A 56,743-nucleotide genomic window follows, 5' to 3' on the forward strand; every position below is an offset into this window, starting at 1 on the left:
AGCGCCCCAAGAAACTCTGTCAGACGACGTCACCTGGCAGAGAGCAGACCTCTGGTGAATTGCTGACACTTGACACAATTTCCTGACTTATTCTCAATTGTTGTTGGCACGGCTGAAGGAAAGTTGAAGAAATTGTTGCGGAAATAGTGTCTGCAGCAGTGTGAGTTCACTGGGGGCCTGCTCGCTGACATCATCCAGCAGAGGTTCTGGAGGGGGGTTAGCTCTCGAGACAGAGAACATGTTCGGAAATTGTATGTCAGATTATCACATGTCCTCCTCAAAACCTAGAACGATAGGATTTGGGGAGGAAATCGGCTAAATGCCCCTTTAACAGCAGGAACTCACAGACAAAGGGTCTTTGAAATATTTTCCCAATGAAAGTTACACAACTGTCATTTGACCGTTAGTTAACTACTGGTCACTAGTGGTATAGCGTTAACCTCAAACCAACACTCAGGTTTCATCGCTCAACTGTGCTGTTGGTGCGCCGCTGGAAGCCTACTGCCCTCTAGTGTTCTGTCTTAATCCCAACCTCACAGTAAGTGATGATTGTGTGGGCAGTAGTAAGATGTTTGAGTCCCTCCTAAGAACATTATATGCTCAATCAATCCATTGAGATTGAAATAAACGTTACCTATTGTGCAGTAAACTGATCCCCCAAAAAAAACGTACAATTACAATAGTACCTCAGATAAAGAACCATTTAACCAAAGAGGTTGCATACAGGAAGAGGTATCCTTGTTTGATATTCAATACAGTGTTATAGCTGGCCCTCAAAGTTTGCTCAAATGGGCATGGTTTATATTACAAAATAATTAATCATAATCTAACACTTGCAACCACTAGGGAGCCAGGAGGTGTAGTCTGACGTCACTGGTTGTTCCACCCGTATAGGGATTTATCATTGGTGTTACATCCCAATGTATATATTCCCCAGTGTGTGTCTCCATGTGTGTGTGTTCTCCATTTTGTTTCCTCCCTCCAGCCATTGTTCCCTTCACCATTGGTCCCTGCCAGGCCTGCCCTTCCATTATAGCAACACAGCACTGATTGGTGGATGGTTTTCCAGACTCCAACACTCAATCAACACCCCCCAATCATGGATCACCCCACACCTGTTAAAACATGGCTTCTCACTTCAGTCTTTCTCTCTCTCTGGCATGAGGCTAGGCCTAGTGTGATTTTGTAACCTGTAACTTTGACAATATTGCATTTCGTTTATTGGCCTTTGGTGCTTAGTGGAAATTTCCTTGTGTGTGTATGGCCACAGAGAGAGCATTGTTAGTTATAGTTTGTTTTTGTATATATTCTGCCTTTGTTTTCTGTATCATTAATGTGTTTTTCTCTCTTTCTCAGGAAGCACAGATGGGGTGAGCTGCCATTTCCTTTGGATATTGTTTTCTCCTGTTTTGGTTAGGTAAGAGTAGTTTAGGTAATGTAATCTCTTTTACCATAGATTAGATTTGGGTTTATTTGGAGTATAGTGGTGTTTGTTTGTTGTTTTGGCCTGGGCTCACCCCTGAGCTACATGTGCTTCCTTTGCATCTTTCAATAAATATCATTGTTGTTTACAAACGTGGTCCATCTTTTCTGTCAACCAACTGTTATGTTACAGCCCTTTACCCTTAGACTCACAGGGGTCGTAACATAAATGGGGGCTCCTCCGGGATTTTGTAACCCGTGTTCAATTGTTGGTTGATGGATTTGGTGAACTGTGTTTGTTTACACTTGTATAGTTATTAATTAATTTGTGTGTAAAAATGGCATTTGTGTAAAAAAATAATAATGGCAGTTAGTACTTTTGATCTGGGGAAATTCTTGAGCAATCCTACTTGGGAAGCGCTGGATAGCTGCCGCAAGGCAGACTTAGTGGAGATTGCCACACATTTTAAACTCTCGGTTCAACAAAAGCATCTTAAGCAGGATATCAGGTGTCTTGTGGTAGATAAGCTGTTGGAGCAGGGGACGCTTGTTTTACCTGTGGTCTCTGATGAACATGCAAGTCCTCCTGGTGAACCTACGGAAGCACAGCCTTCTGAGGAGCAAGCCCATGGTGCTGAAAAGGCAGGTGTGAGAGTCACATTGCCACATTTTCACTTGGCCTCTCCTGTGTCATCTGGGTCTCGAGAAGGGGCCCAGGTCAAGGTTAGAATAGCCCGTCTCCAGATGGAGGCTCAGGAGAAGGCACAAGCACGTGAGGCGGAGTATCGGCTTCGTAAAATGGAGCTTGAGGCGGAAAATGAAAGGGCTGTTAACATCCGTAGGTTGGAGCTTGAGGTGGAAAAAGAGCTCAGACTGCGTGAGTTGGAGCTGGGAGACCAAAGGAGTGGATCCAACTCTGCTACACCGACTCCTCCACAAGGCCCGGGTATGTCCTCCTCCACAGCTTATTCATCACACACTTTTGATATAAGTAAACACATTGCTTTGGTGCCTCCGTTCCGAGAGACAGAAGTTGATACTTATTTTAATGTGTTTGAGCGTATTGCTGCTTCATTGCGCTGGCCAAGAGAGGTCTGGCCTTTGTTGCTTCAATGCAAATTGACTGGTAAAGCCCAAGAGGTTTGTTCAACACTTTCCCTAGAAGATAGTTTACTGTATGATACTGTGAAGGCTGCCATCCTTCGTGCATATGAGCTTGTGCCCGAAGCTTATAGGCAGAGGTTTCGCAGTCACAAGAGAGCTGTCAACCAGACCTTTGTAGAGTTTGCTAGAGAGAAGGGAACTCTCTTTGATAAATGGTGTGCAGCCAGCAAGGCCTCAGATCTTAACTCTCTCAGAGAACTCATTCTATTAGAAGAGTTTAAGAATCGTTTGCCAGAGCGTATTGTAATTTACCTGAGTGAGCAGAAAGTGTCCACTCTGCAGTATTAGCTGATGAGTTTGCGCTAACACATAAAACTGTGTTTGTAGATAGGCGTGACTCGTTTCTCCCCCATGATTTCTCTCAGAAACATTCTGTCCCCAACCATTCAGAATTCACACACCCCGACCAAAAATGTCACCTCCACGCTCAAAAGAGGAGCGGACATGTTACTACTGTCATAAGCCTGGTCATGTTATTTCTGACTGTTTAACATTGAAACGTAAGCAGCAACAGAACTTTAGACAACCCAAAGGGGTTGGTCTGATTAAAATGGCACCTGATTCCGATCAACAGATGCACAATGATCAGGATGTTCTCGATCCTTGTTTCAGGCCATTTACTTCCAAGGGTTTAGTTTCCTTGACAGGGGATCCAAAAGATCAGTGTACAGTTCAGATCTTACGAGATACTGGAGCCTCACAATCCTTTATCCTCTCTGATGTACTACCTCTGTCTGAGAAATCTTCCTGTGGTTCTAGTGTCCTAGTTCAAGGTATTGAGATGGGTTTCGTGCCAGCCCCGTTACACTGTATTCATGTACAATCTGATTTGGTCACTGGTTTCTTTAAAATAGGGGTGAGACCTTCCTTGCCAGTTAAAGGCATTTCCTTTATCATGGGAAATGATTTAGCTGGAGGACAGGTGAACGCTGTGCTGGAAGTGTTGGATCACCCAGACACAGATTCTCTGCCTGATGACTTGTCACAGAACTTCCCTGAAGTTTTTTCTGCAAGTGTTGTCACTCGGGCTCAATTGAAAAAGAGAGGTGATGAAATTAATTTGTCTGACTCTGTTTTTGCTTCAGCTTTTGTCAGGGAGGAGTTGCTGGCTCCAACTTCTGATACCGCTGACAAACCACCGACTCATAGTAAGGTACCCCCACAGACAACTGTAACTAGTTCCGACGCATTGAAGTTACCCGTTACTCGTGAAATGCTAATTACTGCCCAGAAGGCTGACCCTTCTCTTGCAAAATGTTTCTCTTCTCTTGAAACAGAACAGAGGAGAGAGTTGCATTCTTATTTTGTGGATGAAGGAGTTTTGATGCGTACATGGAGGTCCCATGGTACTAGACTGGCAGAGCATGCACAATCGGAGATAGGGCTACCAGATCAGGTACCAGACTGGAGCACTGTTTATCAGATTGTTGTCCCTGCAGTTTATCGTCAGCATGTACTGTTCTTGGCCCATGACCACCCTTGGTCTGGACACTTGGGAGTCACTAAAACATACAACAGAATACTTCAACATTTCTTTTGGCCCGGTTTGAAGTCCGATGTAGCACAGTACTGTCGTACCTGTAGTACTTGTCAGATCACCGGAAAGCCAAACCAGGTAATTCCACCTGCTCCCCTCTGTCCTATACCAGCGGTCGGTGAACCATTTGAACATGTCATAGTTGACTGTGTTGGTCCGTTGCCAAAGACCAAAGCCGGCAATCAGTTTTTGTTGACAATAATGTGTACCGCCACCCGTTTCCCTGAGGCTATCCCTCTTCGCAGAATTACAGCGCCTGTAATAATTAAGGCTTTGACGAAGTTCTTCTCTACGTTTGGACTGCCTAAGGTAGTACAAACGGACCAAGGCACCAACTTCCTGTCTAGGTTATTTGAGCAAGTGTTACAGTCCCTGGGTATCCGACATATAGTGTCCAGTGCCTACCACCCTGAAACTCAGGGGGCTCTAGAACGTTGGCATCAGACCTTAAAGTCCATGCTGCGTAAATATTGCTTAGACACAGAGAACGATTGGGATGAGGGTGTCCCCCTTGTTCTATTTGCTGCGCGAGAGAACATACAGGAGTCTCTTGGTTTCAGTCCTGCTGAGCTCGTTTTTGGGCACACTGTTAGAGGGCCTCTGAAAGTTCTTAAAGAACGGTTCATGTCAAAGGGTGCCAGCACACCCACTAATGTTCTAGATTTTGTTAGCCAGTTTCGAGAGCGACTGCATCAGGCGTGCTCTCTCGCAAAAAAAGCGCTCTCTTCTTCCCAGAGAACTATGAAACGCCACTATGACGAGAAAGCTGTTTCTCGATCTTTCCAGCCAGGTGATAAGGTTCTAGTCCTGTTACCTATCCTTGGTTCTGCTCTTTCCGCTCGTTTTTCCGGACCGTATGCAATAGACAAGAAGATAAGTGATACAGACTATGTGGTTCGCACCCCTGATCGTAAACGTCACTCTCGTGTTTGCCACATCAATATGCTTAAACCATATTTTTCCAGAGATAGTGTGCAGGTGAAGACCTCAGACCAGACAGCCGGACTGGCCGTCTCTGCTGTTGCCTCAACTCCAATAGTTCCGGACTCTCCTGACGTTAGTGGTGAGGATGTAGATGGCTTAGAGTTGCGCAATGCAGCCCATCAGGGTGCTAGATTGTCCAACACTGAGATGTTAAGGAACCTGCCCACTCACTTAGCACACTTACCTGAGGAGCAGCGAGAGGACATCACAAATTTGATTCAGGCCTACATGGCTCTGTTTGGTGATGTTCCCTCCTGTACTTCTGTATTGGCCCATGATATTAATGTTAACAATGCTGTGCCTATCAAGCAACATGCATACCGTGTTAACATCACCAAGAGGGCCATGATGCAACAGGAGGTTGACTATTTGTTAAAACATGGTTTAGCCAAGCCAAGTTGCAGTCCCTGGAGTTCACCTTGCTTGTTAGCTCCCAAATCGGATGGAACTCCTAGATTTTGTACTGATTTCCGAAAGGTAAATGCTGTCACCGTGCCTGATTCCTTCCCACTGCCCCGCATGGAAGATTGTATTGACAACCTTGGATCTGCCACCTATGTTAGCAAACTAGATTTGTTAAAGGGTTACTGGCAGGTCCCTTTGACCCCCCGTGCCTCGGAAATCTCGGCGTTTGTTACTCCTGACAATTTTTTGCAATATACTGTAATGCCTTTTGGAATGCGTAATGCCCCGGCCACTTTCCAGCGACTGGTGACCCTAGTCCTGGCTGGTGTTCCAAATTGTAATGCCTATCTCGATGACCTGGTTGTCTATTCGACCAACTGGCGTGACCACATGACAACCTTACAAACTGTCTTTGACCGCTTAGCTGGAGCCTCCCTGACCCTTAACCTTGCCAAGTGTGAGTTCGGCAAGGCTACGGTTACCTATCTTGGTCAGCAGGTAGGACAAGGCCAAGTGCGTCCGGTGGATGCAAAAATATCTGCAATCACAACTTTTCCAGTGCCTACTACTAGGCGGGAATTGCGTAGATTCCTTGGGATGGCTGGGTATTACCGTGGTTTTTGCCGAAACTTTTCTTCTGTCGTCACTTCTCTCACTAGCCTGTGTAGCCCGTCCAAACCATTCATTTGGACAGCTGATTGTCAAAATGCATTTGATAGTGTTAAAGCTCTCTTATGCAGTTCCCCTGTTCTCTCTGCTCCAGATTTCTCCCTGCCGTTCCAGCTGGAGGTGGATGCCAGCGGGGTGGGAGCTGGAGGAGTGTTATTACAGGAAGATCACGATGGTGTCAGTCACCCGGTTTGTTATTTTTCCCGGAAATTTAACAAACATCAACTAAACTATTCCACTATTGAAAAGGAGACTTTGGCTATGTTGTATGCGTTGCAACATTTTGAGGTGTATGTCGGTTCGAGCGTATTACCAGTGGTAGTATACACCGACCACAACCCATTGGTTTTTCTGTCACGGATGTACAACCACAATCAGCGCCTCATGCGTTGGGCGCTCATAGTGCAAAATTATAACCTCAGCATAAAGCATAAGAAGGGGTCTGAGAATGTGTTGGCGGATGCTCTATCTCGGAGTTAAATCTCTGTTGCTGTCGACTCGTTGTCTGTTGCTGTCGACTCGTTCCACTGTATATTGCTGTCGACTTGTTCTATTTTGCTGTCTACTCGGTATATGTTGCTGTGGACTCGTTTTATGTTGCTGTCGACTCAATTTCTCTTGCCGTCAACTCGTTCTGTCATTGTTGACCCGAGTGGTTGTTGTACCACCTGCTAGTTTTTTTTATAGCTCTTTGTTTTGAAGTACATGTTATCTCAGAGATGTTATCTCGTTGTTAAAAAAAAAACATGTTTAGTTGGTGTTAAGTGTCAAACATGTTTTTGTCTTATGTATGGGGGTGTTACATCCCAATGTATATATTCCCCAGTGTGTGTCTCCATGTGTGTGTGTTCTCCATTTTGTTTCCTCCCTCCAGCCATTGTTCCCTTCACCATTGGTCCCTGCCAGGCCTGCCCTTCCATTATAGCAACACAGCACTGATTGGTGGATGGTTTTCCAGACTCCAACACTCAATCAACACCCCCCAATCATGGATCACCCCACACCTGTTAAAACATGGCTTCTCACTTCAGTCTTTCTCTCTCTCTGGCATGAGGCTAGGCCTAGTGTGATTTTGTAACCTGTAACTTTGACAATATTGCATTTCGTTTATTGGCCTTTGGTGCTTAGTGGAAATTTCCTTGTGTGTGTATGGCCACAGAGAGAGCATTGTTAGTTATAGTTTGTTTTTGTATATATTCTGCCTTTGTTTTCTGTATCATTAATGTGTTTTTCTCTCTTTCTCAGGAAGCACAGATGGGGTGAGCTGCCATTTCTTTTGGATATTGTTTTCTCCTGTTTTGGTTAGGTAAGAGTAGTTTAGGTAATGTAATCTCTTTTACCATAGATTAGATTTGGGTTTATTTTGAGTATAGTGGTGTTTGTTTGTTGTTTTGGCCTGGGCTCACCCCTGAGCTACATGTGCTTCCTTTGCATCTTTCAATAAATATCATTGTTGTTTACAAACGTGGTCCATCTTTTCTGTCAACCAACTGTTATGTTACAGCCCTTTACCCTTAGACTCACAGGGGTCGTAACAATTGGGAAAATTGATTATCGGCTATTGTAACAATTCTGCTGCATGAACATTGGCAAGCTTTCCATTTTTGCACAGAATGAGTTCCCTTCTACCACTAACATTATTGTTTAAGCATTTTGGTTGAAATAAAGGTAGTTATACGGTTTTTAATTTGTCGTAAAAAAAGAACTACATTTACCAACGATTAATTGCGAATATTTTCATGTTGAGCTATAGATTGTGGATGAATACGCACAGAAAGGTACACCATGCCAACGTTAATGCTTTATTTATCTAAAACGAGCCGATTTAGAAATGGTCAATGGGGAAATACATTAAGTGAAACAGAGGGTGGAACAGGAAAAAATTTAAATGACGTAACCTCATTGCTGTTTCTCCGCGGTCCACCCTCTTGAAAACGCAATGTATTTCCCCATTGCCGATTTCTAAATTGTCTCATTTAAAACAAATAAAGCATGAACATTTGCATGGTGTACCTTTCTGTGCGTATTCATCCACAATCTATAGCTCAACATGAAAATATTCGCAATTAATCGTAAAGGTAGCAAAATAACAACGTTTATGTTTTCGTTCACTGAGAAACTACACTGCCATTTGGCGCTGCTGACTGACGTCACCACAGAGTAGACTCCTGGCTTTAGTCGCAGACCTAGGATCAGATTTCCCTTACATTCCATAAGCTTAAAGGAAAACTCCAACATGTTGGGAAATTAGCTTATTTGCCATCTACCCTGGAGTTAGACAAGAAGATGCATACCTTTTTCGTCTCTGTGCATGCAGTAGGAGTATGTGCACCGTTAGCCTAGCTTAGCGTCAGTCACTGGAAGTAGGTTCCTCCGTTAGCCTATTTCCCAACACTGAGCATGGGCGGGCAGGTACTTGTCGCGAGCAGTGAGCGCGTGAGCGCGTATGTGTGTAGACAGCACGCAGCCCCGTATGGGAGAGGAGAGTATAGAGAACGACAACAGCACAGAGCGTGCACGTGTGTGCATGAGCGGCTTGAGTGGCGTGTGTGTGTGTGTGTTTGTGTGTGTAAACAGCACGCAGCCCCATAGAGGCAGAGAGCAGAGGAGAGATAGGAGAGGATGGCAAACAAGACCTAGGCTAACGGAGAGGAACCTACTTCCAGTGACTGACGCTAAGCTAGGCTAACGGTGCGCGTCTTCCTACTCCTACTGCATGCACAGAGACGAAAAAGGTATATCTCCTTGTCTAACTCCAGGGTAGATGGCAAATAACCTAATTTCCCAAAATGTTGGAGTTTTCCTTTAACAATTCGTACAATGGGAAAATAACTGACCCTGAATCTGTGGCTAGTATCTGTTTCACCCAACACATAGTGCTCTGGTGATCATAACCATTTATCTCTAATTAAGCCAACCACCATTTTTTTAATATTTGTATTTATAATTTAAATCGTATAACGTTATTTCGCTGCATATTAAATCACTGTAAATACTAATGTAAATCATTGTTTCATTGTACAAATTGTGTATAGTTTATAACGTTATTGTTTTTTACGTAACGTTAGTAGCCAGCTAGCTTGCCAGCCGGCATGGTTCATGCAGTGCTTTGCCCCAGTGTGTAACCACATCTGAGAAGAGGACTTGCACATTTTACTCATTCCCGAAACTCCTCTGCATTCCCCGATTTAAAATGGTTCACGACAGTAGACATTGCTAATGTCTATAGGACGTTTAGCTAGGCAACGTTAACGTTAGCTAGCTAGCTTGGTATCATTTGGCCGTGACGCGTATTAGGCGACTGGTAAGTGTAGTTCTTTTTTAACGACAAATTGAAAACCTTATAACTACCTTTATTTCAACCAAAAATGCTTAAACAATAATGTAAGTGGTAGAAGGGAACTCATTTTGTGCAAAAATGGAAAGCATGCCTATGTTTATGAGGCAGAATTGTTACAATAGCTGATAATCCATTTCCCCAATGATAAACCCTTAACACTTTGGCGACCAAAGTCCCGCAGCGATTTATAGTCCAGAGGACCAAGCTTTGTCAACAAACCGATGTACTTTCTAACAGCTATGTATATACTTTATAGTATTGCTATCTGTCCATTCTCATTGTCACTTGCGTAAACCGTGCCTTCATAATGGCTTAAATAAAATAAAAATCCATCGGTTGGTTGTCATTTTATAGCGCCGTGAATATAAGGTTTATCGCAGTTTTCGCCTTGTCTTTTTTCTGGAGAGCTAGATATGAGGCTAAAGGCTAGTCACGTTATATCAAACGCCATTTCTGTTGTATATATACAAATGAAATAAAACAAACTGCGTAGCATCCGGACTATTACAGAGCATCTATGGATGAAATGGGGGCGGCGGGGGACGCCGATTACTATTATTTATTAGCAATACAGTGTGCGTTCAAGTAGCCATTTTCACTGATCGATCACGTTGCGTTTTAAAACAAGCTCCAATCCGGCTGTAATTTGGGTGAATAGTATCCTACCGTCAGCCCATGTGATCGCCGGCAGCATTTCGTCATAATACATCGGCATCTGGTAGATCGATATGTCCATTGGCTGATCATAAATCCCATTATTCCAGGCTGAAATCTGTGCTTCTAAACGTGATCAAAGATGGATGATGTTCGTTTGGGATCCAGGCTCAAATGAAATGCCCACAGACAGTAAAAAAGAAAAATTCCCAATCGGCCTCAATGATACTGCAGTGGAGCGATTGCACCCCTAAGAGGATCTGGCCGGTATTGCATGTTGCCGAAATCAAATATGCGGGTAGGTCCCCAGAGTCGATCGGGGACGTTAATACGGTTATTAATATGGAATAAAACAATAACAACTTGCCACGAGTTAACTCGTGGCTCTGGTCCACAACGCATGGCACCGTAACACGTATAAACTCGTGGCTGGTCCTAAAAGTGTTAAACAGGTGGACCGACCGCGTGGTCCAAAGTGAAGTCAGACTACACCTCCCTATGTAGATGAGGTCTGAGTGGCCAATAGGTGGCACTGTAGCAACATAATTCTATGCTCTGCTGTATCTGCAGAGGAAGTGAATCAATAATAAGCTATACATGAATATGAGATTCATTTTAATTTCATGCAGTCATTGTTGTATAAAGGCTAAATTAAAATGGGCGGCTAGGTGGTGTAGTGGGCAAGGCACTCGCCACCAATGTGGAGACGCTGGGTTCGCGTGTTCGAATCCAGCTCTCCACATTGTTTTCAGTTTGGCTGGTCGTCCGTACTAATACAATTGGCAGTATTAGAGGGTGGGAAACTGATGGGTGGGGATCGGGCGTTGTGGACACCGACTCCTACAGGTCGGTTGGTGCGCCTGCGCAGTAGAATCAGGAAGTGTCGGGGGCAGCGTGAGCCTCCCACGCGTTACTCCTCGCCACTGAGAGATCGAGCTGCGCAGGTGAAAAGATGCGACTGCTGTTACCTCAAGTACCGGAGGGGACTTGTGCTATGTATGACTTAGTCCACATTGCAGCCGGCTTGTGGGAGGCAAGAAACAGGGGAGCGTTGAATTGGATGATACGAAATTGGGATGGGAGAAAATATAGAAAATGGGAGAAAAAGTGGATAAAAAAAAGGCTAAATTAAAATGATTGAGAATAGCTGAATATGATTTAGAATGATCTATTCTGCTGTGAAATTCTTCCACTCTTCTTCCACAATAATTTCTGTCAGAAATGTCTTTCTGTCCACTAGATGGTGACAATAGTACATCTGTAGCCCAACTAGCCACCTGTTTTGCACATGTTAAAGGGAAAATCCACCCTAGAATATAATCCACATAGACTGTTATTTCTATAATACATACAGCTCAGTTTCGATTTGTTAATATAAACAAGTCTGAACACTAGAGAGACAAGACTTGAAAAGTGATCATGTCCGCAAGAGTCAAATCCTGGATCTGCTCCATAGACAGTGAATAATGGAACAACTCCTAGGACACAATGACAATTACCCATGGTAGGGTACTGGGATATAGGTACATAGTCTGAGATGTAAATAGCTCAAACACATTTTCTATGAGCCCACAAAGTCAGTCACTGTCAATGTGCAGCATGTACAAGTACAATTATGTGGAATAAGCACATAATCTAGTGGCTGAGTCTGCACCACGTAATTGTAGGTGGTTGTGTCTACGTAGTCCTCATTTCAAATAACTAACCATCTCAGTGCATCTTTAAATGTATCTTTAAATTATGAGTAATGGAGTATATATAACGAAATTAGAGTAATCTAATAATGGCAACTTCTTTATTTTTTTTATAACCAGTTAAATTCTTTTTATCTATAAAAGCAGAATATTGCATGCAATTACATTTTCACTTTTCACAATAAGTAAGGATAAACAACTCAGACCTGGGCCCATATGTATCACACATATGAGGGTATGAATACTGATCTAGAATCACTGCTCAGATCACATGACCATATTGTGACCATACCAAATTGTAGGTAAAAGAGCCCCACTTGGTATCACACTTTTTGTTTTGTTTTGGTTTCTTATTATACTGTGAAAAATATAAACAAAGTGCAATATGGGGCTCTTTTCTTTGATGGCATTACAGATTTACGGGTCCAGAAAGCCTTATTGTTTTACATCAAGTACAGAAGAGGAAGGGGAGGGGGGGATTGTGGGACAATAATAGGATTTCAACTCCATTACATCCAGTGGATACGGTTTCAGTTTGGATATAATTCAATTTCTGATAATGACAGCTATGAATTCATAACAGGATGGGATAGCCCAAATTAAATTAGACCGATATGAATGAAGTGAAATTCTTTAGTATCTTCCAGAGAGGTACAGTATATAGGAATTGAAGAGCATGGTCATCGCTGCATGGTCTCCTTTCATATCACATTAAGCTCTTCGATCAACCTGTTCAATCAAATATATTTTCTTTTTTTTATCCACTTTTTTATCCTCCTATTTTTCTTGTATTTTCCTCCCATCCCAATTTAGTCATTATGGCAATTCCCCCCTCACCTTCATGGTCGTTGCGCGCATCTGCCCCCTACTTGCCGGTCTAGGGAGCCCTGAAGTCTATCACATGCTTCCTCCGATACATAGGAGACAGCCAGCAGCCTCTTTTCACCTGGCAGCGAGGACTCTCATTGGGTGAGTGTAACGTGTGGGAGGGCACACTACCTCACCCAGATCCCTTCCTCGCTGTGCAGGCGCCCTGACCGACCTGTAGGAGTCGCTGTTACAACAACCAGAATACCACCCATCGGCTTCCCTCCCGCTGACACTGCCAATAGGGAGGTGTAGTCTGACGTCACTGATTGTTCCACCCGTATAGGGATTCATCATTGGGAAAATGGATTATCGGCTATTGTAACAATTCTGCCGCATGAACATTGGCAAGCTTTCCATTTTTGCACAAAATGAGTTCCCTTCTACCATTAACATTATTGTTTAAGCATTTTTGGTTGAAATAAAGGTAGTTATAAGGTTTTTAATTTGTCGTAAAAAAAGAACTACATTTACCAGTAGGCAGCCTGTTCAGTGCTGTCGCCTGATCCACGTCACGGCCAGCTGCGTCTCTACATTTCGTAGCTCCATTTCTGCAGACCCCTCTCTGATTGGTTGAACTCCATTTCTGCAGACCCCTCTCTGATTGGTTGAGCGAAGCCCCTCTCTGATTGGTTGAGCGAAGCCCCTCTCTAAGGTACGCGACGCGAGGGAGGTGCGCGTAAGGTTATCGAGGTCGACGACTAGCTCAACTGGTTCGCCGCCTTGCTGTGGATCCTGCGGTGCATTGGTGACAAGTTCGATTCCCTTCAAATCTCTTTTTTTTTAACGTGCATTCTTTCGCCGGTTAAGTTTAGGCATGTTAAGTTTAGGCATTGTTTCGGAGTTGGTTAAGGTTAGGGTTAAGGTTAGGCATTGTTTCGTAGTTGGTTAAGGTTAGAAGGGTTAAGTTTAATTGCGGTTAGGTGGCCGAGCGGAGATTGCGTTCGTCACCAGCCCCGGAGCTGAGCTGGATTTGCCTGTTCGAATCCAGCTCACAGCTCCGGGGTTGTCACCAGCTTGGCTGGCCGTCTGCACTGATACAATTGGCTGTATCAGAGGGTGGGAGAAGCTGGCGGGGTGGGTCCGGGTCGTTGTAAACAGCGACTCCTACAGTTCGGTCGGGGCGCCTGCTAAGCGCGGATTGGACGTGAGGGGGATAGTGTGGTCCTCCCACACGCTACGCCCTCTCAATGAGAATCCGCGCTGCCAGGTGAAAAGAAGCGGTGATTGGCTGGACGTGTGTCGGAGGAAGCACGTGGTAGCCTCCACTCTCCCAGATGATCTGACTGTGGGGGGTAAGTGCGCAGCGACCAGGAAGGGACTGGGAATTGGCATACGACTAACATTGGGATGGGAGAAAATCGGAGGAAAATGGAGGGGGAAAAAGACCAAAAAAAAAAAAAAAAAAAAAGAAGGGTTAAGTTTAGGCGCTGTTTCGGAGTTGGTTAAGGTTAGAGTTTGTCTTAGAGCATGGCAATATTCTTTCGGAGTTGGTTAAGGTTATGGTTAAGTTTAGGCGCTGTTTCGGAGTTGGTTAAGGTTAGAGTTTGTCTTAGAGCATGGCAATATTCTTTCGGAGTTGGTTAAGGTTATGGTTAAGTTTAGGCATTGTTTCGGAGTTGGTTAAGGTTAGGGTTAAGGTTAGGCATTGTTTCGGAGTTGGTTAAGGTTAGAAGGGTTAAGTTTAGGCACTGTTTCGGAGTTGGTTAAAGTTAGAGTTTGTCGCAGAGAATGGCAATAGAATGCAGCCTATTTCCGCACTGCAGCTCTCTCGCGCTGCCGCGGTCACATGGGCGTAGTGGCCAATCAGAGAGGGGTCTGCAGAAATGGAGTTCAACCAATCAGAGAGTGGTCTGCAGAAATGGAGCTACGAAATGTAGAGACGCCGGCCAGCTGATACCAAGCATGCTAGCTAGCTAACATTAACGTTACCTCGCTAAACGTACTAGACGTTAGCAATGTCTACTGTCGTTAACCATTTTAAATCGGGGCATGTAGAGGCGTTTCGGGACGAGTAAAATGTGCAGGTCCTCTTCTCAGACCTGTGCACTGCATGCATCATGCCGGCTAGCAAGCTACTGTAGATAGCAAGCTAGCTAGCTACACGTCACGGCCGGCTGATACCACGATAGCTAACGTTACAAGCTCAAAAAATGTATAACTACTACTGTCGTGTCCATAAGTTCCCTGGCAGAATACTTTGTCTGTGAGGAGAACGATATATATACTGTAACGCTGTATAGCATATTCTCTAAAACAAAGAGGAGATAACCATTTTAAATCGGGGCATGTAGAGCCCGCCGTAAAAACAATAACATTATAAACTATACACAATATGTACAACGAAACAATGATTTAGGGCCCCCGTCCACCTGCCTCATATTTATGACCGCACGCGTCTTTTTTCAATGTATCCCAATGGGGAGAGAGCGTATGCGGCCGCATGCGCCGCCTATAGTAAGTGCACTGCAGTCGGCTTCTTTTTTCAGCTTTTTTGTGCGGCCGAAAGTTGAAACTTCTGAACTTTCAGAGCGATGCGCTGAGCTCATTTTCAGACAACCAATCACAGCCATTCATATCTACCACTCTGTTTGTAACCTGACACCGGAGCTGCCTGCCTGTCTGGCTGTCTCCCACAGTAGACGGGCCATTGAGATTCGCGACAAAACACAAATACACTAATAATAATAACTACACGAATACACTACTAAAAAGCTAATAAAAAGCAAAGGGCGAACTGTGGTGTCAGGCAATAACTATATATATAATTAATATACAATAAAGTTATAAAAATGTGCTATAATATGTGCAAAACCGCGGCATGAAAAAACGATAAAAGGATGGCAGATTTCTTTCTGTCATCTACAAGATGCGCTTCATGCCAGCGCTGCCGGCGCACTATCAGTGTTTTTGTGAGCCAGGTGGACGCGGGCCCTTACATTAGTATTTACAGTGATTTAATATGCAGTGAATACAAATACTGATAACGTGGTTGTTGCTTTTAGAAATGGTGTTTGGCTTCATCTGATAAATGGATATGATCACCAGAGAGATACTAGCCACAGATTCAGGGTCAGTTATTTTCCCATTGTACGAATTGTTAAGCTTATCGAATGTAAGGGAAATCTGATCAGGTCTGTGACTACAGGCAGGAGGCTACGCTGTGGTGACGTCAGTCAGCAGCGCCAAATAGCAGTGTAGTTTCCCAGCGAACGAAAACATAAACGTTGTTATTTTGCTACCTTTACGATTAATTGCGAATATTTTCATGTTGAGCTATAGATTGTGGATGAATACGCACAGAAAGGTACACCATGCCAACGTTAATGCTTTATTTATCTAAAATGAGCCGATTTAGAAATGGTCAATGGGGAAATACATTAAGTGGAACAGAGGGTGGAACGAAGGTTATCCCATAACCCTAGTTATATGAGTAATAGCGAGCGCTTTGCTCTATTGGAACTATCCCTTTAATCATATTCTAAAATGAAAATGTTCACCAAATGTACGCACATGCCCACCTGCCTGACCACTCCCACATCTGCTCCTATATAAGCGGGGTCATGGCCACACCACAGCTCCTTCCCCAGTCTTTCACCGCCAAAACGGAAGACCTTGGGGTCCTCAGTGAGTCAGAGCAAAGTGCTCGCTATTACTCATATAACTAGGGTTATAGGATAACCTTTGTTATATTTCGTTAATAGCTTACGCTTTGCTCTATTGGAACACAAGGGCTGAGCAGAGCGTAAGCCCGACAAAACCATCAGAACCGGGGAGAACAGTGATGGCGAATTTCCAACAAGAAAGAGCCTCACAACGTTTCCCCTTGCTGTCTGGGACGAGCAGCAGGGAGCTGGTCTACAAAAGACACAGACACAGGGTCCTCACACGACGAGCCTGGGAATAACAACCGCGTCAATTCTGCTCTTTATGTAAGAGGGGAAGACAGCGGTTTTCCCAGAGAGACCTCAACGTGAGTAAGCAATTGAAAAAGGTTCATGTAACACATTGGACTAAGACTCTCTGAGGAGGAGGCTCTGAAAACTCTGAGGAGGCTCCCTCACTGAGAGGGAGGTTCCGAAACTCAGAGGAGGCTCTGAAACTCCCTGAGGAGGAGGCTCTGACCCAATATACACTACTGGTAGGGAGCAGAGTAGAAGACAAATGTCTCTACTGCATTGCATCACCTATCCTTTACAATGACAGCGGTCTGCAGCACAGGCCCTGTAACTCACGGACATGTCTCTTGGCCAATAAGAAAAACGCGCTTGTGCTTCAGTGGCCTCTCGAGCCTGGGAATAAAAACCGTGTCAATTCTGCTCTTTAAGTAAGAGGAGAAGACAGCGATTCACCCAGAGAGACCACAACGTGAGTAAAACAATTGAAAAAGGTTTGTGTAACAATTGGAATAAGACTCTCTGAGGAGGAGGCTCTGAAAACTCTGAGGAGGCTCTGAGGAGGCTCTCTCACTAAGAGGGAGGTTCTGAAAACTCAGAGGAGGCTCTGAAACTCCCTGAGGAGGAGGCTCTGAAACTCACTGAGGAGGAGGCTCTGACCCAATATACACTACTGGTAGGGAGCAGAGTAGAAGACAAATTGTCTCTACTGCATTGCATCACCTATCCTTTACAATGACAGCGGTCTGCAGTACAGGCCCTGTAACTCACAGACATGTCTCTTGGCCAGCAAGAAAAAGCGCCTCTGACGTTTTCAAATGGGGAAGTGTTACATCAGACCAGTTGTGGACTCAATGCTACGTTTACCTAAACGTTACATGAAACACACACACAACTCCCATCATACAATAAAAACCCAAGTTCACTTTTACTCACGTAAGAAAGAACGCTGTCTTAAGTAGAGAGAAGGACATAGCCCTTGGCCGAGTGCTAGACCTTGCTAAATTATACACAATAGCAACCAACGCAATTTTACAGAAAAAACTGCACAAACTCCAAGCAAGAAGACTCCCCCAGCATTTGTAGCTGTGAGTTCACATAGCACACGTCGTATCCCCCAAAAAGCAGTGAATCAACACACGTTTTGTTAAACAAAAACATTGTTATTAACCAAAACATTCGGGGGGGGGGGGGGGGGAGGAAGAGTAGGGCATAATGTACTACCTGACCCCCGGAACGCAGGATGAAAGGCCGCAACAAAGGCTGGTCCACCATGTTGATGAGGCCTCTTGCTGGCGGGGCCTAGCTCCGGCGTTTCGCCCACATCCTGCATCCATGGTGCAGGCCGACGACATCTTCTGCCAGAGATGACGCAGAGTCAGAGTGTTCAGGGCCTGCTACTTCCCCACAGCTAACGCCAACTGTTAGCCTAACAGCTAACCCCAGGCTGACGCAGGGACGCGGGAAGAGGGGGTGCGGGGGGTGCTGCAGCACCCCCTCTCAATTATTGCAAAAAAAAAAAAAAAAAAAAAAATATGGCAGTATTTATATATTTGTATATACTGTAACTGTATAACTGTAACACTGTATATTATAAGTTTATCCTGCTCAAAGCACGTCACCATTTTAATATTGTGTGTATTGAGCCGTACTGCATTCTCCAATCTGTTAAATAAAGTTTTCATTCATTCATTACACTACTGTATGTACACAATCATACGTGTAAAACCGAGTAGATTTTCGAGTGATGACAGACTGTCACAGACTGATTGAATGACAGGTGAAACAACTAATTGTATTCACCTCCCGTCTCCCGCCCTTCCCACGCGCCACGAACCACTGAGCTACTGTGATACAGTGCTTGCACAGTCAGTCGATTTGAGCTAGTAGTCAGACTTTGCTAGCACAGAATGTCTCACTCGCAGAAAAGAAAAATCAGATTTATTTTCGAAACGTCCCGCCGGTCCCAGTGACAGTCCCACTAAATCTGATAAACGTCAGAGAGAGACAGAGACGACAGGTTCAGCCTCAGCATCAGGTATTGAAGAGTTAACTGAGTCTGTTCCCCTATACCCCCCCTCGGGCGCCAGGGGCTTCCACTGAGGGGTGATGCAAATAGGGATGGGGTGTTATGGCAGCTCATGATGGAAAGAGTGCGCACCGAGTCTGATCCTGAGTTGAAGAATTGGCTCCAAAAGAGAGACAACTGGATGTCCAACAACATCCAAAACGAAATCTTACAGCTGCTTGCCCATGATATTCAGCGACAAATTAGAGGCAAAGCATCCAAAAGCCCAATCTTTGGCTTGAGCGCTGACGGAACCACTGATGTCACTCACTGGAAAAGAACAATTCTCGTGTAATATACAGTTAGCCGATGACAACTTGGAAGCTCAGAACTTCTTTTGGGGTTTTTACAATGCCCGGCCCAGACACAACAGCCGAGACGCTGTTTTTGTGTATAAAATACTTTTACGCCTCGACCTGCCCATGGAGAGGCTGATAGGATACTGTTTTGACGGGGCCAGCAACATGTCTGGGGGGTACAGGCTAGACCAGGGGTTCCCAAATTTTTCAGGCCGCGACCCAAAAAAACCGGTGTCAGAGAGCCGCGACCCCCACTATTATAGGAGGTAAAGAAAAATTATTTTAAATGGAAATGTATGGTTGAAACATGCAAACGTTCAAACGCACACACACTAATAAGCATTGGAGGCTTTTAACCAGGGCCGGACTGGGGAAATCATTCAGGCCAGGAAATATAGCCCCAGTCAGGCCACTTTTTAAGCAGGGGGTCTGGGGGTCCCCCACCAGGAATTTTTTTGTTACAAAGACTTAATTTCCTGCATTCTGGTGCAGGCATTTTTTTTATTTGTACCCTTTAAATGCCAGTGTTTGTGATGGCATCACAACTTATTGTTAAAAAACAGGCTAGCATATGTATGATTAGCAACAACACAGATTTTTATGGATTTTCAGTTTTTTGTAATTGATAAATACAATATTTTATTCAACTTCAGCCCTGATCATAACACCACATATTCATTTTATAATTCTAACCCTTTAAATGCCAGTGTGTGTGATGGCATATATTTGCAATATATCAAATGCAAAGTAAATTTTTCTGGGGGGGATTATTACAGGCTAGCATGTGTCAATGATTAGCAGTTTTTCGTAAGGATCCCGCCTCCACCAATCACATGCGGCTCCCTTTGTGTGTGTGTGAGAGCAAGAGAGAGAGAGAGAGAGATAGTTCTCCAACTTGTGTGAGTTGCAGTGATCTCCTGGTTGTTCCCCACCTAGGTTATCTAACTATTGCGCTGGTGCAAATAGAAACACTGGCCTGGCCTGCTTCTAAGTTCAGTGGCCTGACCGAAAAAAATAAAAAAACTTTTTTTTTTTTTTTTTTTTTTTTTTATCTGGCGACCCCCCAGCACCCCCTGCCGTTTTATAGTTCCCGCGTGCCTGGGCTGACGGTTAGCACCAAGCTAACACCTAGCCTTTCATAGGCCCACTGTCGGCTCCGACCAACGGCCAGCTGCCGGCTAATCAGCTAGCACTCATCGGCCTACCGATAGCTACCGGCTAACGCAGCAGCAAGCTAACGGTTTAGCACTCACGGTCCCACTGTTAGCTAACGGTTACTACTGAAGCTGTGTAATGTGAGGAACAGCGTGCAGGCCTGATCACTTCAGACAGCCTATACTGTCTCTTCTTTATCCCAAACTTCTTTCTTCGAAAAAAGGGGGGGACAACACACGTCTCTCTCACAAGACAGCGTTACCAGAGATATACAGCGGCGTCGGCAGCAAGCTCCGTTTCATGCGGGCTGCCGCGGCCTTGAGTTCGGGCTAAAAAACACGCAACTCGCATCCCTCACGCCGGGAGGATACACTCACTGTCTCATAAGATAGGCGGGAGCCAGCGTCCGGCGCGGCTAGCAGAGGGCATCCCTCCTCAGAGACTTGGGAATCGAACCCAGACTCGACTTGGGGCTCCCAGGAAAAACAACGCCTCTGTTTCCGTGGGGCTTCAAACAGGAACCCCTCGTCCCCTCCATCCCGCAATGGAAAGGCAACAGAGGAATCCCCGCTTGGATCCGGCTGTTCTGCGGGGCCGCAAGCCTGCGCAGCCGACCCCGCACATCTGACACACCTGAAGCTCGCGTCGCGAGACACCACCCACCAGCCCGTCGGTCCAGCTGCACAGCCGGAGCACAACGCTGGCGGGGGAACTGCTCAGCGACGCGCCCTAAATACGAAGAGGTCAGAATGGATCATCATCCTCTAGACTCTCCGGTGGTGACGACATTGTCCTTTCCTTCTCCCGTAAATTAGTGAGAGAGGGAGAAACAAAAAACAATGCCAACACAGCTCCTATAACTAAACTAACTACTTTAACACTAAACTTAAAGCGGTGCTATGACATGGGCTTCGGTGGTGAAAATAGGGAAGGAGCTGTGGTGTGGGAGTGGTCAGGCAGGTGGGCAGGTGCGTACATTTGGTGAAAATGTTCACTTTAGAATATGATTAAAGGGATAGTTCCAATAGAGCAAAGCGTAAGCTATTAACGAAATATAACAGGAAAAAACGAAAATGAGATAACCACTACACCTCCCTATTGTGTCAGTATGACGACTGGCCGAGCCGGAGGCACCGCTGACAGCTGGATTCGATACCAGTGTCTCTGCGGTGGTAGACAGACGCTTAGTCCACTGTGCTACCCAGCCGCCCAATCAAATATATTTTCATACATCAACCTTGATACTGTACTTGAGAGAACCATTGTGTTCTCTTGTGTGTGTAGGAAATTACCAGTATTTCCTCTTTGAAGATTAAGGGATTTTCCTATTTGTATTCCATTGCATACTAATGATGCTTTTACTTATACAACATTGTTACGACCCCTGTGGGTCTAAGGGTAAAGGGCTGTAACATAAATGTTGGTTGAAAGAAATGATGGACCAGGTTTGTAAACACAAGGATATTTATTGGTAAATGCAAAGGAAGCACATGTAGCTCAAGGGTGAGCCAAGGCCAAAACAACAAACAAACACCACTATTCTTCAAATAAACCAACCTAATCTATGGTAAAATAAATGACATTACCTAAACTACCCTTACCTAACCAAAACAGGAGAAAACAATATCCAAATGAAATGGCAGCTCACCCCATCCATGCTTCCCGAAAAAGAGGAAAATAACACACATTAGTATATACAAGAATGGAAAACATAACAAAACAACCTAAAGCTATCAATGCTCTCTCTGTGGCCATACACACACAAAGGCAGTTTCACGAATACAAAGGCCAATAAACAAATGCAATATCGTCAAAGTCAAGGTTACAAAATCACACCAGGCCTAGCCTCATGCCAGAGAGAGAGTGACTGAAGTGAGCAGCCATGTTTTAACATGGTGTGGTGATCCATGATTGGGTGGTGGGTGATGGTTTCTGATTGGGTCTTGGAGTCTTGAAACCCATCCACCAATCAGTGCTGTGCTGCTATGTAGTCCACCAATGGAGGGGCAGGCATAGCAGGGACCAATGGTGGAGGACGGGTTCTGTCTGGAGGGAGGAAACAAAATGGAGAACAAGACACACACTGGGGAAGCACATACATTGGGATGTAACAAACGTGTTAATAGATGTTTTCCAGATTAAAGACCCGAGTGACACAATTCTTCATCATTTCAGCCTCCAGATCCGTTTCATCCACATTGTATTGACTTGCACAAATGTTATGAAATACTATACTTTTCCAATTCACTGTTGGATATTAATTATGTGCTACTGTCTAGGCTACTGTCACATAAATGATGCATGCAAGGTGTTTGTTTAGAATCAAGATGTTATTTGGCGGGCGGCTGATTGGCGCAGTGGGCAAGGCGCTCGCCACTAACGCAGGAGATGCTGGGTTCGAGCCCAGCTCTCGGCGTTGCTACCGGCTGGCCGGTCGTTCATACTAACACAATTGGCAAGTGTTAGAGGGTGGGAAAGCCGGTGGGTGGGGATTGGACGTTGTGGACAGCGACTCCTACAGGTCGGTTTGGTGACGCCGGTGCGGCGGAAGCAGGAAGTAGTGGGGGCAGCGTGAGCCTCCCACGCGTTACTCCTCGCCACTGAGAGTTCGAGCTGCTGCGGTGAAAAGATGCAACAGGCTGCCTCCTCGTGTACCGGAGGGGACACGTGATGCATGGCTTCTGTCCTCACTACAGCCGACCAGTGGGAGGCATAGTCTAGCAACGTTCAAGACAGGGGAGGGAAGAATTGGATAATACGAAATTGGGATGGGAGAAAAAGTGGATAAAAAAAAAGAAGATGTTATTTGGCCTGAACTTAAATTAACCAGCAGTGAAAATAATAACAGTGTGATGAGAAAAGATGTTGACAAAAACTGCCCAATCAGCTTCATTAAATAGTCCGATTGCTTTCACACCTCAAAAGAACCACTCCAGAGTTCACTTGGAAGCGGACCTCAAACAGTTCCGGTGTTCACACCAACAAACCACACCAAGGGGGCAAATGGTCCAGGGTTTGATTCAGCCACACTAAACATGGCAGGTATGGAAGAGCCCTAAGATAAGGCAACATGCCCACAGTGTTGTGAAGGCAGTCACATTGTACATTGTCGATTGTCCAGCTGGCATTCTGACAGTAACATGGACATCACTGATCCTGCAATAACACACCCCACTCAATGTGCTGAACGCACCTACAGTATGCGGCAAGAACAGAACATATGGAACATGGCAGATCAGAACATATAGAGCATGGCAGACCAGAACATATGGAGCATGGCAGACCAGAACATATGGAACATGGCAGACCAGAACATATGGAGCATGGCAGACCAGAACACATGGAACATGGCAGACCAGAACATATGGAGCATGGCAGACCAGAACATATTTTTTTTTATCCACTTTTTCTCCCATTTTCTACATTTTTCTCCCATCCCAATTTCGTATCATCCAATTCAACCCTCCCCTGTCACGAACGCTGTTTCTTGCCTCCCACAAGTCATACATCATGGACTAAGTAACAGCAGTCGCATCTTTTCACCTGCGCAGCTCGATCTCTCAGTGGCGAGGAGTAACGCGTGGGAGGCTCACGCTGCCCCCGACACTTCCTGATTCTACTGCGCAGGCGCACCAACCGACCTGTAGGAGTCGCTGTCCACAACGCCCGATCCCCACCCATCAGTTTCCCACCCCCTAATACGGCCAATGTGTATTAGTATGAACGACCAGCTAAACTGAAAGCAATGTGGAGCGCTGGGCTCGAACAGGCGAGCCCAGCGTCTCCGCATTCGTGGCGAGCGCCTTGCCCACTATGCCACGTAGCCGCCCCAGCAGACCAGAACATTATATGGAACATGGCAGACCAGAACATATGGAACATGGCAGACCAGAACATATGGAGCATGGCAGATAAGAACATATGGAACATGGCAGACCAGAACATATGGAGCATGGTGGCAGCCAGGCATCATTTTGCATTCAAAGTCATTTTACTACGTTCTGGTTTTATGCCTCCTTCTTGACTGAAGAGACATTCAAGCACAGCCATGGGGGGCACTGTTCTCTTCTCTGAGCAGTGCAGCAAACAAAGTGAGCACAAAGTGAGAATGGAGAGTGTGAACTAGTTGACAACCTCAGGTTGTGGAAAAGACACAAAAGAGGAAGAGAAAGAGAAACCCTTCACATTCGCTCTCTTCTCAAGAATCATTTTAATTATGTTCTATGGTATGTCCGAATAGGACCAAGCTGCCGTGTTATGCATGTTACGAATATATACTGCAGGTTAATTTTATCCCTGAAACGATAGTGTCTGGGATATTATAGATTCACCCCGACTGCCACCGCAGTGGCAGATCCTTTGTGTGAATGCAGTAACTTGAATAATTCAAATTTACTGTGAACATTCATGCCCAGTACAGGAAGAACCTTATTGAACCCCCTGTGACCTTCCATTAACACCACAATTAGGCCTAACATTCAGTATTCAATTGAGCATATCTCCTGACCTGTTACTCATACAGGAAAGTGGATACCCAGAGATGTGGCTCCTCCTGGACAACACATTTGCCATAAGGACCTATTAGACATATTAGATTTTGAATAGTTTGAAAAACTCTTTTTCCCTACTCTCCATTGCCTCTTTTTACCTGATTCTTACTAAGTTTGCTGTGTGGCATCTGGGGACCAACATGTATAAATTTGTAATTTAGATAATTGATAGGCCAAAGCCAAACCATATAACCACCACATCTAATCTTGAACACATGGTAAACAGGAAGTGTTACTTGTGAACATATTGTCAACAACATATGGATTTGTATCAAACTTGACAAATATGTTTGTCTTACAATAGCAAGAAGACCTGTGAAGTTTTTAAATAATTTGGCATCATGGTGGCACCATTTTCAGGAAACGAAAAACGTTAATTACTCCTCAGCGGCTTGTCCGATCATAATGATATTACAAATGTGTTGTTGCTTACTTTGTGATATCCTAGTGCTGTGACATGTAAAACTATATGACAAACATTTATTTTTTCCATAGGAGAGAGCGGGCCTGTCCTAACGCAGGGCTAAATGTAACATGGCCTTTTTATGTAGTTACACAGGGTCAGGCAGAGTCACATTACCGATGGTTCTATGAATACAAGTGACGCTTAGCGTCATGATTCTGCACTAACCTCACTTCGTGCATATGCACTGAATAAAAACTCACAATGTACCTTTACATACCAACATTCGTCTGGCCACACCCCTATCCGCTACCTTCATAAGCAGGTGTGTGGCCCCACACTCGCCTCCTTCCCAATCTTTCACCACAAGGCAAGATCAAAGGCCGCAGTGGCGTCCAGATGCTGAGCGCCACTAGTATTCATAGAACTACGGTTATATTCATAACCTATCGTTCTATATCATACTAGCTTCCGCTCAGCGTCATCTGCACAACGGGAGCTGAGCGGGAGCTTGAAGCTCGACAAATGTACCCTACTGAGGCCTCCCACAACCATCAGAACCGGGGAGGACCGAGCCCCCCGACCCTCCCTAATGGAGGATACCCTCCCTATTGGAGGACGGGAGGGAGACGGATCCGACCGTGCGAAGAGGAACTCGAGCAACTCAAGGCACAGGGTGAGCAGACCGTGGCTTGACCCCACGACTACGCACACGCACAACCCGCATGCCACCAGGGAACGAACGGAAGGAACAAACCTCGTTACCGCCCCCAAAATCACGGGGTCAAGAGCAAACTCAACCCCGTGGCAAGGCTGTAGCAGCGGAGTGCAAAGGAAGACCCAGACCCACTGAAGGGACTGGATCCCCCGGAAAAAGGGGGCCCGAAGAGTCAACGACGCCACAGCATCAAGACCTCACCAGGCGGTCACTAGTGACACCGCCCCCCACATCGCCAGCGTATTCGGACAGGGCCCATCCAAGAGCGGGCCCCTCCCCCCACTAGCACGCCGCCTGGCACACTGACCCTGGCACACTCAGGCAGTCAGCATGGCTGTAACTCGAAGCACTCAAGAGGCTACACTACAGCGGGAGCAGGCAGCGCACCGGGGAGACGACCACCAGAAGGGGTCGATCCCTCAATCCAGGCAGCAGGCATTTGACCCGAGCCTGGAGCACTGCGGACGAGACAGGCGCCAAAGGGGTCAACTGAAAACAGCACCCCGGCGGAAGGGGCGTATGCTGGCATTGTTGCGCACCATGACAAAGCCTCCACCAAAAAATCCCGACCCAGAGGGGCCGAGGCAGAGAAGGCTGACACGATTGGCAGACATCATGAACGTGCAGGGGCACACTCAACCGGGTAACCCGGGAGTTGACTCCGCTCCAACACACCAGGGAATCAACCACCCTCTTGGTACCACATGCGGTGGTTGTTCCTATAACCCCTCAAGAAAAAACTCCAAAACACACCTGCGGGCATACACTGGCTATACCGCAGTACAAGTGTTTCAGTTTTCAAAACGGGGTTATCCCAGGCCTACGGGTCGACGAAACACAACTTTGGACCGGGCCCGGCGGACCGGGAAGCACACAGGGATGCCAGAGGAGGTCCATAAGACCACCCCAACAGCCCCCTCTTCGCCATGCGTAAGAGAGGGGCGAAAATAATGGAGAACCAGCCCCTTCATGATAGCGCAGGGTACAACATGTACCCAACAAAGGGTCTCCATAACGCCCAACCCTGTGACACCCGGGCGGACCCGGCATTTTTCCCCCTGAAAAAAGCACAAGTCCCTCAGGGTACCAGAACAGCAGATCTGCGCCCCCGGCGGACAACGGGTTAACTGACCTGGACCAGCGTGACCAGAACCAGTCCCGTGCCCTAATCACGCCGACATCCCCACTCCAAGAGAGGGGGTAGGTACGCGTGTCGATCTAAAACATGAAAAGAGGGCACCACCCAGACGGTCCCATTCGTACCGCGCTCAGTGGCCCACCCCAAGGGCGTGAAACCCCTCTCTATGTTTTGATCTATTCCGTTAACATCCCCCAGATATGAACGAGAATTCGTCGAGACCTAGCAACAGGCGCTCGGAAGAGAAAACCTCCATCCCAGTTGCCCTATAAAAACGCTGTTTTAATAACGAGCAACCAAGGCGTACCAGCCTCATGCGTGATTCTTATCAGAAACACCCCGAGCCAGCACTATGTACGCGTCGAGACCCAAACACATCAATGGATAGTCTAACAAGACACCAGACATTGTTCCTCCAAGTCGCCTGGGAGAACGACAAGGAGCCGTCGTGCTTCACGTTCTTTCCTCTTTTTGTTAAAAAAGAAAGAAACACAGACTGACATGAATCCCACGTGACGCGGCTGAGGGTAATTTTTTTTTTCATTTTTACATCCCGCCACCCTCACCACAGGGAGGAGACGGGAATCCTCAGAGAGACTTCCCACGTGAGCCATGAATTGAAAAGTCACGGTAACATTGAGCCATGTGACCAACAGACTCAAGTTACACATATATCGAGCGTAGCAGAACACCAAGTTCCTACGCTCTGCCCCGACAACTTGACAATGACAGAACCACACATGGGTCTGAAAAAACTCACGGAAGCCATCGTCCAATAGAAATGTGCCCAGTGACGTATTTTATGACGGGGGAAACCCATGACTCAACTGCCCGTGAGAGGTGCAGAGTCAGGGAACCCCCCCCCGTGCCAAGCTGCCTAACAGCTTGGCCGGACTGAATGAAAAAGAGGGTCCAAAAAAAACAACAAACAACAACAAATAGCCATATGATACCTTAAGTAGCCAGTATGCTAATGACAGCGCAAAGCTAACTCAATGCACGCTAGCCACAGACAAGTCTGTGAACAGGGTTTATAACAAGGCCAAAGTTATATATGTGTGAACCCGACACCCGTGTTTATGTTGCAGGACACAGAAGATTTGATAGAGAGAGAGAGCGGCCTGAAAAACCGCTGTATCTTTACACACACAAGCATTACTGCAGACCAACACAACAGTGTTGCGGCTCAATATCACTGTTTAAGCAACAGAGTACACAACTAACCTTTTTCAACCGAGTGTAAGCTGCAGGCCTTGCTTAAGCTCTATAACATGAAAATGTAGCGACCAACAAGACTATAAGTCTAGCCCTCCTATCAAACTCACACTAGCGAAAGGTTCACACATCGTATCCCCATCATATGTAGTGAATAAACACACAGTTTGTAACAAAAACAGTCCCTCCCAGGAGGGACCTTTTATTTAACAAACATCATATGGTGGGCCGTCCGTCTGACTCCACCGGCGACATCGGGCGGGGGGAAATGAGGCTGGAGCACGGAACACTCCTCCTGCATTTCCCTGCAGGTTGAGGTCATCAGCTGCAACGCCGACCCGAAGAGCCCAGCATCGGAGAGGGGTGCCGTCAGAAGTGGAGTCCTCTCCCTCTCCGGCACACGCGCCTGCTCCAGCCAAAGGTGGCGCTGGGCTAGAGTGGCCAGGGCGTGTACTTTCCCAGCGGCGATGGCCTGCAGCTGGATCAGATGCAGGATGGCTCCTGCCGCCTGGGCGAGCTGATCACGTTGCACTTCGGTCAGCTCCGCACCGCCCGTCATTATCCCGGACATGAATCTCGCCAGCTGCACGATGTTAGACGTGGCAGCCAGAGATTGAGTCGCGGAGATGAATGACTGGTCACTCCAGTAAGCCAACCGCCTCGCCGATTTCCCGTGGGGAACCGGCTTCCGCAACGGCTCCCACACCACCTCAGGACAAAGGAGAGCTGCCATCGGCCTATCAAGCCGAGGCACCCCCTCCTTCATACCTTCTACCAAACCCACCACCCTCGTGACTCGCACGTAGGCGGGGGTGAGGCCCGTGATGTGGGAGACCACCTGTCCCTGACGGACGTAGGCCTCCATCGAGGGGAAAAATGGGCAGACCACGCCCGTCTCTCTCACAGGACGACGTTGCCATAGATGACCTATGAGATCATCAGGGACAGGAACAGGCAGTGGCTGCGGCAGCGGCACGCCGTTTGCAACTGCCGCTACCGCCATGAGCTCGGGGAACAAAGCATGCAGTTCCCCCTGCATACTTTCCCCCACCGAGCTCGCATCCCTCACATGCGGCAGACTACTGGTTGCAGAGCCACATTCCGATGTGGCTGATAGCAGGGCATCCCGCCGCTGAGTCGGAGGTTCTAACCCAACATCAGCGTACGAGGGACCCCAAGGAGACCTATCACCCCCCGCCAGTGTAACCTGGACGGGAGGCGGACATGTCTCCACCGGGGCGTCAAACAAGAACCCGTCTGCCTCTACCATGTAGTCCTCAGTTTCCATCGGCCACGGAGAAGCAGACGCATCCTCATCCGGCTCCAGCAACTCCCCAAAACCAGGCCGTTCGCGTCTACAAGCCACCATCTTACGACGGGAGCGAGCAGACGCAAAAAGTTTGATATGTTCATTGATATGTTCTCCTCCTCCTCTCCTGTCAGATTCTGCTCTGACAACTATGTTGACAGGTGTCGTTGTCATGGCAACATTTGGAAATGGTCTAAAAGGTGCCAGTTCAAGATAAACAAGTTTTAAGTTAACATCTGCATAAAAAAAATTAAGTTTAGATGTTTTTATGTTATTGTATAGCATATTAAGCAGCCTACACTATACTTAGTTTTCACTTTCAATTGAGTGGTATTTTTTGCAATCATTTAGTCTTAGCCTATATGTTATAATGTTGTATTCCATTGCAGATTACATTCTTTATGGAGTAGTTTAAACTACTTTTTCCAAGTAACTTTAGTTAACCAAACTATTAACAACATATAAAAAGCTTGACTGTAGCTTTTCTGTAGTTCAACTCCTTCCTGTGTGAAGTAATTGGTAGCTTGCTATGATTTCACACAGTAGCTTCCCTAACACTGCTGTTTTTCATTTAATTTGCTGTCCATATAAATGTCCAAAGAATTATTTATCAATGTTGATTGATCGATCAAAAGATATATAAAAAGATAGATAAAAAGATAGATCAATACAAATAGGCCTACACAATGGAAGGTAGGGTTGAAACGTTTATTTGTTTCATACAACATGGAATTGTATTAAATTAATTGTGTCAGACCTTTCTAGCAAGTGTTACAATTAATCCTCTATCTGTTTCAATTAACTCCGTCCATGGTAACATTTGACTTCTACCACGTTCGGCGGAATTGTACAAGAAGGGTAGGTGCTAGAAACAAAGTTCAAGTGTCCTTTTGTAGCAGAGATATATATGTATGTTGCTTGATGATTAATGTAACCTAAATATTTCTTTAATTATTTAGCAAAAAACTAAATGTGTTAGGTTGACACAATGGGGATAGGCCTAATTCGGCATGTGGCGCCAGATCCTACAGACCTTCTATACAGAGGCACGACCGAGAGCATCCTGACTCCGCCCTCTCCCACCTGGATGACAGCAACACCCATGTGAGAATGTTGTTCATCAACTTTAGCTCAGCCTTCAACACCATCATCTCCAAACTCAGTGACCTCATGGAAACCAGGGACCTTGGAAACCCTCGACATCAATCCCTCCATCTGCAACTGGATAGACTTCCTAACCAACAGACCCCAGCATGTTAGGTGAGACACTCTCACCTCCTCCTCCCTCACCCTGAACATGTCTCACAGGGCTCTCACAGGGTGTGCTGAGCGCTCTCCTCTACTCCATCTTCACCCACGAATGCACTCCTGTACACGCGCAACGCCATAATTACGTTTGCAGACGACACAATGGTGGTGGGTCTCATAAAAAAAAACAATGAGATGGCCTACTACAGGGAGGAGGTCCAGCACTTGGCGGCATGGTGCACATCTCTGAGGACCTCTCTTGGTCGACCTCGAGCTCACCAGCGTCTCTTTTTGACTGAGGCGTGCAATATCATCAAAAGACACCTCTCACCCCAACCACAGACTGTTTGCCCTCCTCCCCTCTGGGAGGCGCTATAGGAATCTCAGTTCCAGGACCAGCAGGCTCATGAACAGTTTCTTCCCCCCGGCTGCACCACAGTGACAGACCACCCCCCTGTACGTACATTCGCTTAGCATATTTTCATATTCTCCACATATACACATGTTATACTGTATACTACAATGTACTTCACTGCTCTTTTGCACTCTGGTTAGATGCCAACTTAATTTCTTTGTACTCTTTACTTGTACTTGTACAATGACAATACATCTAATCAAATCTAATCTATGGCTAGGAGCCTATGTTTCAGAAACCGCTGTAAGATATGTTTTCAGTATGAGTGTTGAATCATGTTGTCTCTAACTGGTGTTGATGATCATAACAAGAACGGATGAGATGAGATAAGACCTTTGTGTCTGAGACAGCGGGGGCTTTATCGCTGAAATAAATACACATTGTTTAAACTGTAGCCTGCATCTGTATGGAGTGTGAATTCAAGTGAGCGGTGATTTCTTTATGATGGGTTCAGTGCATATACATTCTTGACAGAGCCTATATCAGGTACTTTAAATCAGGTTTTATACAGGCATATACACTATAAACAGGTATAGGCCTAAACTATGAATTATGACGTGTAATTTAACACAAGTTAGTAATTATTTAATAGTATAGCTACAACTTCAGTGTGAAAGGAAGGGACGTTGGTCACTATGTTTTTAGTACATACACAAAGATCCCATATTTCCATAATAAACAGAGATTCGATTTTAACTTGACAGAGGAGGATTCTGAGAAAGACTATTTCAGTTCAGAAAGACTAGTTTCAGTTCACCGAATATCAGTTAAAAGCCTTTCGAATGTTGTATTGCAGTAGGCATACGATATCTTTTATTGATCATCTTATTTATTTATTTTATATGTCATCAAGTAGGACATAACAATGTTATGTCCGATTTTAAAGTAGGCTAATTCAGTGATGCTTGATTAGGCTATAACTTATAGTATAAGCCAATGTCTGTAACCTTACTAACCTACAACCACTCACCATTTGCTACAATATCAGTAGGCTACTTACTTAGCCTATAGGCTCAATGTTATGAAAACGATGCTGACCGGTTTTAATACGATCATAATTGCATTATTGTTTAACCTCTTAATGTGCCGGGTGCCCATGGCACCGATATGGGCGGTCCAAGAAGGCGCACGCCCTGTGCAGCAACTCGCTTTTTTTTATTTATTTTGTAGATAGTGTTGCGGTGCAGATGATTGTATGGTTGATGTCCAATTGAAAGAAGCGCACATTTCCAAATATATTGGGAGAGAGAGGGGATAGTCTTACATTTACATTACGGATACCTAAATAATTTGGCATCATGAGCAAGGTGCAGGGTGGGATGAAATGCGTGAAATACCTCCTATTCGTTTTCAACTTCATTTTCTGGGTAAGTCCGCTCCTGCAGCGGTTCATAATAATGGTCTGGACTCATTAGCTGAAACGTTCCTGGGCAGTGAATTAGCATAAAGCCGCTAATTTCAACCTATTTATGCACATTGATCGAGATGTAGCTGCGCTATAACTATATCCGTAAGCGTCCATGCTTGGGGGAAACTCGCCCCTTTCGTGACTGTGATGCACCGAGTGAATCCACAGTCACTTGCTCCTCAATAGGAAACCAACGTATGTTGACCATGAAGGACTGGTTCTGGCCGAACCGTTCGTTATACAAGTATCGCAGAGAAATGTCAAAGGTACTCACAGTTGCAAAAGGGTTTCGAAAGGAGATACGGGATGGGTTGAAAGCTCGGCGTTGCTAATAAACATTTTAAATATCTTTTATAAACTGGTTAACACTGCTCAAAACGGCATTCATTTCGGCGTTGGCTGCCTGGTGCGCCTGCGCTGTGATCACACACACACCAGGCACCCAACGCCGGAAATAATGCCGTTTTGAGCAGTTTATAAAAGATATTTAAAATGTTTATTAGCAACGCCGAGCTTTCAACCCATTCCGTATCTCTGTCCGAAATCCTCGTGCAACTGCGAGCACCTTTGTAATTCCTCTGTGATACTTGTATAACGAACGGTTCGGCCAGAACCAGTCCCTCATGGTCAACATACGTTGGTTTCCTATTGAGGAGCAAATGACTGTGGATTCACTCCGTGCATCACAGTCACGAAAGGGGCTAGGGGAAACCTAATACCGGCGGTGAGCCTTGTAATAATAGCCTATTGATTGATTGATTGATTGAAAAGTTTATTAACAGATTGCAGAATGGGTACAGTACAGTACAGCTCAATACATACAATTGTTAAGAGGATGCAGACCTGAGAAAGACTTTCGTCTTGTTTCCATCAGGGTCCCCCATTTTCAATTCATCATATGACACACATGACATACAGATAGACAGTACTGCTACATCTATACATTTATGACATACCAGATTTTCAAATACAGTACTGTTTGTGATACTAAAAAAATCCAGAAGAAGAGTATATACATTTGACATAGAAACTGTGCATTGGGGGAGGTTGGGTAGGTGGGGTGGGGCTGTACATTGGAGGTGGGGGGGGGGGGGGACACTGTACATTGGAATACTGACATACATTTGACATGGAAACTGTACATTGGAGGAGGTTGGGTAGGTGGGGTGGGGTTGGGTGGGGCTGTACATTGGAATACTGACAAAGCCATGCTTGGTCTTTATTGTACAACTGGGTTAGGACATTTGTAGGGGCCAGTTTTGAATTGCAGTCTCCCGTAGGTGTTCTTTGAGAGTGTTTTTGAAGGTGGCTAGTGATTTACATTCCTTTACAGCTTTGGGTAGGGCGTTCCACATTGTTGTGGCATAATTGCGAAACGTGTTTAGTCCCTTGTTTGAGCCGAATCTGGGTTTTACATGATTTGTGGAGCTCCCTCTGGTGTTGTGATCGTGGTATTCACTGACCTTTGGGAAGTATTTTGACATGTACATGGGTACCTTGGTCGTGTAGTGTATCTTGTAGACCAGGCCCATTGCAAGTTGCTGTACTCTGTTGTCTACTCTAAGCCATCCTAGGTTGGCAAAGTGTGCAGGGGTGAGGTGGGTTCTAGGAGTCAGGTCAAGCAGTAGTCTGACTAGTTTGTTTTGAGATGTTTGTAATTTGGTTTTCAGTGCCTTTGAGGTGCTTTGGTACCATGAGGTGCAAGCATAGTCGTAGTACCCTTGAATGAGTGCTCCTGCCAGAGTCTTCAGGGTATTCTTGTTTACCAGGGAGGAGATCCGGTACAAGAATCGAGTTCGTTGATTGACTTTTTTTTATTACATTGGATGCCATTTTGTCACAGGAAAGATTAGCCTCTAGGATGGAACCCAGGTAGGTAATTTCATCTTTCCTTGTGACAATATTGTCACCCACTGTAACTGAGAAGCCGTCTGTTTTGCTGAGTTTGTTATTTGAACCGAAGAGAATGGACTCTGTTTTGCCCATGTGTAATGATAGTTTGTTGTCGGCGAGCCATATGCAGATTTTGCCTAGTTCCGAGCTGAGGGTTTTTTCAACCTGTAAGTAACTTGTTCTTGTCAGAGACCAGCAGGGCTGAGTCGTCCGCAAACAGGAACAAGTTGCAGTCACAAGCTGACGACATGTCATTTGCATAAATTAGGAACAGTAGTGGTCCTAGTATGCTTCCTTGTGGAACACCACAGTTCACTGTGAGGGGGGGGGGGGATAGGGTACCTATACTTGTGTTTACAAATCAAAGTAGCTATTCTTCTATATTTTCTGACGCTTTCGTGTGTAGAACATTGCAAATGAATGGCCATTGTCATCTGGCAGCTCAAATAGAGATGGATGCTTTGTGATACTGTATACATGCTGAGTTTGTTTCTACCCACCTGTCACTCTGTGTGTGTCTGTCGGTCTGTGTGTGTGTGTGTGTGTGTGTGTGTGTGTGTGTGTGTGTGTGTGTGTGTGTGTGTGTGTGTGTGTGTGTGTGTGTGTGTGTGTGTGTGTGTGTGTGTGTGTGTGTGTGTGTGTGTGTGTGTGTGTGTGTGTGTGTGTGTGTGTGTGTGTGTGTGTGTGTGTGTGTGTGTGTGTGTGTGTGTGTGTGTGTGTGTGTGTGTGTGTTTTAAGGGTACAATTTGTCAACTGTCAATTAGCAAATGTGGTGTTGTGCTCCTAACCTTTTAACTACACTATTAGACTACATAATCACGTGAGATTCCTTAATTTCTTATTTTTGTTTTAAATGGTCTTATTCAGTGGTAATGGAGACCATGGTAAACGAAAACTGCAGTTTGTTGTTACTTTTCCATCATAGCTATGAAAGCTAGGCACTGTACCGATCTCCTCTCTAGACAATTTGGCATTGTGATGTGACTTTCCTTCGGCAAGTCTGGGAATGTTTTCGATGTATAGCCTAACTGTATATCACAGAGGTTGTCTTGTTGTCATAGGACAATATTGTTGGCCAGGTATATGCTACCAGTGGCCCTGGTTTACAGAGCAACTAATGAATGCTACTGAATGCCTTTTTAATCTGACACTGTGAAGTCAAGTTGTTGTAGGCCTACATCATGATGTAGCCTATCACACTAACATATGATGTTTTCACAACTCAAAGATGTTTTCACAACTCAAATACAAAAGTATAGGCTACAAAACTGTATTTCAATTCTATTAAATGTTTTAATGAATTCTAACAAATGTTTTTATTTTAAAATGTGTCCATATACACATCAAGAGACACAGATAATTATGTACAGTATGTTGTCATTCTCATACCTTGGTACTTTTGAATGACCAGATGGGGATCCAACAGATAACACAAATGAAAGATGGTATTGTACACTTGTTTTATTAACTTGAATGGATACGTTTTACATCTAAATGATACAGTGTCTTTACTTTAGGTGGCTGCATCAAGTGTTCCGTGGCTCTGTAAGACCATCACTTGTCTCCAAAATGGTGTCACCCAAGCTGACAATGGCCCCTTTGTGTGTGTGGTGTTTTGGGACTAAAAGCAGTGTCGTTGTGAGCCAAGCCAAAAGAGACATACAGTATACACTGTCATTTTGGGGTGCAGTGGCAATGCGCAACCAATGCCAGTGTGAGTTACATCACCCAAACCCTGAGACTGGCACAGCCTGTGGCCGGAATGCACCACAGGAGATGGTGCACTGTTGCTATTGGTGATTTATAGGTTTTGATATGGTGTAGTACTAAAGCATTTGTTAATGTAACAAAGCGTTTCCCTTTTCCAGTAATTACCACACTGAAACAAACCACCAGCTGCAGATATTATAGCCTTTATGCCTCTGGGTGTAAGAGGAGGAATGATTTAAAGGGATAGTTCAGATTTTTGGAAACCTATTTGCTACTCACTAATGATGTTGCTCTATAGAGTCCTTTTTCAGCACAATCCATGCTGTTCATCAAACTGGCTCCAGGTAGGAAAAGTCAATGGGGTCAAGCTGTCTGTACAAGCTCCCTGATGACAACTAAAATCGACTATCTGGCGCCAGTATGAGGAACAGCATGGGTTGTTCTGAGAAGGGCTCTACCGATCAACAACACAACAAATCATAACTATCCTAGGGATATATCACTTTAGTAGAACTTGTCAAGTTTGTAAGCAGTCTCACCATTGAGATGTCATGTCTGAAAATTCAAAGAGATACATTTCTATCTGCAACAATGTGGAACGCCCTACCCACAGCCGTAAAATAATGTGAATCCCTACCCACCTTCAAAACCGCTCTCAAAGAGCACCTACGGGAGGCTGCAATTCGAAACCCCGGTAAATGTCCAACCCCCTCCAATGTACAGTTTCTTCCACCTCAAATGTATATAATTCTCTTTTAGAAACTCTGTCTGTAAATAAACAGTACTGTGTATTTGTATATCTTGTATGTCAAAATGTCTGGATGTAACAGTACTGTATATCTGTATGTTGTGTATGTCATAAATGTTATGATTAATTGAAAATGGGGGACCCTGATGTAAACAAGACAAAAGTCTTTCTCTGGTCTGCATCCCCTTAACAATTGTGTGTATTGAGCCGTACTGTATTGTACCCATTCTGCAATCTGTTAATACAATTGTCAATCAATCAATCAATCAAGAGCGTGTGTGCACCAACTACCTATAGTACCTACTGTATGTGTAGTCAGGAATCTCCAGATTGGCGTTTTGAAGTTAATACTGTAGTTTTGATATCTAGGTGTCCTCGGAAGGACAGAAGGCGAGACTGCCTCTGCTTGATATTCCTGGGTTTCAATCGATGGGTTTATTTCCGGTAAAGCTCACCCTGGAAGCAATGATGTGCAGCAGGCCGCTGGAGATGAACAGAAGCACAGATGAAACCAATCTGTTCCTCACACCGTTCCCACATTACACGCCACCTCCCAAGAATAGACCTCATCCTGGCTATCACTGACACCAATGTAGTCCTTTCATTGAAACTTGCCTTACACACAAAAAAATTGCTTTGCAAAGTAAATGATAACAAAAATGTCATTGTTCACAGGTTTTTGTGGTGGCATGGTAAGAGGCTTATGGAGGGGAAGAGCTGGTCCACACCGCTTACCTGAGCAGCATGTGTGTTGCTTTTCATTTCAGCCACACAGCCCCTCTGACCTGTCAAATAACTGTATGCAGTGGATATTGAGTGAATGCCTTGTGATTCCACAGCTGTGTGGCTCTTTGGTGCTGGCGATTGGACTATGGCTGAGGTTTGACCCGGACACAGACCAGCTCCTGGCAGGAGATGGGATGCCCAAAACCTTCTTCATCGGTAAGTGGAACCAGAGTATCAGTCAGATGGGTAGAGGAACACCATCACCTCACTTCTCCTCTGGAGACCTGGCTCAAGATAATGACAAAAATACCTACTTTTCTGTGATTGACCAAATGTTGTGAATAACATTTTCCAGTGTCAAACAGTTTAACGTGCCTCACCATTCTGAGTCTGCAGCGATGGAAGTCATCATCTTTACATTCCTTTACCACACGTTAGGGCTGGGCGAAGCAAGTTTCAATTTCAATTACAATTTTGGCTTCCCACAATCATGAAAACAAGATAATACGATTATTGTGCTGCATTCCGTGTGGCTCATTTTATCTTGTGTTGTAAATGCAGCACACCCTTCCTTCACAGCGCTGCGCTCCTCCCCTCCCCCTGAACAGTAGTTTCAGCTCGTGTCGAGGGGGAGGAGGGATCTACTACGCGTTTCTCCAGTTATTTTTTTATTTAAATGTCTTTATAGAAGATGCCAGAAAGGTAGCCTTTGGTCGAGAAGAAAGGTAAAATAAATTCAGTCATCATCATATGATGTTCTCAAATCAATGAGTTAATCATCATGATTTCAATATCAATCACAATAATTGTGATTATGATTTTTGCCATAATCAAGCAGCCCCACCACACGTCTCATGATTTAGGAGTGACTACACTACTGAATAGCAAAAAGCACACAAGTGCCATATGGTATTTCCAAAAAAGTATCATGGTATTTTCACAATTGTTTTGGTTACTACGAAAATGGTGGTAGTGACCAGAGAACGATGGAAACACCATGGTATTGCCACTGCCAGTGTTATCATGGTTTAAAATGGTTTTACACCATGGTAATATTTAAGTGCAAAAGTGGCACCATGGCAATGCATAACGTTTGCCGTGGCAGTACCATGGTAAATAATTCATACAATAGACCTCTCATGTGTTCACGTCATTATCAAAAGCCCCGGTGCATTTCCCCCCCATCTACGGTAGAAATGAACAGTTTTTTCCTTTTCTGTTTACCAGTAATGTTGTCCTTGATACTGCATGTGGGGTTAATGGTAAACTTGCATTTCACCAAAGGATTTTCTGTTTAGTTAACATTCCAATTTCTAAAAGCCAAATTGCTAACCATAAATGACCGGATGTTGCAGAGAATGCACACTGGTGACGTTTTGGCTAGCGTTTTTATTTGATCTTTTTAGCCTTTAGCTGGTTTATGAACAATACTGTCTGTAGACCAAAAGGCTCATGGGGCAGACCATTAAGGCCAATTACTTTATTGATATAGAATGAGGAGGGCTTTAACAATGTGCAAAAATCATCATGGGGCAGTCTTTTGAGCAGACCAGGCTGAATCTTGGTGTTTCAAGCGACCTCGTAGTTTTCACTAGTGTCCAAGTATTCCATACAATAGGCTTGGCCCAGTTGACAAGAAAGGAGCCTATTCTTGTTACCCCCATTTTGACAATGACCTAATATGGTGACTTCATCAGCTCTCCGCCATGCTTGCACTGAGCTCACTGCTTCCCTCAGGGGATGGCAGCGTCTCAGGGTGTGGCAGCAGGTGCTACTACCCTCCACAGTCTGTGTCGCTCTGTAAAACATGGCAGTCACGATACAAATTACATCATTGTACTGTACTCTAGTAATGACCAGTTCTATTCTAGTGCAAATGTAAACCAGTTGGTTTTATGTCCAAGTGTTTTCAATTTCACTATTGGTTCGATTCGAGATCCGTACTGTACAATTACCGTACATTGGCTAATGTTATTCCCGGTTTAGTTCAGTCAGGCATGCAAATTATACCAACTCCTCTTTCAAAGCGGCCAACCTCCCCAGAATATCTTAGATCATCAATAATGTTGTACCTGATCTCGCTGTATACTGTAGGCCTATGTACAGCTATATATATATCACATGTGATGTGAAGGGAACCAGCAATACCTGATCTAGTATCTGTCTGAGCGCAGAGCGGCCCTTATTGTGTTATGATGAGCCAAGAGTATGCCGTAGTTAACCGCCCCTGCTGCCAATCTCTCTACATCTCAAGGAATAATGCCGAAGACTGATCACAGCACGGTGCCGTCTTCCAGGGAAGCTTAGCAACAATATAAATATTATCTCGGTCTGCGTGAGCACGACGGCAGGAGAGAAGCGACCTGAACGCACCTCACGGCGCCAAACACAGTGACACCATAACAGGGCAAGGTGGCAGCACTCCCTCTGAGGTGGCAGCACTCCCTCTGGGTGATTCACTTTCCACTCTGTCACCTCTGCCCCTATACACTGCTGTATGTAAACTGAGCTGACTCAAAACACTTATCCTGTATACAGTATGTGTGGGAGAGAGAGAGAGAGAGAGAGAGAGAGAGAGAGAGGGGGGGGGGGGTGGATTTGCACACTAGGCGCTCATTGATTTGCATTTCCAACTGATACCCTCTACCAATATTGACTCAGGAAAGAAGTAAAATGCTAATTGCAGCAATAAAAGAGGTGCTTATCAAAGTGTCCCAGAGATGGGGAAGTGATCTTGAGGCACGATAGGGTCTATGTTGTGTATAGAAGCTGTCTGGGCCAGTGGTGTTTTCTATACCTGGCAGGCAGCTTTGAGCGGTACACCTCGTCTGAACAGTTCCTTCCAAGAGCCTCTTCTTTACCTCCCCTTCTAACAGCAAGAAAACAACAGCTAGTGTTTCCCCTGTGGATTAATTAATGCTGCAGCAGTTCCTGCTTATGTGGCTGATTAGACTCTGAGCATGGAGCTTTGGGACTGCCTCAGTGTTCAGTTACAGTGGGGGGGGGGGGGGGGGGGGGGCAGACAACACAGGGGAGGAGAGGCCATTCCAGATTTCAGCTGCCATGGTTGGAGCTGAGGCAGGTCATTCTCAGCACAGCAGATGCGACCCAAGCGTAGCCCGGTCTCTGTCAGGACTGATAAGAGTCCCCCCGACTGAGCGGTGTGTTGCTGTTCAGGGGTCGAGAGAGCAAGAGGATACATATAGCACCGAATAATCTGTGGTTTGTACTCATGAGAGGAATATTATGGACATTCAACTTAAATAGTATACTAAATTAGAGCTGGAGCTATTGTAAAATAGAATACTAACCTAACAACTAATGCAGTAAGATTAAATTGACCTGTACATACACTTCAAGGGATGCCCTGTGATGGGAATTTAACCTATAACCCCTGATGGAGCCAGGGCCTCTTCCTCCCCAGAGAACTGTAGAGGTCCATTAGCTTTTGTCTCGTTTAAAGTCTGACACAAACAGACTGACATCCAGATAAATAAAACGTTCTCCAGAAATACCAGAGAAGCTGCACTGAATGTAGAGACTCCAACGAGGGAAAGTACCAGTTTCCTGTTGTAAACCACCTGTCAGGATTTCCTTTTCTGTGTCAAATATTTCATTTTGACTCACATCTGTTAAACGTTAGCTTTCTGAAAGAGCTTTTACCCACACCATTCTCTACATAGATAGATTAATTAAACAACAGTCCCAAAAAACTGTAATCATTTCTACAATATTTCTCTGGTATTCTGAAACCACTTGCTGCCACCTTCAGTTGTTTCTGTGAACTGCAGTCAAAAGCACTGCACTCATGGACTAAATGGACTGCATTTATTTACATTTAGTCATTTATTAAGCTGACGCTTTTATCCAGAGCGATTTACAAGTTCTGTACGACAAGTCATCAGGAAGGGCACAACTCAGCTGAGTAACAATGTTCATCAAAGTGTTGAGTGCTACAGTGTAGGTTAGTATATTAGGACAAGTGCATGACAGTAAGGTTAGTTAGGGTTAGATTATAATTATTTTTTTTCATTTCAGATAATGGTTAAAGAAGTGCGTCTTTAGTCGACGGCGTCCTAACTGTGGTGGGCAGTTCGTTCCACCATTGTGGGGCAAGGACTGATTTATATAGCACTTTTATCCAAAGCGCCTTAGAACTTATGCCTCACATTCACCCATTCACTCAGACATTCACATACAGATGACGGTGGCAACCATGCAAGGTGCCAACCTGCTCATCGGGTGCAGTTAGGGGTTAAGTGACTTGCTCAAGGACACTTCGACACAATGCCGGGAGGAGCCGGAATCGAACCGGGAACCTTCCACTCTACCTCCCGAGCCACTGACAAAATTAGATTACAGTGTTTTTGGTCCTATGAAGTAATATGTGTTGAATGAACAAATTAAAGCATAGGTGAAATATTGAGTTGTATAGGTATTTTGTATTATTATTATTATTGGTATTGGAGTGCATTATTTAATTATTATCTTTCCTCTTCTCCTCTTAGCCGTCTACATCCTGATCATAGCAGGGGGGCTCATGATGCTGGTGGGGTTCTTCGGTTGCTTCGGGGCCGTGCGAGAGTCTCAGTGTCTTCTTGGATCGGTGGGTTGAAGCTCTTTTTTGTGTGACATTTTCTTTAAATTTTTTTTTGACATGACATAAAACTAGACACACAAGCATTAACAGTAAATATCCACAATAAATCACAGGACTATACATTCCAGTATTTGAATCAATATAAATGTAGTTTACGAGATATATACATAATACTTGCAATACAATACAATACATTATGCTCTTGCTCGCTCTTCTTCCCCCCCCCTCAGGACCCCCCTTGGATAATCCATCCATTATTTCGTTTCTAACCAGGGATTACAATTCATATGCTAACCTTTATTCTCTCCACCACTTCTAACCAGATTGCAATGCTGGCTTCATTGACACCTAAAATTCTTGCTGTAGATATCTCAATCACATCGAGATAGGTAAGAACCCATACCTTCCAGCTCATTTTATCCAGTTGAATCCAGCGTGATGCTATCAGCTTTTTAGCAGCCGTAAGACCGGACAAAATTAGTCTCTTTAGCTGTATAGAGGCTGCTAACTGAGAAACATCATTCAACAACAATACAGAAGGCAGTACAGGTATGGTCAGAAAAAAAAAATTCTGATAATTGCGTGGTTACTTCTTCCCAGAATATCTTAACAGGGGGGCATTCCCAATACATATGTATAAATGTACCGATATCACCCCTTAGACACAAGGAGCATAGAGAGTCTTGTTTAAGCCCCATTCGGTTCAATCTTATAGGAGTCAGGTAAGTCCTATGAATATAATTAAGATTAATCTGTTGATGATCCGGGTTGCGTGGCGCTAGTCGAACGTTTGCCCAGACTTCTTGCCAATCAAAATCTACTTCCAAGTCTGGTATATCCCTCCTCCAAACTGAGTCTAGGGGAAGGATTCCATACGAAGACGTAAGTAAGTGAAGCTCTTAAGGGTACAGCCTCTCTCTAGCACACCATTCCTGTGGTGTATATAGTGCTGTGTGTTTCAAGGTTTCCACATTCGCATTTTTTATTCTGCATTCACGTGACATAATTCCCCTCAGTGTGTTTGTCTCAGAATAGGACTTGTTAGTATTCAGCATTAAGCTTGTTCTCTATCCTGCAGTTCTTCGCTTGCCTCCTAATCATCTTCGGTGCAGAGGTTGCAGCTGGTGTGTTCGGATTCTTAAATAAGGACCAGGTATAGGATAAGTTGTTATAATTTTCAAATACCAATAATCACTAATCATTATGAGGAACTCATTTCCTTTTATCTCGCATTGGTTATAGATTATTGAGGAAGTCCAAAAGTTTTATAGCAACTCCATTACTGACAGCTCCAACTCCAATGGCACCACCATAGCCTCCATGTACCACACTGTTGTAAGTAAAATGTTATATTTTTCTTTGACTCTAAATGTATTAATTACTGTAATGGTCAATATCATGAAAACCATACATTTTTGCAAAATGTTTCCTGTCTATTTGTAGCTGAACTGCTGTGGCGACTCTACACCAAACCCTGATCTGTGCTCTGAGGCAGAGGACACGAAGGTGACACTCTTATGCCTGCTGTAATACCATTTCACCACATGGTGGCAGTGTCGCATCATAAAAATGCAAAGCTATTGTGCTTGATTACATACATGTAGGTCTTGGTTTGTTATAGAATATGCTATGATAATTACAGAGAATAATTAATGTAGTGTGTTTGTGTGTGTTCATAGGACTGCCTGACTGCAATAGCAGACTTTTTCCAGGAAAAGCTGTATATCATTGGATATGTGGGGATTGGTATTGCAGGAGTCATGGTGAGATAACCTCCTGTTTGGATTTGTTTTTAAACAAGTCGGACGAGTTTGAAGATCTGAAGTGATAATTCTAGGCCTACAGGTCCCTGCTTGCTAAGGAATTACGATAACCCTTACATTTCTGTAAAGCTGCATAGCTTTTTTTATACGGATTTCAACATGTTCTGAAACGTTTCTTTCTTTCTTTCTTTCTTTCAACATGTTCTGAAACGTTTGATTCTCTCCTCAGATCATAGGAATGATCTTCAGTATGGTCCTCTGTTGTGCGATCAGGAACAACAGGGAGGTCATATAGACAGTGAGTTGACTCTGAAAGACAGACCAAGACCTATACTAGTCCAAGGCATTTGGGTGAAGACATGGTCTCCTAATATCGCAGTAAGATCAGTATCACAGTACTTAAAGGAACGCCGACATTATGGGAAACGTGCTTACGGTCTTCTCCATAGTCAGACAAGAAGACAGATACCAATTTCCTCTCTGTGTGTTCAGTAGAAAGCTATCCGGTTGCAAGCTAGTCTATTTTAGCAGAAATGACTGGAAGCGGATATGGACTAGCTAGCCAAAAACACCTCTCCCAGAGTTTTAAGCCAGGCTAGTGGTCCGTATCCGCTTATATTCATTTGTGCTGAGCTAGGCTAGCTTGCAACCGGCTAGCTTTCTACTGAACGCAAAGAGAGGAAATTGGTATCTAAGTGCATTTCCCATAATGTTGGGAATGTTCCTTTAAGCTGGATTTCCCATTTTCACAGCATCGAGAAGAAGTCGGCACAACACTATGTCCCCCCAGCAGGACCTTTACACCCTGGACTCTATACCAGCACTGAAAACACCTTCCTTTCGGTGTTCTCTTCTAGAAGATGCTTAGCATTTGACACTACTCTGTGACATTCCCCCTTTTTAGCATCCTCTTGTGTAACACTGCTTGCATTCCATACTAGGTGACTGTAGTTGTAGTTGTAGAGTAGGACGACACTTAATGCCCTATTTGACACAGGAATGTTATAGCTGAGGTCTGAGTATTGCTGTACATATGGACACCTAATTTATGAGTCTGCTGTTAATCAACATTATTTATTTAATGTCCTTTATACTCTCTTTGTAACTTTGTGTGTAATTTATAGGTCTAATGTCAAGTCACAAGGTGCACACGTAAAACGTTTTGAGGACTAGCCTACCTTTGTAGCATACATTTCATTATGCAGCTTTAGCCTTCGTTACGTAAATTAACGTTAATAGTCTGACGCAGACGAGCCTCTGGCTACTGTAGTCCCATGATTCTACTGCACACAATAGCCGTTTCAACACGCCTTTGTCTGCCTGCCTTCGTTCTACAAGTATTTCTACCTTAAAGCACAATAGAAGACATTTCAATGTCATGTTCTCAACCTAGAGGGTAAGGGATAGTCTGATGATAAACTGCCATTCTGTAACGTGATGGGCCTAATGACCTTTTACAATAGCTTACTGACGCTCTTCCGGAGGATATCACGTGTGAACTGTAACAGCTCATTACATTTTGTGTGAATTATGGATGTAAATTTTTTTGGTGGGCCAATAAGTTGTGAATTTTAGTATAATGTTGTAGTTCATGTGGGCTTATAATGTACTATAAACCAAAATAAAACAAATTGGGTGCTTTTATTCATATTTATGAAGATTGTCAGTTTGTTAACCACCACTTTCTTTTCACAAGTCACCAGGCCTAGCAGCAGTATGCAAACAAAGCAGTGTTCTGTCAAGTCAGATCAAATTACAGGAAACTGTTGAGCTTCCGTATTGAACCAATGTGCCCTCAGATGATTGTTGATGATCTACATGCAGCCAGGGCTGGCCTGGACCTAGCACATTTGGCGCCCTAGGCAAGCTTCACCACAGTTAACCTTCTGTAGTGTGGCAGTGAAAGAGTTAAGCAAAAAAGAATTAGATTTTTTTTGCTGGGTGGCGCTCTAGGCAACCGCCTATGTTGCCTATAGGAAGCTCCGCCCCTGCAAGCAGCAATAAGATCTGATGATATCAGCCAAAGGTTAAGGAGCCATAGTCATAACCAGTGGCTGGAGCTCATAATACATCGGTCAGTCCATAAAGGTAATGAGGCTAATGGACTCAAGAAGATATAAAACTTGTATTTTAATAAGTATATTCAAAAAGACAAGACAAACAGATGAACAGTAAGTCATTTTGACAAATAGTAAATGCTGTTGTGGCTAAGAGCTTTTTTCTCACAGTGATCAATACACTCTGTTAAGGCATAAACCCGAGATGACCGAAATTCAAAAGCACGAGCAAACTACCACACAGGAAATATACTTCAAGTCTCCCCACTGTAAATGCTGAATTTGTGTGGACCAACAAACATATTATACGTTACTCAGCTTAAACTGAGCGTAATTGCATCTCAAGTATATTGGCAAGAACAGTAAGATACAAAGACAAGATGTAAAAAGTTTAAGTAACTACTGTAGGGCTATGGTCAAGTATAGACAGGTCACTATAGTCATGCTTTAGTCACTAAAGTTTAGTGAATCATATTCTTCTGGTCCCACGTCAGGTGGAAGTTCAGTGACCATCAAACTTAACTTGCTGAATAAGTACATTTCTTGCTGAATAAGTACCGTATATAAAAATAAAAAAAGGAAATAAACATTTGTATGGATGTAAGCAACAGTTCCCCATAGAGCCCTTTTCTCCAAACAAAAACCTAAATTGAATCAGTTACCAAAGACAAATACAAACAAAAGAAATAAATATGTACTGCATAAATGAATGTAAAGTGGAATCTTATGTGTGTATATATATATACACACACACACACACACACACATACAAACACATTAAATGTATAAGAGCCTTTCATGATACTCAAAGCCACTTCAAAGAACAAGAAACAAGTAAAATCAGAACAGAGGGAAAGAAAAGTAGAAATGCAAAAGAATACAAAATATGATCAGAGTAGATTTTGAAGAGGTGGGTTGAGTGCGTTTTCTGAAGGGAGTGAGACAGAGTTTCTGATGTGGGAAGGCAGAGTTCCAAAGGGTTGGGGCAGCAGTGAAAGAGGTCCCAGTCACCCAAGGTACAGTGCTTGGTCCTTGTGGAGGTTGGGGGATGAGGTTGGCTTTTAATCTAAGGCTGCACAGTTCTGGACATGTTGAGGGGCTACCATAAAGTAGGCTAGTGCAGCTGCTTCTGCATGAAGCAATGTTTGAGGTTTTTATGTCCAAAAGGCAGTTGGGTGGAGTGGGCAATGTTGGTTATGGATTTACTGGAAATGCAGAGCTGGGTGTTGTCTGCGCAGCAATGGATTTTGAGACCAAAAGTGGCAGATTATTTTACCAAGGGGAAAGAGTAGAGGAGGGGACCAAGCACAGATCCTTGGGGACACCATGTAACAGAGGAAAGAGGTCAGACTAGCATGATATTGATATAGTGGTATCCGTCTACTACGGTAAGGTAGGATTTGAACCAGGAGAGGGCCCGTTTCAAAACTTGATTTGTAAAACGAGTGACTGATGGGGTAAAAAGAAATAATAAAATAGACGCGTCACATTGTTGAGGTAATCTCATTTCCCTCACAGAGGGACAAGAGACATGAAAGAAAAATGGAAATAACACTAGGACTTTCAGTCTCCAGCCCAATATGGCTGACACCCTCAAGTGCAAACATTGGTCACAGCCCATTGAATAAGCCAAAAAAGAAGCATGGAAGAGCTTTATACAGCCATTAGACCATACTGGAAGTTCAGACTACAGTGTTTTCTTTTCTGAAACTTCTGCCTTGTCAGAGCAAACGCTCTAGTTTATTGCCTCTGGAAACATACAGATGGATATTTGGTGGTATGTAGTTGCCAGTCGTTAGCCGATAGCGGATATACTTCATCTGAATCAGAGAAGGTCTGGTGTGTGACCAGCTAGGCAGGGCGTGTAGAGATGTCCTCATGGTGACAGGAGCCTGAGAGGAGTGTTTTCCACGATATATTCCCCTACACCCACAAAGTACATAACCTGCGCAATACCAAACAGAGGGGCGATAACTAGGGCCCGGCAACCGGCACCTTTCATGAAGGCGGAGGGTCCCTCCTTCTGCATTATCTTTCTGTATGGAGATAGAGAGAGGGGGGCATTTTGCTCTTAACAAACACGCAACCTTGGAGAGAAAATTACAATTGAATAAATGAATGGTTTAACAGTCTTACCGAAAACAATCTACAACACCATTGTACGTCTCCTCATTGGCTCCTTTGTTCAGAGACTGTAGTCTTGTCTTAACCACTGTGGGGGGGTACAGAAAACGTTTTAATCAAACATTTTTTTTTTTTTTTTTTTTTACTTAATACATAATTCAAGTATCTAGTAAGGTTTATTTTCCTCTAAAGACACTCACCATCACAAGGGTTAACAACCACTGCAGCAGTAGAACCAGCCAGAGCACCGGAGAGGAATGCCCAGTAGAAGGGCGAGGACTCCTCTAGACTGGGTTTGCCCAAGAGATTCAGGTTGGCAAATAGCGGGAAATAGACCACTGAGAATGGAACATCCCTGAAAAAGAAGGAAGTTATTATTAAATATGCAATCAGGTATGACAACAAGTTATAGATCATTACTAAACACATTACTTGTCACTTGTTGGCAAAGCCTTTTTTTGTGATAGTAAATTTCCAACAAGCAGGTAACAATTTGGCCAACAAGTTATTTTGCTGGGAACCTCAAGAGATAAACGAGAAGTTATTTACCTCATGATTGTGGCTCCCAGACCTCTGTATAGCCCCTGGATGCCGTGGCTGCGGAAGAGATCCCTGGCGATCTGAGTGGCCGACATGGCTCTGGCTGCTGGGGCAGCCGAACCCACGTTGTAGGAGCGGCTCAGCAGGGTGGTGGTGGCGAGTTTAGTGGGAGCCATCACACCTGGCTTCCTCTGCTGGGCCGCTGGAGAGGAGTGACAAAACAATATGAGTCACCGACACAGTACATGAAGAAAGGCAGCAACGCATCAATAAGACCGTTTCACTAGCCATTCTCCTAAAGAATTAAAGTTGAAGTACAAGTCGATACAAATGTAGTGTGGCAATCCAATCCTTTTACAGTATAAACTCAAACCATTAGTGGGTCAGGACTCTCAGGAGATGTAAATTATTTGAGTTATAATCAATCTGTCATGATTAGAGAGGTCCAACATCATTAAAAATACAGAAAGCACACAGCTTTGTATGGGATTTTACCATTGGGGAAATTCTCCCGTTTAGCCTGAAATTGTCTGATATTCGATACTATGATCAGTGCATCCCTTGAGAATGAATATGGTTCATATCCTCTCACCTAGTCTGCCTGCATCCTGCAGCTGAATCTTGAGCATCTCCATGGGGGTAGTGATGACAACTTGGCACATACCAGCACCGCACCCCGCCAGCATCTCTTTGACAACAGTCAACCCTTTCCTGTAACAACAAAACAAACATCACAGACGGCTCAAGTCATACGGGTTAAGCTCATTTGAAAAAAAAAATAAAAAAAAGGGGTCTTACTTACCCATTTTTAGAAAGGTGGTGGCGGAAGAAATCATTGGCTGCCAACTTGATGGCCTTCTCAGGGGTCACCAGGGTCAGATTTACAGCAGCACCTGAGGACAAAACAACTGCCAGTTAGTGAAGCACTCGCAATAAAGTCTCCATTCCAAACAGTCCCACATTCACCACCACCAATCATCATTAGAATCTAACTTATTCCATTGAATAAACAGAATATGCAATACACACACTAAACACACAACTGGAATAGACAAGACAAATGCTCTGCCAAGTGTGGCTTCAGAAATGATGATGGAGGAGGATTGTTACAAGATAAATGACATGCATGAAAATGGGGAAACAAACAGAATGTAACTAAGATGACAAAGATTAACCAGCAAACAATAGAAAAGGGGATGCAGGGAGGGATGCAGGGAGTTAAATCTAGGAAGAAAGCCAGTCAAATCAAACGACCCACATTTATGTGAAGGACACATTTGGGGAACATTGGAAATCTATACGAAGTCTACAAATTGGTTAAGGACAGTTAAGAGAGAAGACGACACTCAGACAAGAATTCTAAATGAAAACAATTAAAAGACGTTAATGAAAAGGACAGGCTGAATACCAATGGAATCCCAGTGATCTGAATACAGACACTCCCCTTGTGGACATCTGGCCAAGTGTTATGGATCTGTGGCCCATTCTGACTGCACTCTTTAAACCACAAGCCCATTCATAGTCAAATAATAAATTCCATTGACCATATTCACACAGTGGGCAGATTGGGAATCCCAACTAGAGTTGTTCCGATACCGATACCAGTATCGGAAATGCCGCCGATACTACCTAAAATGCTGGTATCGGTAAATACCCTCTAATTTTGCGCTCCGATACCACGTAATTTATCAACAACACTGCGGTCTGCTGTGAGCATTATAAAACAAACGTGTGTTTAACCGACCGTGAATTAAAGTGTCAATGCTGTTTGTCATTTTAACAGCAGATACTTTCTTAAATGCCATCCTCCCGACAGAGCGGTGTTGACGGGGAGCTCTGATGGGTTCTCTTGGTTGTGTTATTAGCATTGAACAGCTAACCGAAAGCTAGCGTTAACTAACGTTAAAGGTTTAGCCATAACGTTACCTTGGCTAAAGTTGGGGCTATTCATAATCCAGCAATAATGGCTGCAGACCTGCAAGCAAAGTACAGCAAGTTGGCAAAGGAGCATTCCAACGTAAATCACATTTTCACCAGTAACGTTAGTCTTTCCATCTACTGGTAGCTCATGCTAGCTAACCTAGCTCACGTTAGCGTCGTCACTGAACCACCTCGCGTACACAATTAATGACATGTTGCGGACAGCCATATCGGTGACAATGTTTAGCTTTTAGTGCCAAATGATAAGAGTCTGAGGCGGAGTCTCAAAAGAGAATGTTGAATATTTATTGTGCAAAAATCACGAGATCCTCTGCTACTTCAACGGAGCCTTCTGGAAGCAAGTGCAGCAACGAATAATGTCCGTGTGGATCATTGGAGTAGGGTATATCTGCAGTGCTGCAGCCCCATACTCATTGATTAATGATACTAATACAAATCTATACAATCACCTGTTGTTGAATAAATACCATTACTTTCTAGTTATTACTAAAAAACAGTATATATAAAACAGTAGCTGTATACAAAAAAATAAAAATATATATAATTTATATAATATTTTTTTAATATTTTTTTTTAATGTATGCACTGGTATCGGATCAGTATCGGTATCGGCCGATACCCAAAGCTTAGGTATGGGAATCGGATCGGAAAGGAAAAAAATGGTATCGGAACATCTCTAATCCCAACCATGTCATAAAACCAAATTGGCAAACGTGTGAATATGGTGAAGTGGGCTGTCAGATTCATTTAGAAGTTCACTCCCAATTCCATGAGGGCAGAGACGGCAGTCCAGATATTGGGATTCAGCCAAAGACGTGTAAAGACAGACTAAGACAATTAAAAAGTAAAGAAGAAGTGACAAAGGAGTGACTAATATATAGACAAAAAGTACTGAACAAATAAGAACATTGAAACAAGAACAAATTGGTGCCTAGTTTAATTAAAGAGCAGTATTGTAAGAACCATTAACTGATTTGCCTCCAGCGCGGCCGCGCCTTATCGGCTAGCCTTCAATATCCCAGGGGGACCCAAGTCTGTAATATGAAAAACACAGATGCAAACAACAGCATTCCGCACACAAGTAGATACCCATGCTAAAGCTCCCATTATCCTCATAAAAAAATAAACATTGATTCATCTTGTATTTTATTCTAAACATCACATGATTGAGCAGTGAATTTCTCTCTACCGATTGCGTCTGCTACATTAACAGTCATTATGGAGCACTACGTTGAGGGGGAAAAAAAGGTTTGTATGAGAACAGCAGGTTGTTACTTCTCTTTCAGAGTAGATCAGAGTCTCTGCAGTATTTCCTCGTTTTAAATGAGGCAAACTGATCAAATTGTATCCATAATCCAAGAAATTCATGCATTGAAAATATTACATACGAGTACATGAAATCAAGGTAACCAAGGCACAAACTATACCAATGAATCATACCACACTAGAGTTGATTCGAATAAAAGCATTATACTAAAGCTATTTTTACCAATCAATCAGTGAGAGAAAGTTAATGCTCTAAACAAATAAAGCTTCTCGTGCTTTGAAAAGTGTTACTGTACGAGAGCTAGGTGTGTAACAATCTAACTCCAGCAATACAGTAAAACAAGGCAATTGATCAAATGTATGTATATAAGGCTATTCAGATACTCATTACATTTTCTCTTGTCCACATTCAAATAATGGCGATTTAGATTTTTTCATTAAAGTGTTAAGTAGGGCTTAATAAAAACAAATGTACCGTCAACCTCATTTTGGTTGTATGCATTTTAGACTTGATAGAAATGCTTTATCATACTTGTGTTCGCTGGATCACAGCACATCATCTTTATCATATGCTATGGAATTGGAGCTACATTTCTTATATCACCGAATATCAAATTGTTGCCTTTAGAATAAAAAATTGTTCTAAAGCTTGAGGTTTACAGCCTTGTTGTGTGCAATCTTTACAGGCTAAACAATAGACCTATGCGTTCCTAGACTCAAATGTGAACAGATCTTACCTCTATACATTCCAAAATAGCCTTCAGATCGAACTGTCTTGATGAGGCAGTCCATCCTTTACAAAGAGAAAATAAATTAGGGAGAAAATAGCATCAGAATGAATTGTCAAAACAGGAAGAGAGGATCAAAAATCTGAAATAACTTATTTTCAAACTTAATATCTTTCATATAATTCTCTTTATTTGTAACTATGTGATAACAATTATACAAACTCGAAAACATGCTGGATTTAGGTAATAGGCCCGGCCCCTGACCAAATTCCAGCATAAGAGGAGGAGGAGCCATACCTTTAGGGCAAAGACGGCTGCACAGAGCAGTACATTTCCACTCTGGCTGCACACATTCCAGAGGTTTACCCACCCCATGGGAGAGCAGTGAGACAATGGACTATGGCATTCAAATGGAATGTCACTCAGTTTAAGAATTTCTATATATTATGCCTGTGCCCCCGGACAGATCATCCAGTCAATATTTTAAAACATGCACCTGTCACTCTTCCAAAGATAGAAGATAAACAACACTCTAACATTTTACATCATCTGGATGTAAAACCTGGGCTTTTGCTCTATAGACAAAATGGTTGCATGAGCCATTATACCTAAATATACGGTTTAAAATATGATTAAGACCCAATAGTAATACTATAATATAATTTGGGTGCGAGAACTCAATTTAAGGAGAGAGCAGGTTAACAAATATTAGCTGAACTGCCCTGGAGGAGCACAATAAATTAATTACATGAGTGAATTATTTAAATGGGTGGCGTCCACATCATCTGTGCATTCATGGTGACTAAGAATTCTTTAAATGAGTGGCGTTCACAAATAATTCTTAAAATTAGTGGTGTTCACATTATCTGTGAATTCATGGTGTAAGAGAATTCTTTAAATGAGTGGCATTGATGGTGACAACATATATTGGATGCATCACTCGTGACGTGCAACAACATTGCCCTACACAAGTATACAATGACATCAACAGTCAACGGCCATGACAACAGTAACTAAGCACTTACATGTTTTTATAGACACCCTGGCCTTGTCTCTGATTCTGTAGTCTCGTCTTTGCTAGATCAATGGGGAACACGCAAGTCACCCCAACGATGCCAGCGATACCGCCATTAATCAGCTTGGCAGGGAGGCTGGGATGAATAAAAGAAAGAGGGGGGGGGGGGGGGGGGGGGACGATCAGTGAGAATATGAACACAATTTACAGGGGCTTACAAAAGGATACACATTAGCCTACATGACAAGGGTCATCATTACAATGCATTATATTATATATATTAGCACGTCAAATGTATATACTCTCTTTTTTAGACTCTTTTTGTATCACAAACAGTACTGTATTTGTAAATCTGGTATGTCATAAATGTATAGATGTGTCTATCTGTATGTCGTGTATGTCATAAATGTCATGATGAATTGAAAATGGGGGACCCTGATTGTAAACAAGACGAAAGTCTTTATCTGGTCTGCATCCCTTAACAATTGTGTGTATTGAGCTGTAATGTACCCATTCTGCAATATGTTAATAAAGTTTTCAATCAATCAACCATGAGCCCAAATCCCATGATGAGACATCCATTGACCAACAGCTAAACATAGTTTACACATGAAAAGGAATAAGTAGGGGACACAGCAAGCTTACCTGATCTGCTGCTGAGACATGTCCAATTTGAGAGATGTGAAATTCGTAGTGGGGTAAGTTTTGAAGTGTTCTTGAAGACTCAAGTCAATGAATAGTCCTACAGAGGGATACTTGTAGATGTTAGTTTATATATATATATATTATAGACATAAGTACAAATATGCAGCGAGACACAAGCTAATCACAAGGTTATTGGGCGCTTTAGCTTATCTAGCCACCTCAGCCCACCGACTCGTAAAAGGATCACAAGGCCGCCATTCAGTGCTGTAGTGGGGGTTCTCTAGTTCTCATACCGGACTGCCATATATGGTCATTATTACCCGTTATTACTCATTTCACATTTAAAGCTCTTCGCGACTTAAACTGTAAATGTAGTCAGCTTTGCTACAGTATCCAGCTAGGTCACCCAACGTTAAGTGTTTAGACATTTTAGGTCAATGTAACACTGCAGTTAAAATGCAATTAATTAACGGTAGCACTAGCAGCACCCGACTGTCACTTGACCAACCCCCTCCATTGTTTGCAAAACAGCCAGCCTCATCTAACGCTAACGTTAAGAGATAACGGAACATTTACAATAAAAAATCATTTTGCATTATCTTGTAGCTAACGTTAATTGACGCTTTGCATATAGCTGCTACTCACCAAATACAAAATGATAGTGCGCAGGGTGTGCTCGTCTTGTCAGAAGTTCTTCAACTGCTTCGTGCCTCCGCGCTTGACTGATCTATATAATGACGACGGTCCCTGGAAAATTCCATTGCGTTTAAGGGGCGGGACCTAAGCAAGTCGTTAAAGGTCCATCCAACCGTTATTTAGCTGATTTACATACTGATGGTTCATTGGCTTCCTTCTATTTCTTTGTAGCTCTCAGTCATCCAATGGGAGATGTGGGTATATAGCGCAGGCTCAGATTGCGAGTGTTGAATCAATGACCAATGATCGAAACTGGCCCCTGTAAATGTCCTAACCCAACCCAATGTACAGTAAATTACCAAGTATGGTTTTGTCAATATTCCAATGTACAGTTTAGCTTGTACAGTTGTCCCCCCCCACCCAACCACCTCCAATGTACAGTCCCCTCCCCCCCCGACCTACCCTCCAATGTACAGTTTCTACGTAAAATGTATATTTATATTATACTCTCTTTTATGGACTCTTTTTGTATCACAAAGAGTACTGTATTTGCAAATCTGATATGTCATAAATGTATAGATGTAGCAGTACTGTCTATCTGTATGTCATGTATGTCATATTATATGTTATGATGAATTGAAAATGGGGGACCCTGATGTAAACAAGACGAAAGTCTTTCTCTGGTCTACATCCCCTTAACAATTGTATGTATTGAGCTGTACTGTACTGTACCCATTCTGCAATCTGTTAATAAAGTTTTCAATCAATCAATCAATCAATCAATCATGACTAATGAATAATGGAATGCGGCCAAATTGTAACTGCTCCCTCCATTTACCTTCATATGGTACCACACCGAAACGCATTACGTACAGTAATCAGTTTAGTCAGAACCTAAACCAGTCATACCATTAAGATAATCACAGCTCAGCTTCTTCCCCCAGGCCATCAGAGTCTTGAACACTGAACTCTCCACACAGAAGCACACATGAGCACACACACACCTGGACAAGAGGCAGGGGAACTATGTGAGAATGCTGTTCATCGACTACAGCTCAGCATTCAATACCATAGTCCCCTCCAAACTCATAGCCAAGTTCAGGGACCTGGGCTTGAACTATGACCTCTGCCAGTGGGTCTTGGACTTCCTGACGCGTCTATTCGAATCCTAACGCATTTATGCTTCCGCGTTCGCGTTTTGCGCTCTGATTGGCCACTGATGTTTCTGGTCGCACCAATCGTGTGATGGCAAGTTCTTTCGCCGGTTAAGCTTAGGCACTCTTTCGAAGTTGGTTAAGGTTAGAGTTTGTTAGAGCAGGGCGATAGAACACCAGCCCTGATTCCAAACTCTAACCATAACCAACTTCGAAAGAGTCGCCTAAGCTTAACCAGTGATAAACTAGGTATTAGGTAAGTTTGCTGCTGGTCGAGGCGGAAATGGGCGCATCACGTGATTGGGCGCACATGTCACATGACCAGAAACGTCAGTGGCCAATCAGATCGCACCCGAAACGGCAGTGGCCAATCAGATTAGCAAAACGCGGAAGCATAAATGCGTTAGGATTCGAATAGACGCCTTCCTGACGGGCAGACCCCAGGTGGTGAGAGCAGGCAACTGCACCTCCTCATCCATCACTCTCAACATAGGGGCCCCCCAGGGCTGTGTTCTGAGTCCCCTCCTCTACTCCCTGTACACACATGACTGTGTGCCACAGCGGAACAACAACACAATCATCAAATTTGCTGACGACACAGTAGTGGTGGGCCTGATCTCTGCAAACGACGAGAGGGCC

At 44.0% G+C, this 56,743-nt stretch overlaps 2 protein-coding genes across 3 annotated transcripts; one reads left to right on the forward strand and one right to left on the reverse strand.

Annotated features, from left to right (window-relative positions):
* The first annotated feature begins 32,296 nt into the window (after positions 1 to 32,296).
* On the forward strand, positions 32,297 to 45,648 carry tspan2a (tetraspanin 2a). The gene is made up of 9 exons (XM_084317604.1): positions 32,297 to 32,517; positions 37,749 to 37,851; positions 42,144 to 42,241; positions 43,314 to 43,388; positions 43,478 to 43,570; positions 43,679 to 43,741; positions 43,915 to 43,998; positions 44,228 to 44,296; positions 44,751 to 45,648. The coding sequence occupies exons 1-8, from the start codon at positions 32,449 to 32,451 to the stop codon at positions 44,291 to 44,293; spliced, it is 651 nt and encodes a 216-aa protein (XP_084173730.1). The 5' UTR covers positions 32,297 to 32,448; the 3' UTR covers positions 44,294 to 44,296; positions 44,751 to 45,648.
* A 463-nt stretch (positions 45,649 to 46,111) lies between these two features.
* On the reverse strand, positions 46,112 to 55,025 carry slc25a55a (solute carrier family 25 member 55a). Of its 2 annotated transcripts, XM_084316727.1 has the most exons (10): positions 54,960 to 55,025; positions 54,315 to 54,411; positions 53,680 to 53,805; positions 52,664 to 52,719; positions 49,522 to 49,612; positions 49,312 to 49,430; positions 48,729 to 48,921; positions 48,380 to 48,534; positions 48,192 to 48,267; positions 46,112 to 48,091 (listed from the first exon to the last, which is right to left on the reverse strand). In XM_084316727.1, exons 2-10 carry the CDS (start codon positions 54,332 to 54,334, stop codon positions 47,932 to 47,934), a joined length of 996 nt encoding a protein of 331 aa, XP_084172853.1. In that variant the 5' UTR covers positions 54,335 to 54,411; positions 54,960 to 55,025; the 3' UTR covers positions 46,112 to 47,931. The 2 variants fall into 2 exon arrangements, with proteins under 2 accessions (XP_084172853.1, XP_084172854.1); XM_084316728.1 differs by lacking the exons at positions 52,664 to 52,719; positions 53,680 to 53,805; positions 54,315 to 54,411; positions 54,960 to 55,025 and adding an exon at positions 50,646 to 51,602.
* Positions 55,026 to 56,743: the final 1,718 nt, after the last annotated feature.

This window comes from Notolepis coatsorum (assembly GCF_963971535.1).
Source record: "Notolepis coatsorum genome assembly, chromosome: 6".
NCBI classification, from domain to species: Eukaryota; Metazoa; Chordata; class Actinopteri; order Aulopiformes; family Paralepididae; genus Notolepis; species Notolepis coatsorum.

Bases quoted from the DNA above. Each gene is read 5' to 3' on its own strand.
- tspan2a (XM_084317604.1), top strand. From the start codon at position 32,449: ATGAGCAAGGTGCAGGGTGGGATGAAATGCGTGAAATACCTCCTATTC. The intron at 43,571-43,678 runs GTAAGTAAAATG...GTCTATTTGTAG, and splicing joins CCTCCATGTACCACACTGTT to CTGAACTGCTGTGGCGACTC. The intron at 43,742-43,914 runs GTGACACTCTTA...GTGTGTTCATAG, and splicing joins CTGAGGCAGAGGACACGAAG to GACTGCCTGACTGCAATAGC.
- slc25a55a (XM_084316727.1), bottom strand. From the start codon at position 54,334: ATGTCTCAGCAGCAGATCAG. The intron at 52,720-53,679 runs GTAAGTGCTTAG...CTCTTTGTAAAG, and splicing joins CAGGGTGTCTATAAAAACAT to GATGGACTGCCTCATCAAGA. The intron at 49,613-52,663 runs GTAAGATCTGTT...TTTTGTCCTCAG, and splicing joins CTATTTTGGAATGTATAGAG to GTGCTGCTGTAAATCTGACC.